This window comes from Ranitomeya variabilis, chromosome 3 (genome assembly GCF_051348905.1).
Source record: "Ranitomeya variabilis isolate aRanVar5 chromosome 3, aRanVar5.hap1, whole genome shotgun sequence".
Classification (NCBI taxonomy): Eukaryota; Metazoa; Chordata; class Amphibia; order Anura; family Dendrobatidae; genus Ranitomeya; species Ranitomeya variabilis.
Window position 1 is genome coordinate 62,929,052 of NC_135234.1, and position 72,089 is coordinate 63,001,140.

At 45.4% G+C, this 72,089-nt stretch overlaps 1 protein-coding gene across 4 annotated transcripts; it reads right to left on the bottom strand.

Moving 5' to 3' along the window:
• Positions 1–6,826: 6,826 nt before the first annotated feature.
• On the bottom strand, positions 6,827–24,511 carry VGLL3 (vestigial like family member 3). 4 transcript variants are annotated; one of them, XM_077294079.1, is made up of 3 exons: positions 24,164–24,511; positions 12,637–12,883; positions 6,827–8,014 (listed from the first exon to the last, which is right to left on the bottom strand). In XM_077294079.1, exons 1-3 carry the CDS (start codon positions 24,272–24,274, stop codon positions 7,488–7,490), a joined length of 885 nt encoding a protein of 294 aa, XP_077150194.1. In that variant the 5' UTR covers positions 24,275–24,511; the 3' UTR covers positions 6,827–7,487. The 4 variants fall into 4 exon arrangements, with proteins under 4 accessions (XP_077150194.1, XP_077150195.1, XP_077150197.1 ...); XM_077294080.1 differs by having other exon boundaries at positions 6,829–8,014; positions 24,133–24,266; XM_077294082.1 differs by lacking the exon at positions 24,164–24,511 and adding an exon at positions 19,445–19,468 and having other exon boundaries at positions 6,829–8,014.
• Positions 24,512–72,089: the final 47,578 nt, after the last annotated feature.

Consider the following 72,089-nt stretch of genomic DNA (forward strand, 5'->3'; position numbering starts at 1 on the left):
ATGTTAGCAGTGTCCATACAGTACATATGATAGAAATTTTCTCCAGGGTGGAGCTGGAGCTTCACTTCTATTCTAATCTATTTTGCTAATTAATTGCAAAGTGTAATAGTGAAACATTCACATGGGAAATTCCAGAATAATACTTAGTAGTAGGAGGCTTCGTTCCCTCGTCTGATGAAGCCATCTGCTAACCTGTTTGTTAGAATACTACAGCCATCCATAAATTCCAGTTTAATAATTTGCATGTTCCTGTTGAGAGACAACTTGCAGACGGTAATTATTACAGAATGTGAGTTTCTCGAGGTGCTAAAAACTTAACTGCAGCGCTCAGCAATTCTCTTTGTTAACTGGTAACCTACCTACAGCACAATACTGCGGAGATTTATGTCTGGTAACTTTGCTTATTTTCAGAGTCTCTTGCGTGTTTTTACTTTACGCCATGAGAATTTTTTTCCCAGCTCTTAAATGGTTTATTATATATGGGGAGGGATGGAAAGGAAAATAAATCGCAAAATTCATCATACAGAAAAGTATGTTATGTGATTATTCACAACGATTCATACTATACTATACTGGTAAAATAAGGACTGATAATTATCACACATAGGCCTGAATACGGCAGACACCTCTAACCTACCGGTATCTCTTCCCTCGAGGACTTAATGTCCCCATACACATGTGATACCTGATGATCAAGCGCTCATTCAGCCATCTGCTAACTCTGCTAACTCCACCATTCACATTAACGCTTGACCTAGCCGAACATTCACTTATTTTCAAAGGGGATAGTGGAGACAGCTGACAAACAGCTCAGCAAGGAGTTCATCTCCTGAATAACAAAAAGGTCGAGAGCTAAAATTCAAGCTTCCGACCCTTCGAAATGGGAGGCACCATGGACAATAGACTGTTGGCCAGACCTGCCGATATTGATAAGTCAACTTTAGTCTAATGTGTGTGGGGTCTTTACTTGAACTCTTTGGTTCAAAGCAGAAGATATTTGGACCTCTGTGGATGTACTGTACATACGAATTTACTACTGAACATATAGTCTAATCAATCTATCTATCTATCTATCTATCTATCTATCTATCTATCTATCTATTTTGTCACCAAGTGTTTACTCTTATCTATCTACTGTATGCTTCATCTAGCTCACTGGTGGATAAAAAGAGTAGGCCCCTGTGCAAGAACAGTATATGGGCCCTTTGCAGTCCAGTAACTCATCAAAATGCACAATTCCACCTGTTTTAGAGGTGGAAATAGGATCCCCTTACCTCTTGGGCCCCTGTGCACAGGTTGCACCAATGATATGTTCACCTCTGATCTATCTTTTATCAATCTATCCATTTATCATCCAGAGCAGTTTGACCCATCTGATAATTCTGGCAAATGCCAGATGGGCCAAGCAAGCAGTAATCCACTTAGATCCGCATAATATTGCTGATATTGTTAAAAACTATGGAACAGCAGACTTGTGATTGCGGTACAACTATGAAATAGAATGGCAGCTGAGGGACTTCTGACATGGTATTGTAGTATATGGTTTAAGCAATCAAACAACTACATGTTAAAGATCTTTAAGGAGACAAAAAAATAAAGTGAAAAAAATAAAAATATAAAAAAAAACTAAAAAACATGAAAAATTTGAATCACCTGCCTTATTCCCCATCAACCCTCTAGGGGTGAGGGGATGGTGTTGGATCGTTCGAGGTGCACCCCTCTGGAAATCACTGATATTTTAAATGTGTTTTACTTGGGAACCTGCAGTTCCTGGTAGGCAGGGTCGACAGGGCTTACTGTAGGGCCAGCCCATAGTTGAGAAGGATTGGGGACCTGTGGGTAAGTTCCTGTTTTTGTAGTCAGTAAGTAAAAGACAAGAGAGGACACCCACAGAGAGGCAGAGAATCATCATTATTGGGTGTGGGTGAGAAGGAAAAGTGTTCTCCCCTCTCCCGCTCTCTGACCACAACCTTCTTCCATTCTCTATCAAGAACTGCCATCCCGCTCAGGTCACCCCCACTTTCCACACTTATAGAAACATACAGGCCATTAACACCCAGAAACTTATGAAGAACTTGCAGTCCTCATTGGCCCCAATCTCCTCCATCTCATGTCCTGATTCTGCTCTGAAGCATTACAATGAAACCCTGCAAAGTGCCCTGGATGAAGCTGCACCTCCTATATATAGAACAACTCAGCACAGATGGCGACAACCGTGGCACACGCTGCGAACACGTTTCCTGCAGCGGTGCTCCAGGTGCGCCGAACGTCTGTGGAGAAAATCTAATCTACCCGAAGATTTCATCCATTATAAGTTCATGCTAAAAACATACAACTCTGCCCTTCACCTCTCCAAACAAACCTATTTCAACACCCTGATCACCTCACTGTCAAATAACCCTAAACGTCTCTTTGACACTTTCTAGTCCCTACTCAACCCAAGAGAGCAGGCCCCAACCACGGATCTCCGCGCTGATGATCTGGCCAATTACTTCAAAGAAAAAATTTACCACATTCGACAGGAAATCATCTCCCAATCTCTTCATACCATGCACTGCCCTCCCTCCCCCACTGCATCTAGTTCACTCTCTGACTTTGAGCCAGTTACAGAAGAAGTAGTCAGGCTCCTTGCATCTTCTCACCCGACCACTTGCACCAGTGACCCCATTCTGTCACATCTCCTCCAGTCCCTTTAAACGGCTGTCACCTCTCACCTAACAAAAATATTCAACCTTTCTCTCACTTCCGGTATTTTTCCCTTATTTAAGCATGCCATCATACATCCATTACTTAAAAAACCATCCCTCGACCAAAACTGTGCCGCTGATTATAGACCTGTCTCTAATCTTCCCTTCATCTCTAAACTCCTCGAACGCCTGGTCCACTCTCATCTTACCCGCTATCTCTCAGATAACTCTCTTCTCGACCCTCTTCAATCTGGCTTCCGCTCTTTACACTCTACTGAAACTGCCCTCACTAAAGTCTCTAATGACCTACTAACAGCTAAATCTAATGGTCACTACTCCATGCTAATTCTCTTGGATCTCTCCGCAGCATTCGATACTGTGGATCATCAGCTCCTCCTCAATATGCTCCGCTCCATCGGCCTCAAGGACACCATTCTCTCCTGGTTCTTCTCCTATCTCTCTGACCGATCCTTCACTGTATGTTTTGCTGGTTCCTCCTCCTCTCACCTTCCCCTTACTGTTGGGGTTCCTCAAGGATCAGTCCTAGGCCCCCTCCTCTTCTCTTTGTATACTGCCCCTATTGGACAATCAGTAGATCTGGTTTCCAGTACCATCTCTATGCTGACGACACCCAATTATACACCTCTTCTCCTGTTATCATGCCGACCTTTTTAGAAAACACCAGTGATTGTCTTACCGCTGTCTCTAACATCATGTCCTCCCTCTATCTGAAACTGAACCTGTCAAAAACTGAACTCCTCGTGTTCTCTCCCTCTACTAACCTACCTTTGCCTGACATTGCCATCTCTGTGTGCGGTTCCACCATTACTCCAAAGCAACATGCCCGCTGCCTTGGGGTCATCCTTGATTCCGAGCTTTCATTCACCCCCCACATCCGATCACTGGCTCGCTCTTCTTATCTGCATCTCAAAAGCATTTCTAGAATTCGCCCTTTTCTTACTTTCAACTCTGCAAAAACTCTTACGGTTTCACTTATTCTGGACTATTGTAACTCTCTACTAATCGGCCTCCCTCTTACCAAACTCTCTCCGCTCCAATCTGTCCTGAATGCTGTAGCCAGGATCATATTCCTTACCAACCATTACACCGATGCCTCTACCTTGTGCCAGTCATTACACTGACTACCCATCCACTCCAGAATCCAGTACAAAACTACTACCCTCATCCACAAAGCACTCCATGGCTCAGCACCACCCTACATCTCCTCTCTGGTCTCAGTCTACCACCCTACCCATGCCCTCCGCTCCGCTAATGACCTCAGGTTAGCATCCTCAATAATCAGAACCTCCCACTCCCGTCTCCAAGACTTTACACGTGCTGCGCCGATTCTTTGGAATGCACTACCTAAGTTAATACGATTAATCCCCAATCCCCACAGTTTTAAGCGTGCCCTAAAAAATAATTTGTTCAGATTGGCTTACCGCCTTAACGCATTAACCTAACGATCCCTGTGTGGCCTATCATAAAAAACAAAACAAAACAAAAAAAAAACCATAATCAGGTTCCTCGTATCATGTTCTCATACACTTTATGCAGTTAATAGCACTCTATGTCTGTACTGTTACATACTTAGGCAGTTAACTGGTTCATGCAGCTTTACATGAACACCCGACCCTTACACTATGGCTGGTCCAAATAACTAAAGCAATTGTTACCATCCACCTCTCGTGTCTCCCCTTTTCCTCATAGTTTGTAAGCTTGCGAGCAGGGCCCTCATTCCTCCTGGTATGTATTTTGAACTGTGATTTCTGTTATGCTGTAATGTCTATTGTCTGTACAAGTCCCCTCTATAATTTGTAAAGCGCTGCGGAATATGTTGGCGCTATATAAATTAAATTATGATTATTATTCTTTAAACAGGCAAATCTGGGGACCTACAGCAAGAAGTTTCTAGGAATGTCTTTAAGAGACGGGTGGGAATGCCCTTAACGCTGGTCAGATCTGGAAGCTGTGGTCATTGAGACAGTGTCAGCGAGGCTTGGCAAGTATAAGAAGGAGACAGCAAGAGAAGCTACTTACGTCTGTTTCCTGGAAGTGTAGTCGGAGTGTTATTACCACAGCTAAATTGATTGACCTGGGTGATGCCACACCGGTATGATGGAGGTCCTCAGCTTAACCTGTAAATCTACAGTTCATCACAAGTACTATGTCGCCATCAGTAACCACCACAATTGTGCCTCGGTATTGTGCAGAAGAGAACAGCAAGTTTATTTTCTGCTATCCTTTGTGTGGCAGTTGGATTGTCAGTAAAAAGGACTTTGATTTTAACAACATGTCTGGTTCCATCAACGTGGGTTTAAAGGGGTCCGGTGCCGCTCCAAAGTTAGTGGAGTTGAACCTGAAGGTGTCCCCAACAGCAACATCAACACACATTCAGAGAGCCTGTTTTCCTGTAGTGTGTCAGGGCACAGGAGACGAGTATCTCGCCAACGGCCACATTACAAACCCCTTTGTGATATCTGCTGTGCATGTACGGCATCACGAGAGGTGTGTTCCTGCAAACCGCTGTACATGTACGGTGGAATGATCACATTGGCTCAATCACATAGCGGATGCGATCATCAGCTGGTGTCAGAGCTATATTATAGCTGACACCCTACTACAGAAACACCCACGATCAGTGCTAGAGCCGACCGCGGCTGTTTAACCCTTCTGATGACATTGCGCTCCCTCTCAGCTCTGATTGGCAAAATGCAATTGAGACCACGTAATGCAAATGGACTCTATGGTGACTCCAGGCTGAAAGATAGTGGCAAAGTTGCCCAGGTATGACAGCCTGTAAGTTCCTGCTGAGAGCAGGAGGAGACATGCCACCTGACTGCTTGCAATGCATAGATGTAATACCCTGCAATGCAAAAGCATTCATAAGTTTTCAAAAATTGTAGAAATATTAAAAATATGGTTTTGTAAATTTTGTTGGAAAAATGAGAAATTGCTGATATTCATGTAATCTAACTTCCTAAAAAAAATGTTTAAAAAACCATGGTGATATAAAGTAGGCATGTGTTAAATGTTATTTATTAACTATTTTGAGTGATATAACTCTGGTTTAAGGGTATAAAAATTATAAGTTTGAAAATTTTGACATTTTTGCCAAATTTCTAATAATTTCACAAATAAACACAAAAAATATTGACCTAAATCTACCACTACCATAAAGTACAATGTGTCCAGAGTTATTGCAGCATAATGTGACAATTGTCAGGATTGGAAAATTTTGCCTAGACAGGAAGGTGAAAACAAGCTTTGGAGGGAAGGGGTTAAAAATAAAGATCTTTATCAAATTAATATAAAAAATTGGTATTACCATGTCATTAAATGTGTATCATAATATAAAATATATAAAACCCATAAGGTAAATGCCATAAAGAGAAAAAAAATCAAAATGCCAGAATTGTGTTTTTTCAATCAACTCACCTCCCTAAAAAATTCACTTAAAACTAAAAAAATTGTATGTACACCAAATTGATAATAATAAAACCATCACACAAGAAAACAAGCCCTCACATAGCTCCATCGACCAGAAAATAAACTTGTTAGGGTCTTGAAAAACGGCAACAGAGACCAGCATTTTTTTTTTTACTTCTGAATTTCTTTTCATCATTTAAATAAAATGGAAATCTATGAAACATTGGTGTCGCCATAATTGTACTGACCTGGAGAATCAAGATACCAGGTCATTTTTTTCCCTAAAATGAATAATGTAAAAATTAAAACCAAAAATCAATGCATTTGGTTTTTCACCCTTTCATCCCACTTGGGAATTTTTCTCTTTTTAGTACATTAAATAATAAAATAAATGATGTTGTTTAAAAGTACAACTCTTACTGCAAAAAAACCAAGGCCTGACATGGTTGTGTCGATGGAAAAATACAGAAGCTGTGGGTCCTGAATTTGGCGAAGGAAAAATGTAAATGTAAAAATGAAAGTTGGTTGCGTAGGCAAGTGGTTATAAGGCAAGAACCCTTTAAATATTTACATGACATACTGGTGGTAGAAAATTAGGGGATCACAATTGCAAATTTACAAGATTTACTGCACTGCAGTGACCATACCGCACAAACAGATTTTTATAGCATTTTCATCTACGAGGTTTAGGTGTCGACTCATATGGAGATTATAAAGAATTGAGCATTATTACTCTAAATGTAGTTTATGAGAAACCTCAGCCACATTTTCTATTTGCTTTTACAGTAATCACTAGACGATGTGATCTTACCATACCATGAAATGCATCAATAAGTGTACTGATACATATAAGATGCAATGAATAATGCCTTATACGGCTTCATAACTCGGTGTGCTCCATTCCGCCCTTTCTGATCCTGCTATACTGGTTGAATAAAGACCATTAGGAATAATTCAATGGCTTTTCATACATAGCCACAGTCTGCTTTTTGGCTATATATAGTGAGTTAGATGACTTATTTTGTTCACCCAGAATAATCTGGTTTCAATCTTTCCACCGGAGCAATTGTAAAGCATGAATAAAGACCACACACAAAAGTAGGAGCATTCCGGAGGAAACTGATTAAGAAATCATTAATATTTAATATAAAACCAGTCTGTTTCTTTTTAATTATTCACAGAATGCTTTGGTAAAAAAAAAAGACAAAAAAAAACATTTACATAGAAATTCGTATTTGGTTTTGCATAAGAAAATACAATCATAAAGTTCTTTTAGGTCTAAATAGGTTCTCTTCCAGACTCAATAGTAAAGCGTGCTAAAATCCCGAATTCCCTGCAGTTGTACTGTCCTCCTGACAAGCAAAGAAACATTTAGGCTGTAAAACTGTTACCTGACTCAAAGCCAAAGCTTGGTACGATGTCCACCGTGCCATGGAATGCCCCGGCCCAGGTGGTGGTAGCCATTGTGCTTGTACTTGGTTCTGTTTTACCTACATCACACTGCGGTGGGGGAATCCTGGCCGTACGTACTGAAGGCATTAGAAGAGGTCCATATCGTGGGTCTAGGTGGGAGCCAGGGTGGTGATGATGGCGATGGTGGTGATGCATATGTGGATGAGCATGGTGGTGATACATGTAAACATCATGCATGTGTGCATAAGGAGAACTGGTTGGTGAAGCCAATGGATAATGCCAGGATTCTGGTGAAGGATGTGGTATAGTCTGGTGCACGTTCTCTCCAGCCCAGCTGTTAGGGTCGGTAGTGGAGAAAGTGCCAGTGGCTGTCGTTGTAAAGTCTGGGTGAGTTCCGCTCAAGCAAGCTGGTGGTGATGATTGATATGAGCTTGTCCACAGTGACGGAGGTAAACTAGTCCTTTGACATGACGACGACGGACTCTCTAAAAATGGAAAATAGAATAAAAGTGTGACATTTTAAAAATTCTAGTATAAATTCATTCTCCATTGTTTATACACATTCTTCTGAGCACTAATTTATTTAATTTATTCTTTGTTATAATCCAGATCCCAAACACTGATTTTGGAAGGCCACCACTGCACAATATGATGGTTCGTGGATCAGTGATAAATATATATACACATGCATGGATCAATATAAAAGTACCTTTTGGGTGAGATATAGCACCACATACCCCCAGCTATATGTATGTTCTCCTGGAAAACCAGTTAAAGAGGAAACTGGGGTTAAGCAGCCAGTGTTATGTCGAAGACAGAAAGAATGAACACTATCTTGTTAACTGACACTGGGTTGTCTACCTTTGTCAACACTACATTAGGCTACGTTCACATTTGCGTTGTTGGGCATTGCTAAACGCATGCAAAAACGCATTGTTTTGTGACGTATGCGTCCATTTTTGGCTTGATTTGGGACGCAAAAAAATGCAACATGTAGCGTCCTGTGCGCCCTGACGCTTGCGCCAAAGATGACGCATGCGTCACAAAACTCAAGACAACGCATGTCCATGCGCCCCCATGTTAAATATAGGGGCGCATGATGCATGCGTCGCTATGCGTCGCCGAACCTGCGCCCGACGCAACGCAAATGTGAACGTAGCCTTACTCAGTAGGCCCCATAAACTTAGCAGGTTTTAAAACATCAGTGTTATAATCTTAAAAGATATTAAATTGAAACTCTACTTTCACCAAATTGTGTATAAATCAATAGTACAGATTAATATTATTATTATTATACATTTTTATAGCTCTATTTATTCCATGGTGCTTTCCATGTTAAAGGGGCAATTATAGACAAGTACAATAAACATGAGCAAAACAAAGTACACACAAGTACAGAAGGAGGGAGGACCCTGCCCAAGAGGGCTCGCTGTCTACAGGGGATGTGTGAGGATATACTAGGAGAGGGTAGAGCTAATCGTACGGGGGTTCAGTAGACTAAGGATCAATGCAGGTTGTAGGCTTGTCAGAAGAGGTTCTTTTTGAAGGTTTCCGTGATAGGCGAGAGTCTGATGTGTTGGGGTAGAGCATTCCAGAGTACGGGGGAAGCACGGGAGAAGTCTTGGATGCGGTTGTGGGAAGAAGAGAAGAGAGGGGAGAAGGAGATCATGAGACGATCGATGGTTGCGTGTAGGTAGGTACCGGGAGACCATGTCACAGATGTATGGAGGAGACAGGTTGTGAATGGCTTTGTATGTCATAATTAGTGTTAGTGTTTTGAACTGGAGCCTCTGGACAATAGGAAGCCAGTGAAGGGCTTGGCAGAGAGGATATGCTGGGAAATAATGGGGAGACAGGTAGATTAGTCAGGCAGCAGAGTGTAGGATGGATTGGAGTGGTGCCAGAGTGCTAGAGGGGAGGCAAGAGAGTAGGTGGTTGCAGTAGTCGAGGCGGGAGATGATAAGGGCATGCACTAGTGTATTTGTGGTTTCCTGGTCAAGGAATGCACGGATGCGGGAAATATTTTTCAGTTTTGAGTCAGCAGGAGGAGGTATGGGCTTGGATATGTGGCTTGAAAGAGAGGGCAGAGTCGAGGATCACCCCAAGGCATCGAGCATGTGAGACTGGGGAAAGTGATCAGCCATTGACATTGATGGATAGGTCTGGTGGAGGGGTAGAGTGGGATGGGGGAAAGATGATGAATTCTGTTTTGTCCATGTTCAGTTTTAGAAAGCTAGCAGAAAAGAAAGCTGATATAGCAGACATTGTGGGATTTTGGTCAGTAAGGAGGTGAGGTCAGGTCCAGATAGGTAGATCTGTGTGTCATCGGCGTAGAGATGATTCTACAAACTGTGGGATTCTATGAGCTGTCCCAGATTTTGTAATCTATCTTATCAGCTTTTTCTCCACATAAGCCTTTTATGCCACTCCATCCTGCCTTCTGAACTCATCCCCTGTGATAAAACAGCTCAACTCCATCTTGTTCAAGACAAGATGAATTGGCAGCACAGGGAGGTGTCAGACTGCACATATAAGGCTCACTTATAACCACTAATTCCACAGAGTTTTACAGAATTCATCATCACTGTCCTCCTTAGGGCTCACAATATAAATTCCTTATCAGTATCTCTCTGGAGTGTGGGAGGAAACCAGAGAAACCGGAAGAAACACACGCAAACATGGGGAGATCAGAAAAACTCCCCTTGGTGGGATTTGAACCCATGACCTCAGAGATGCAATACAACACTGAGCCATTGTGCTGCACAAATACTCTATGGAGATCAGAAGAAGGGAGGATGAGTGAGGTTCAACGTGAGAAAATAACTAGCGAGGGACACAGAAAGGTCGCACACAGCTTTCTACATGTGTTTTCCCTGGCACCAGAGCTGAACGCACATCTACACTTCTCAGTGCTCTAGACAATTGTCCTGCATTCTTCTGTATGTGTACAATCTAAGGAATAAAGACCAGAAGCACTTTTCTGTCTGCTATGCCGTGTATAGGAGACATCATAGCAATCAGTTTCCTACCACCAGCTCAGAGTTGATTATAAATTAAGAAATAGAGCATTAAAGGAGATAAATAGAAAAAATGCAGGATACTAGTCATATAATGGACAGAAATAGTGTTATTCCTCATGTACACACAAAAGACAGCTTATTCTGAAAGGTTACTTGAAAGTATGGTCTCTTTAATGTATGCAAAACAGGTGTTTAAAACATAAATAAGTGTAAAAAAAACACTTACAGAATTACATGGGCTTAAAAAATGTACGGTAGGTGACCCATGGTGATTAGCAGAATTGGACAGTATCTTGGTCTATGATTTGGAAACAGCATGCAGTAATATTGGGTGCAAATAAGTGTCTTTTTTAGGCTTGTATAAATTTTCAGGATTCCTTTCATTTCATTCTCATTACAGCATTATCCTAATTATTTCATTCTAAGGCTACATAGTGTAAGTGTGCTGTCATATTTTTTTGCTGTCTCACGCTCAGATTTGTGATTTTCAGGGATTTGTGAACATATCCAGGAAACTCTAAAACCCAGATTCATCGAAGCTTTTATTATAAAAGAAAAGTGCTGTAAAAGCTTTGAAAAGTCATAAAATATTGGCTCAACTCAGAGTTGTGCCAAAAATTTCCGACTTTCGTTGTTTTCCCATCAGTTTCTCCCAACTTTGCCAAAAGTACAAAACCATGGCTGGACGTCACAGCAGGGGTGTGACACCACAACTCATCTAATTCATGGTCAGCTGTGGCAATCCTTATGCCAGAAGTCTCTGAATGGAGTCAGATTTCTGGCATGGTGACCGGAGGCGCAAACCACTCAGCAAGCACTCCAGTTTCATGAGGACATGCATGAATGAATCAGGAGCATCTGGCTCCACCAAACCCTATTAAGAAAATTGCTGGTTTTGATGAATCGGGGCCTGAAGGTTCATGTGCCATCCGACAAAAATGTTGGCAGCACACAAACTTTTCACGCAGATATGTGATCGGAGACTTATAGAGCAAATGTTACCCATGCGTAGTACAAGGACATCTGCAATGACCATGTGCTCAAGAAGAGTCTTCTAGATAGACTGATATAATCGATATAACAAATGACTTATAAAACGCCTTTTATAGTCAAGACTGAAAAAAGGGAAGCTGCTTATTCAAGAATGGATAAATTTGTCTACTGAATAATAGTTTGCTGGATTTTTTTCCCTTGTTCGGGGCTAAGCTCGTTCATTTTTCTAATTATAAGTAAAATGTCAACTATTTTAAGAGGGAACATCCCATGGGAACAGTTTCTGATGCCTGGATTAGATTTTCCTTTACATGTCTAACAGAAAGGGTATGAAGAATCAGCGAGCTTTGTGTTATTATTTGTGTTTCTAGGCCATCTATTTCTTTTACGAAATTTTCTACACTAAAGCTCAAGGTCGAGAGTCTAAAATTTGTTCCAAATTCTTTATATATCCTAGAATGAGAGAAGGTTGATATTCTACACGAGTCACAAATCATAAAGTCATCAGGACGTCCTAGATTAATGGCAGGTACAATATTTCATATCAAGGGACACAAAAGTTGAAGACGTTCAATGACCTCTAGGATGTCTCAGATGTTGACTTGTAAAATACCTGAGCCCATATTATGTTAATATAAAGGAATAATTAATATTTTATGCAGGGCTCAGGTTTTTGGGCTAAATGCATTTTTTTTTTAAATAAATTTTTGCCAATTTTAATTTTCATATTACAATCTGTAGAACAAATAGTAGAACACTTGCAAATTTAACACTGGCCACTGGGGATATTTTAGGCTCAAGTGTCCTTAAGAAAAATAGAGGAATTAATACTGAGTCTTCACAATTGTCCACAGCTTCCATTCTGATTCTTACCCAGTCCCTGCTAGTGTCTACTGACTGGTACCTTCTCGACTGTCCAAAAACGGCCAGAAATGCCCACTGAAGTAATTACTGGAAAAAGTGATGACGGTGAACAATCTCAGTCAGTGTGCTGAGACAGGACCATAAAATATATCTCAGCAGAAATGGGTAAGCATTAGAATTGGCGTTGCATGGCCATTGTGCTAATGTTAGGAAATAAAATTTACGATTACCTCGACTTGTTCCTGTTTTGCTCTTTGAGACTATGTTTTCTGGATTGAAGTTTCTTATTTGACTTAAGGCCCTAGAGAAATGTTCATCTACGACCGCTCCGATGTCTCCATGAAAATAGGTCAAGAGGACGCAGCGTGAGTTCAGATATTCCATTTCAGCAGGCTGGTCTTTTTCGTCTTCTTCTTGCTTGGTTGGAAAGGCCATTTCTAAGGCTTCCTGCATCTTACTGTATGCAACAATCTTCTTCTGCGTAGAAAAAAAGGAAAAAAAAGGAAATTTGAAGCCACAAGATTTGACTCCCTTTAAATATATAATTATCTTGCTACAATTATAAAAAAATGTAGTAGTAGTAACTGAAACATGGGAGTTAAAGGTCATAGCTCCATTACTGACCCTTATAACCATGAAACACTTCATTTCAATAAATGCAAGTTACGGGAAAAATATATCTCTGAACCATGTTAGCCAGTAGATAAAAAAATAATCAAAATTGATCAAAATTGAGAGTCCTAAACTGCTATCAACTACTGTTATCTCAATTATTATCTCAAGTACTTAACTACTTTACTCAACTTAGGTAACTACCTACTTACTCAACAATAATACTACTACTTATGATCTCAACTACTTAACTACTATCTCAGCTACTCTTAGCTACTGTGCTTTATCTCCCATGGGACTGTCGGTCCCTTCCATCCATGGGCGCTGATTGCATACCCAATTGGTCATTCATCCCATGACTTTTTAGCTGACTAACCATTTAACTAAATAAGGGATGTTTGATTACATAACCTTCTACGGACCCACGGACAGGCGGCTGCACAGGACCCGGTCCTGCTCTACCCTTATACATTTGGACGTCTGCTAATACATAGTGACTTGAACAACAAGAGTTAGGTACCGTCCCGATTGGGTACACCTTGTTGCGGTGGGATGGATTTTACACGTACCCTAAATACCCTGTGATATTAACATGTATTATCTATTTACTGGGTAATTGCTCACTTTGTTTTTATCTTTCTGTCTGTTAAATGGCCACAATGTGAATGTGCACATATGCGTTGCACTTATACAAACACATGTTCTGGCTAATTTTATTTTGGTTTTGTTTAAAAGATGCGCCGTCAAGAAGCAAAATAAAAGTTATCTACCAGTGAATATTCCCGGTGTATCCAACCTCTGTCCCCTCCATTCTTTTTTTAATACAAAGAAGCAATGATGAGCCCATCTACCCATATGACCTCTGAAGGCAATTTCTTATTTTAAGGCATTTTCTCTTCAAGCAGTTTCTTTCTGATCTCGGAAAATCCCTTTAATGTGAAGTTTTGGGCCGCACACAATGCACATTATGTAACAGGGCCCATTAACTTCCGTATGTATTGCCAGCGACTTCTTACCCTCAGTTACCAGTGTGTGCCATGTTACACCGGCATCCCGAATAACTACACCCCTAGCAAAGGAGCAATTCTCGTAAACTATTACTGCTCCACACAATCTCCTTGTATATGAGTGAGGCTGGTGCGGAGGAATGAGGGATCTCCACGCTTGTGACTAGGGGGATCCTCAGCATTGGACCAGCCATTCATTTTCCAGTTACTCATCTTCTATCCGCTCTAATACTATGACTATTCTCATGCTACCAATGGGAGGAATTATTTAATTATGTGAAACATATAAAGTATGAAAATATCTCAAGAAAGCTAAAGAATAAATGTAATCAATGTAAGACAACGTGATTTCCTACTTCAACAACGGTAAGAAGGATAATACCTTATACACAGCGTATACTTCTCTATTACCAAAGACCCTGGAGACTATTACTAAACAAGAATACTGATATGAAAAAATATAAAAAATAATAGCCGAGCAGACATCGCACAGGATTCTGGCACAATGTGCTACCAAATAGTTTCAATTCCATTCCAGTGATCACGTGCATGATCTGCACCACATACTTCCATTACCTGGCCTCCATCCACAGGCACAGACAAAGCTGCAGTGTGCACTCCACGAGACAGGCAAGTGGAGATGTCTGACACTAATACGGGTAGGAAATGGCTGGCACTGATGTTTCAGAGGGATCATACACTTACATATAGGTGTATGGTGCGATAAACATGGGCACTGCTAAAGCTCATTGAATAGTGTACTAGCGCTTACTATATACTATTATGTTTTATAAAGTATTCAGTGCAAGTGAAAAATGATAGATAGAAAGATAATAGACACATAATAGATAGATAATAGACAGATAGATAGATAATAGATAGATAGATAGATAGATACCTAGATATCAGATAAATAGATAGATAATAGATAGATAATAGACAGATAGATAATAGATATATATGATAGAGAGATAGAGCTAGCTAGATAGATACAGACAGACAGACAGACAGATAGATAGATAGATAATACATAGATATATAATAGATACATAGATGATATATATAGATAATAGATAGATATAGATAATAGATAGATAATAGATAGATGATAGATAATAGATAGATACATAATAGATAATAGATAGGCAGACAGACAGATAGATAGATATAGATAATAGATAAATAATACATAGATAGATAGATAGATAGATAGATAGATAGATATAGATAATACATAGATAGATAATAGGTAATAGATAGGTAGAAGATAGTTAGATATGATATAGATAGATAATACATGATAGATAGATAATAGATAGATGGAGATAATAGATAGATAATACATAGATAGATAATAGATACAAAGATGATAGATAGATAATAGATAGATATAGATAATAGATAGATAGATAGATAGATAGATAGATAATAGATAGATAGATAGATAGATAGATAGATAGATAGATAGATTTTGGATCTTAGGTTGTCTCACTACCACTATATACAGTGGGTATATCTGTGTATTTGACCTGTACCTGCTCTATGTACATAAAAGATTGAAGGGCACAAGAAGAAACCACGTTGCTTTAGCATATGAAAACTCCCCTCTCCATCTGTACACACAATAGCTCACAGATTAGTATACAGAAGTTTCTTTTACTGACGAAGAAAAATTGTGAGTCCTGTCCTCCCATTATTGACCAAGCACAGGAGGTGCCGTCCTCCTCACCTACATATAAAAGGCACAATGAGGGGGTGACTGACAGCGGTCAGCAGGACAATGGCAGCATGTCTGCACAATTCCCTGCATCGAGCCTTCTGTACAGGAGAGATTTGTCTTATGAGGAATCCTATCATATCGGAGTCAGAGCACAATAAACCACTGCACTGCAGATAGCAGACGTCGCTTTTTGTATTGACCTGACGATGTGACATCATTGTAAAGTTATCTGCTGGACTGAACTTTTGTGAATTTACTGGAAAAGTACAAGAATTGCCGCTAATAGGAAACATGGGGGAAAATAACTTGAATAACCCACAATTAGGAATTTGAAGTAAATTTTATAGTCTCATAGGTTTGCACTACGTATGAATCATCATATATTTCAATACTGAGGTATTCTTCTCTTGGAGCATTTTTTAATATAGTGAAAAACATATTTGTGGAGTCTGGAAAATCCCTGTATGTTTATGTTGCATTGTTTCCACCCTTAAGAAACACTGAGGCCTGAATTCATCGTTGTTGTTGTGTCTTTTTCTAATGGTCCGCTCACACTGGCGAGCAGCCATCGTATAGCTGGGACCAGTGCTATCAGGTGTTTCATGAGTTGGCATGAGACATTGGACGGCACGCACCCATACAAGTCTACGGGTGGGTGCAAAACATCGGAGGTCATCCCACTGCAGTCCAATATACGCCGACTCCCAGAATGGAGAAGATGGAGAAATGAAGTTCTCCATCCTCTCCACACCTGTGATCAGATTCTTACATGAGAGACATCACAGTAAGATGACTCTCGGCTCACGCTCGCAGCAGAGGGTCATTTCCATGTAGCATCTGATTTTCTCGCCTGAGAGAATCAGCGGATATGTGAGTGAGCCCTAAGGCCGGGGTCACACTTGCGAGTGCAATGTGAGAAACTCACGTGAGTCTCTCGTCTCAATACCCGGCACTGCCGCCGGCACTCAGAGCCAGAGCATTCGGCTGCATAGAAATACATGAGGCCACACACTCCGGTCCCGAGTGCCGGCGGCAGTGCCGGGTATTGATGCGAGTGACTCGCGCGAGTTTCTCACATTGCACTCGCAAGTGTGACCCCGGCCTAATACAGACTATTTGGTTTGCCTCTTATCCATTTTTTGTTGTTTTTTTTTTATTTACTTTTACTTATGTAGATGTTTTAGCCTAATTTATAATTTGTGACTTTTCTCTCTTTTGAAGACTAATGTGGGACATTTTAAAGCATCCTGTAACTTTTATGATCTAGAATGGAGCCAAAGAAAAAAGAAAAAGGTAAAAGACAAGAAAAAGAACATCTTTAATTTTGAGCAAAACTCACTAACGTATTGCGCCATTTTATAGAACACAACAAGACAGAAAAGGAAAGTCGCTTAAAAAAAACACAAGCAATAAATTGGGGTCTCACTTCTGATCTAATTTACACATAACCTTAAATTGAAAACGAGGGATAATGCTGGAGACATTTGGACAAAAATATGCTGTGAGGCTAAAGAGAGAAATGAATAATAATTGAGAAGGTTACACTAATTAAGGAATATAATTTCTTTTATCGTGGAACTTCTGTTCCCCCAGACCTTATTTTCAGTCCATTTTGATCACTTTTAGGAAAAACAAAATTTCCTTCCTGACACCGAATTTATGTATCAAAAAAATGCACTAAGAAGTGATTAAAATGTCATATCTATCACAAAATATTAATAATAATAATGCCGGCTCACCTCGCAAAAACAAGCCCTCACATAGCTCTACCGCTGAAAACTGAAAATGAAGCGCTTCTCAGAAAATGGCGACAATTTTTATATGGACTGAAAGGTAAAACATGGGAAGTAGTTTCCTTTACCACAGGCCTTATGTTAAAAATGCAAAAAAATTCTCATAATTTTCGAGAAAACAAAATTCTTTGGGACATGGTAAGAGTTGGTTAATAAAGTAATCAAGTGTAGCGAGTATATAGAGCTAAAAATTGGGAAAACGCAAAATTTGATTACTTCAGTCCCCATGCAGATATCCAATTTTAGCGTACGAGAGTTCTCCGTGCTTTTATCACTCGTACCTGTTACAAATTATGGAGCCATTCACACATTTGTGAATTTTCACAAAATTGTGGAGGCATGTCCGATTTTGACTAAGTTGGATCAACATTGGCAATGCAAATCTATGGGTACGTGAAAAGAATTGGACTGCACTCGAATGATAGCTGACTGCGGTCCAATTTTCATGTGGAAACTTTTTTATTTTTCCACGTACGAGAATAACTTGTGACACTCAGACCGCACTCTGATCAAATTTCAAAAAAAGAACCTGTTCACATTTAGTCTGTTTGGATGTGACGGTCAGTTTTTTGAAATTTTTATTAATTAGCCTTCTGACTGAGCACTCCGCCTTTTAGCCACAGGTATTTTTAATCACAGCAGGACCACTACCCCTTCACAGAGATATAGATTTTAGTCTAATAGAGGATTCATGTTCCCATACAAGACTTTATTCTAAGTGAGGATTGGCATTGTTAGGCCCTGGTAAACGAGAAATGCCTTATCGTGGCTACCAGGTACACATGAATTGGCCAATTTATGCGCTAAACTTTTTCAATTTTTCATATTTCTAGTGCAGTAAAGCAATTCAATTTTCCTATTTCATGTTTGCAAGTTTTGGTGCTACAGAGTGGTGCCTTATTTATTTGATCGCACTCTGATCAAAGTCATCAGAGTCTCATCGAAATAATCTTGTACATGAGAACATTGGGTGTCTAAATGAGGCGTAACTCAGTCACTGCACTTCTTTTAACTGGTTGCAGTTTTCTGTGACCCATGGCAGCTAAGTACAACAATGCAACCTTTTTATCTAATTTTCAATATATTTGTATCACCTCTTCCCTTCATTTATATCTATCAGGTCACAAGTTTCCTCTGAGAACGAAAAAAATATATATATTTTTTCTTTGTTCGCGTAATGAATGTAAGACAATGGCTACAGCGCGGTGACTATACCATGTCCTCAGTGGGAAAAGAGAATAGTCAGGGGATATTTCACCAATTATCTGCACTTCAATTCAAATTTTACCCACTTTATTTATCTAATCTATCGTTTAAGGAGAACTTGCAGGAGAATGTGTGTCTGCCTCTAGCAGATCCCTCCCTTACTCTCTCCATTGAATCTTATAAGCACCAGCTGTCATCTCCTATCTCAGTAATGTGAAAATCTGTCTTCACTGAATACAGATTTTACTCATCAATTTAAGTCCTGGAGGAGAAAGAAGCAGATTTCTCTGATAAGATATATTATAAAGTGGCTTATATTTATGTGTTACCTTTTAAAATATGAATAACTTTTTTCTCATAATTGTAATTCATAATTTCAAGCTAAAGGAGTTGTCTGGTGAAAACAAGTTATACGTTATTGAGAGGATAGGTGGTAATACTTTATTAATCAGTGGGGGTCATTAATTCAGGATGGGGCTGCTGAGAGCTGTGCATTGGGTTTTCTGGCCGCCCCGTAGAGAATTATTATTTGTTATGCATTACTTATATAGCGCCATCATATTCCGCAGCGCTTTACAGACATTATCATCGCTGTCCCCCTTAGGGCTCACAATCTAAATTCCCTATCAGTATGTTTTTGGAGTGTGGGAGGAAACCGGAGAACCAGGAGGAAACCCACACAAACACGGGGAGAACATACAAACTCCTTGCAGATGTTGTCCTTGGTGGGATTTGAACCCAGGACTCCAGCGCTGCAGTGCTAACCACTGAGCCACCGTGCTGCCCATGAATGGAGTGGTAGTCAGGTATGCGCACGACTGCTCTGTTCTGATGGAGATAAAAATTCCTCTGTCCGGTGATCGGTGTGAGCACCAGTGGTTGAACTCCCACCGATTAATTATCATCTTGTGGTTAGGTGATAACTTGTTTTCATTGGACAACCCCTTTAAGTAAAAGCATCATCTCTGGCATAAAAAATAAACTGCCTCAAATGAAAACCTTGTTTTCCATAGCAACCAATCACATTGTAGCTTTCATTTTTCCAGAGCAGGTTAAGAAGTGAAAGAAGGGCTCTGATTGGTTGCTATAGGGAACACCTCCATCTTCTTTAGCTGGCTGTAATCCTTCCCATAGTCCCTCGACCTGCGCTGTCCTTTGTACAGGAATACATCACGGTGGCAGATGTAGACTTATTGCATTATTTAGGAATTATAGAAAAGTTTTAATTTGGGGGGGTTAGACAGAAGAAACACACGGGTCCTAATTTGTCGAAACTAAAAGAATAATAGTCTTTGTTGCCCATAGCAACCAATCACAGCTTAGTTTTCTTTTCTTGATCTATGCTGAGAAAAATGAAAGCTGTGCTTTGATTGGTTGCCATGGACAACAAAGATATTTTTCTTCTTTTCTATAGTTTTACAAGTATCAAACACACAGACAAGTAAAAAGTTGCCATTAATGAGGGTCACATGTAGGAACAGCAAGTTTATGGGGGAAAACAAATATGGCCTTTTCCTCGTGCTAGCTAGGCCTCCATATTACATCTCTCTACCTATTGTTTGCCCCATAACACTTTTGCAAGTCTCCAAGAGAGAAGATCCACAGATCTAGTTGCCTAGAGGGGCCTGTGGAGACGGAGAACTTTGTGTTTGTTCTTACCACCCAATGGGTCAACCTAAGATGGGGTCATCCAAGTGCAATAAATGTCCCTGATCAAAGGGTCATTCCCAAGGTCACAGTTATCCCTTATCCAAAGGACAGGGATATCTTGCTGATCACTGGGGTCCAAGCACTGGGAACAAGGATCTAGAGTGGTGGAACCGCTAACTTCATTGTCTATGGGACTGCTTCACCGGCAGCAGTACCGTAGTCAATGAACAGAGCAGATTTTGAGCCCCGTTATTGTGAATTATGGAGTTTCCAGCGATCAGACCTCTAACAATCAGTAACTTATCCCCTTTCCTATAACTAAGGGATAACGTACGATTTTGGGTATAATCCTTTAACTCAACTTACGGTACTTTTCCTGTTGCTGAAGTACAAGTCTGAGCTTCTTCTCCCTACGTATGTTTCTATTTTTCAGGTTCACATGTTAGACATACAGCACAGTGGTCTAGACTAAAATCTAATAGTCGCTTTATAACACGTTTTCTGTACCCTAGGTTCTGAACAATGTTGCTGTTGATGGGGGGTCCAGGACCTGAAGTCCCCATAGACTGGCAAAAAACACCGCTCTGAAGTATATATGCAGCACACACAGCGCTCCATAGCAGATCGATGGGGCCGTACACCGCTCTGTGAGGGTGACTGCACAGACCCATAGATTTACTATAGAACCCGTACATCGCTCTGTGCACGCTGCGGACTTCAGAGCAGTGTTTTCACCAATCAGTGGGTGTCTTAGGACCCGATCCCTCACCGATCGGCAGCATTATGCAGCGCCTGTAGTATATAAAGAGTTTTATAAAGTGAGAGTTCCACTATAAGTTTTGGCTGATCATGAAGTCAACATCCAAGACATATTTGTAGATTGTGAGCCCTCGCGGGCAGGGTCCTCTCTCCTCCTGTTCCAGTTGTGACTTGTATTGTTCAAGATTATTGTACTTGTTTTTATGTACACCCCTCCTCACATGTAAAGCGCCATGGAAAAAATGGCGCTATAATAATAAATAATAATAATAATAATAATAATAAATATCACAAAAATTCACTATATTTTTCTCATTGCCTACCATAATACTACAGGGTGTACAAACTTAGTCAAATGGCTTTATTATGCCTGTATTGCAATTGTAATTCCAATACACCAAGTATTCCTGAACGGCTCAGAAATCCTTCTCGGTTACTGGCGAGATTCCTTCTTTCAGAGACACTTCCCATGTAAAGAATGATCTTCATGCTTAATAATGATAAAACTTTATGGAATGCAACAACAGAATTCTGGAGTCTCTAATGACTGCGAGGTCTGAGCCAGAAGAGCGCAGGCCCCGGCTCACACCCACGCTCTGTGCATGCCGAAAAGAGGACACGTCTCTCTCCCTACTACCACAGAGGAGCAGCAATGGCTTCTAGGGGACGAAAACTAACAATGTCCTCTAACCCCACAATTAATGCAAATTCCATAAAGTTGATGAATTTAGTCAGTGAGTTTGTCAACAGTTTTCACGATATAAACCACGGTACATACACGATTAAATACATTGCTTAGAGAGGATGAGGCCGGTGTATTTACTTCGAATATCCAGGTCAAGATATCTATATACTTATTTTTGAAAGTTTTCCTGACTCGTTTTAAAAATAGTACTTTAGTAGCCCAGTTCTAGCTCTGTTGGAAATTACGACATGCTCATTTGAATTTCAGGATTAGACAGGATTTTCAAGGTCAGTACACCAGCCTCATCAGGTCCAATATATGTATACAGTCTGTATTGTGATATCTGGTGGCAGATCCACTTTAAGATAACCTGTTGTGTTTTGTAAAACAACACACATGGCACAATTGACAATTTCAGCTCTGCTATAGCTGCATAGCTACATCTCTGCTGTATAAATATACCTATATATTTAAAAGTAATTTTGTTAACGGTAATTATATATATTTTTTTTATTATTATCTACACAATTGGCAATAGGATATACACTTTGTCTTAATTTGGCATTATTTCCCTGTTTTTATACTTCATTTTGCAATTACCGTAATTAGCGTCTAATAAATTAACACTAAATGAATTAATAAACAATAAATATTTTCCAGATTACAAGCTAGAGACGTACAATTTGACAGTGCGCTGTACTTTATGTATACTGACTTCAGAGCCCATCAGCCAATGTATACATCACTTATTATGTCATTTCCAGGTGCTGTTATGTCTGCAGAGCTGTACATTCCAGCACACAGGAGGTGACTCCTGGTCACACAGGAATATGGACGGATGGACAGACAGAATCATAGAGAGAACGGAAGGAAGGTAAATAGATGATAGATAGATTGATAGATAATAGATAAATAATAGATAATAGACAGATAATAGATAGAAGATAGATAGATAGATAGATAGATAGATAATAGATAGTAAATAGATAGATAGTAAATAGATAGATAATAGATAGATAATAGATATAGATAGATGATAGATAGATAATAGATAAATAGATAATAGATAGATAGATGATAGATAGATAATAAACAGATAATAGATAATAAATAGATAATAGATAGATAGATAATAGATAGATAGATAATTGATAGGTAGATAATAGATAAGTAGATGATAGATAGATAGATAGATAGATAGATAGATAGATAGATGATAGATAATACATAGATAATAGATAGATAATAAGTAGATAATAGATAATAGATAGATAATAGATAGATGATAGATTAGATAATAGATAGATGATAGATTGAAAGATAATAGATAGATGATAGATAGATAGATAGATAGATAGATAGATAGATAGATAGAAGATAATAGATAGATGATAGATAGATAATAAGTAGATAATAGATAATAGATAGATAATAGATTGATGATAGATAGATGATAGATTGAAAGATAATACATAGATAGATAATAGATAGATAATAAGTAGATAATAGATAGATAATAGATGATAGATTAGATAATCGATAGATGATAGATTGATAGATGATAGATAATAGGCAGACGTTAGACTTTTTAATCACTCACACACTTGCTATTATTCTGTATCTACACCCCTGTTTCAGTACAGACAGTTCCTGGGGCAGTAGGAGGTGGTTTTATTCTAACACTGCACATTTTCCACCCTGTGCACTGTTGTACTGACAGTGTGACCGCCCGCTGACATCTCCGCACTATGGATGTGTAGCAGGCACTGTCAGTATTGCCGCAGGTCCATGTTCAGCTCGGACCCCAGTCACCAGAGAGTCTGTATTTTGGGTTTATCACTTTCATACTTTCCTGTTCCACACGAGATGAGACATGTCCGGAATACATCTGCCCCATCTTTCCTGTTATAGGAATAGCAGAGATGACTTTGTCGTTCAGTATTCTTTGGTTCTGTACTGTTTATAGAAGGGCTTTGTCACACGTCAGTGTTTGGTCAGTATTTTCCATCAGTATCCGTCTGCCAAAACCAGGAGTGGAACTTACAGAGAAAAAGTAGAATTAAAAAACCCGAGTTCTGTGCTTTAGAGACATTGCAGGTTCTGGCAGAGAAATACGGAGGTGTGACTAAAGCTTACATGGGGCTACCTGCAGTCCTAGGTGAAACCAGCTGTGATGTGTCACATCACAGCATCACACTGACTTCTCCCATCTCACAGACTGTACTCCCGGCAATGACTGCTCTCCCTAATCTGCGTATTGTTACTTCTCCCCAGTATATGTGATTTCCACTTACCAGAGAACAACCCAGAAAATCCCGGCCTCACCTGTTGGCTGTGATGTCGGTGGTAATAGGACGCTGCACACGCTGCCGGGCCGGGCACACACTGGGGCATGCCGTACACTTGGTGATGATACATAACATCCAGACAACTCATGGCAGGACCCCCGGGAAGCTGCTCCCCCGGACTACGGCTGATCCTATGAGTGGGTGGGTGAGCCCCGCATATTCCGCGCTCCCGGGTGCTCTCTCCATATGTCCCTTATAGACGCGCAGGGTGAGGACACAGGCAGCAGCATTAGCATGCACACAATGGACGGGCCACACAGCGGCCAATGGGCAGCTCGGCTCTGTGCACACAGGACGGCTCATCTGCTGCACTGCACGGGGCTGGGGGCGGGGACCAGATCTGCGCAGCTTACTGGACGAAAGTTTGACACTGGGCTGCGCTGTGATTGGCTGCAAGGGAACAGAGGAGGAGTCTCCCCTCTCACTTGATGATTCAGAATGAAGTTTTCAGAGCACTGAGACTGGTGCAGGGAAGCTGTAACATCTGTCTGTATGGGAGGACGGCTACACTGATCATAATAATAATAATAATAATAATAATAATAATAATAATAATGTGCTTTACAGCCATCTGTCTGTATGGGAGATCGGATACACTGATCATAATAATAATAATGTGTTTTACAGCCATCTATCTGCATGGGAGAACAGATATAATAATAATAATAATAATAATAATAATGTGTTTTACAGCCATCTGTATGGGAGAACGGATATAATAATAATAATAATAATAATAATAATAATAATAATGATGTGTTTTACAGCCATCTGTATGGGAAACGGATATAATAATAATAATAATAATAATAATAATAATAATAATAATGTGTTTCACCAGCCATCTATCTGTATGGAAGAACAGATGCAAAAAAAATAAAAAAATAATACTAATAAAAAATAATAATAATGTGTTTTACAGCCATCTATCTGCATGGGAGAATAGATACAAGAATAATAATAATAATAATAATAATAATAATAATAATAATAATAATAATATGCTTTACAGCCATCTCTCTGTATGGGAGAACTGATGCAAAAATATAATAAAATAATAATAATAATAATAATAATAATAATAATGTAATAATAATAAAAATAATAATGTGTTTTACAGCCATCTATCTGTATGGCAGAACAGATACAATAATATAATAATAATAATAATAATAATAATAATAATAATACTTTTTTATTTATATAACACAAATATGTTGCACTTTAGAAGGATATATATAAACAAACAAAATCAGACATTACAGAGTAACACATAATTCATCAATTGAAACAAAGAAGTAATGATTGTACTACATGCAGAGGTGAAGTAAGGATGGCTGGCTCAGCATGTTTCCCTGATGTCGGATGCCTTGGAGTTGCCAACTCTATATTGTCCATGGTATTTAGATACAGTTCTAGGATTGCTCTCTGGATGAAGGCAAGCCTACCACCCAGTATAGCAGAGCTGAATTGGTCTGACTCCTGTGTAAATCCTAGAGAAATAATAATTTCTACATCTTGCTAATAATAATTTTTGCAAAATCTGTTTGTATTATAGAGATCATAACAGAGAGTCACAAATAAATAAAAACGTAAAAATATGCTGTAAATTTTGAAAAGGTACTAGGAAAACAGTACACAAATCAAGAGGCAATATCATGGTCGCGTAAAATGGGCAGTGCATTAATATGGCCTGTAGGATGGTCTGCCTCTCTTTTCAAGGAAGAAGAAAAAGAAGGGAACTGAGAATACCACAAACGAAAGGGTCAACATCAACATGACAAAGGAAATACTGTGCTCAGTGTCAGCTGAAGAGATACAGATGGATCAGAACTGATTGTATCATTTAGTTGTTTCTTTATACTGTAAGTATGGTATAGGCATTTATGTATCTTTGGCAAATATTCCGTTTGCTGCCCAAGACAGTATCTAAACACTCTGGCCAGTTGGATTGTTGGTGCTACCTCTGGCATCATGCAACATGTTATTAGAACATGAGGCAAAAACTGAAACTGCGCCCTTCCCCACAGTGCACCGTAAACTTGCCATAAGCAAACACACTTCCATCATTATTTTTCATCATTATTTAGTTACAGGACTTGAACCTGCAATAGTCTGATTACTTATACTTTATAATGCAATACCATAGTATTGTTATATATACAGTACAGAGCAAACGTTTGGACACACCTTCTTATTTAAAGATTTTTCTGTATTTTCATGACTATGAAGATTGTACATTCACACTGAAGGCATCAAAACTATGAATTAACACATGTGGAATTATATACTTAACAAAAAAGTGTGAAACAACTGAAAATATGTCTTATATTCTAGGCTCTTCAAAGTAGCCACCTTTGCTTTGATGAATGCTTTGCACACTGTTGGCATTCTCTTGATGAGCTTCAAGAGGTAGTCACCGGGAATGGTTTTCACTTCACAGGTGTGCCCTGTCAGGTTTAATAAGTGGGATTTCTGCCTTATAAATGGGGTTGGGACCATCAGTTGTGTTGTGCAGAAGTCTGGTGGATACACAGCTGATAGTCCTACTGAATAGACTGTTAGAATTTGAATTATGGCAAGAAAAAAGCAGCTAAGTAAAGAAAAATGAGTGACCATCATTACTTTAAGAAATGAAGGTCAGTCAGTCTGAAAAATTGGGAAAACTTTGAAAGTGTCCCCAAGTGCAGTTGCAAAAACCATCAAGCGCTACAAAGAAACTGGCTCACATGAGGACCGCCCCAGGAAAGGAAGACCAAGAGTCACCTCTGCTACTGAGGATAAGTTTATCCGAGTCACCAGCCTCAGAAATCGCAGGTTAACAGCAGCTTAGATTAGAGACCAGGTCAATGCCACACAGAGTTCTAGCAGCAGACCCATCTCTACAACAACTGTTAAGAGGAGACTTTGTGCAGCAGGCCTTCATGGTAAAATAGCTGCTAAGAAACCACTGCTAAGGACAGGCAACAAGCAGAAGAGACTTGTTTGGGCTAAAGAACACAAGGAATGGACATTAGACCAGTGGAAATCTGTGCTTTGGTCTGATGAGTCCAAGTTTGAGATCTTTAGTTCCAACCACTGTCGTTTTGTGCGACGCAGCATAGTTGAATGGATGGACTCTACATGCCTGGTTCCCACCGTGAAGTATGGAGGAGGAGGTGTGATGGTGTGGGGGTGCTTTGCTGGTGACACTGTTGGGGATTTATTCAAAATTGAAGGCATACTGAACCAGCATGGCTACCACAGCATCTTGCAGCGGCATGCTACTCCATCCAGTTTGCGTTTAGTTGGACCATCATTTCTTTTTCAACAGGACAATGACCCCAAACATCTCCCGGCTGTGTAAGGGCTATCTGACCAAGAAGGAGAGTGATGGGGTGCTAAGCCAGATGACCTGGCCTCCACAGTCACCAGACCTGAACCCAATCGAGATGGTTTGGGGTGAGCTGGACCGCAGAGTGAAGGCAAAAGGGCCAACAAGTGCTAAGCATCTCTGGGAACTCCTTGAAGATTGTTGGAAGACCATTCCCGGTGACTACCTCTTGAAGCTCATCAAGAGAATGCCAAGAATGTGCAAAGCAGTCATCAAAGCAAAAGGTGGCTACTTTGAAGACTCTAGAATACAAGACATAATTTCAGTTGTTTCACACTTTTTTGTTAAGTATATAATTCCACATGTGTTAATTCATAGTTTTGATGCATTCAATGTGAATGTACAATTTTCATAGTCATGAAAATACAGAAAAATCTTTAAATGAGAAGGTGTGTCCAAACTTTTGGTCTGTATTGTATGTCCTACATTTTTCACTATATGATCAGTGGTCAATCAATACAACATATGTTTTCAGCTTTGTGACATTGTTGAAAATTGCTATTCTGTTCAGAGGTGTACCTAGTTTTTCTGGCACCCGGGGCAAGAATTCAGTTTGGCGCCCCCCTCCACCCCAAACACATGCTATTTGCACACCATGTCACATGCCGACGAGCTGCTCTCCCTAATTCAATGTTCAGTGAAAAACTGAGAGAAGCAGGAAGAGATGCTCATTGCCACGTCACAGTAAGTATGAAAATCGCATATGAGTGACTCGCCTATGTGATGTCTGCTGGAACAGGCAAGCAGAGCTGAATCCTGAAAGTGAGGATATTACATGCTGTTTGAATTGGCATGCTACAGGGTTTCATTTTATAATTAAATGGTGCATCCAGGTTTGAGATGAAAGCCTGCAGTCACTCTAGGTGACTGCAGGCGTTTGAATTCTTACAGCGCATGCACTGCACATTCCAACTAGACATGTTCAGCCTTGCTCAATTCATTTTCATTGAGTAAGGCCTCTTTCACACTTCAGTCTTCTGGCATCAATCAAAATCCGTCGTTGTGATGGAGCAACGGATCCGTCAAGAATAGTGAAAAATGAAAAAAACGGATCCGTCGCATCCGTTTTTTCGACAGATATGTTTTTCATATCTCCAAATGGGAGGCTCCCAAACGTGATTGGCTACTAGAAAATAATGGAAACCTATATATTGAGTGTTTTAACACCCCATCTTTGAGAGGTTGTAGAGCAAGTGGCAGAAATGGAAAGGAGTTCTAGAAAATATTGTGACCATCTATCCATCAGGCAGGTTGCTGGCAGGCTTCTTGCTTGTATGCTTCTTGCTGGCACATTGAGGAATGAAGCCACATGGCAGGTTTTTAAAGATTTGGGGCTGTCTGGCCAATTGGCTACTAAATACAGATTTGGAGCATGCTCAGTGTAAAAAAACCGGAATCCATCGCTGGATTCCGTCATTTGACGGACAGCGACGGATCCTGCGACCATAGGCCTCCATTCTAGCCAACAACAGACACCGCTGGATCCGTCACTGTCCGAGTTTTCGACGCAGACAAAAAAACGTTACTTTGTCCGTCCTCTCCAGACAACGGATAAACAAATTCCGATGGATCCAGCGCACGATGGACGAAACGTGAGGCCATCCGCAGTAATCCATCGCTAATACAAGTCTATGAGAAACAGACGGATCCAGAGGGCAAATTCGCTGGATCCGTTTTTTTTCACAAAACAACGGATTTTGACTGAAACAAAAAGACTGAAGTGTGAAAGAGGCCTTAGGCCACACTTGTCTAGTTGGCAAGTTACCACAAGTATGCAAATTGCCGACACGAGAGTGTGAAGTGCACACTGTGAGAATTCGGAAGTCTGCAGTCATACAGGATGATTGTAGACTCATCACAAACTTGGACAACCCATTTATTGTTCCAAGCAAAAATGAAAATATGATCATTAGTCAATATCACAAAAATTTTTAACATCCAGATACTTGATGGATGATGTTGTCTCTGGAGTCATTATCTTTCTTATCTTCATCTTGCCCAGACGCGATGATGAGTTTTCTCATCCACAGCTCATCTCTCAGACCTCCATCTTCTCCAGTCCTCTGCAGCACATACCCACACGATGCCCCTACAGATAGCTGTGTAATTATAATGCTTCTGAAAAAAAATATCTGCACTATTCTGAGACCCTGAATAAATTATTGCCCCTCACTATATTCTCTGAACAAAATATGACCCCCAAACTGTCCATCTTATCATACATGCTCTCCACACTGCCCCTTTCCATACTGGGCCCCCTCTTCACACTTCCCCTCCTTGGTATACTGTGCTCAGTCTCTATTCTGTGCCCACTCACACTTTTCTTCCCCACACTGTCTCCTTGCACTATTCCCCTCAATAGTCTCCTCACATGCTTCTCCATACCTCCTCATACATTTACCCTATCACTTTCCATCTTGCCTCCTCACACATCCCTCCGATTCCCCATACTGTGTCTCCACCCATCCCATACTGTGTCTGTATACATTTTTTCCTTGCTCCTCATACTGTGTTCGCACCCACACCCCACTCACCATACTGTGTCTGCAACCATCCCCATATACGTGCCCCATCTCACCCCTTCCTCCTCATATTGTGTTTTCAAATTTCTTCCATTCCCCATATTGTGTCTGCACCTGTCCCTTCTCTGTTCCCCAATCCCCTGTCCTCAAATTATTCCCCGTTACACTAAAACTCTCCCAGCCCCCTTACAATAAATATCCCATCACAGTATATCTCCCACAGGCCCTGTAATTACCAGCCAGGCAGTAAATACTGTTATGATCCGGTGGCCTTGGAGCCGCATGAGACCTTCTCTGGAGAAGGTGGTACCTGTACAGACCGCAACCCTAAACTGACACCGCAACTAGAAGTAGCCGTGGGGTGTACCTAACACATCCTAGACACCTCGACACAGCCGGAGGACTAAATAACCCTATAGATGGAAATGGGAATTCTATCTTGCCTCAGAGCAGAAACCCCAAAGAATAGGCAGCCCCCCACAAATATTGACGGTGAATAAAGAGTAAAGACACACACAGGCTGAAAACAGGATTTAGCAAAAGAGGCACTTCTAGCTAAATAGTAAAGGATAGGACAGAGTACTAAGCGGTCAGTATTAAAACTCTGAAAATATCCACAGCAGAAAATACAAAAATTCCACATCTAACTAAAGACATAGAATGTATATCTGCATCTCCAGAGAATCCAGCATGACTGAAAAAATCCAAACAAGTCTAGGCTGGACAAGACAAAACAATGAATTGTTCTGAACTGAAAAGCACACTGCATGTGTGCTGCAGGAAAATAAACCAGACACTTATCTTGGCTGAATGGGCAGCAAAGCAGAAGGAACCAGACAGGGATGTAAGCCCTCCAAGAACAATGGACAACTGGCACTGACTAATGAATCCAGCACACCTAAATACTGAATAGAGCTGCAATCAGCAGAAACACCTGCCCTGGATTACAACCCAGAGACAACTGCACTATCACAAACAACCACCGGAGGGAGCCCAAGAGCAGAATTCACAACAGTACCACCCCCTTGAAGAGGGGTCACCGAACCCTCACCAGAGCCCCCAGGCCGATCAGGATGAGCCAGATGAAAGGCACCGACCAAATCAGCAGCATGGACATCAGAGGCAAAAACCCAAGAATTATCCTCCTTGCCATAACCCTTCCATTTGACAAGATACTGAAGCTTCCGCCTCGAAAAACGAGAATCCAAAATCTTCTCAACCACATACTCCAACTCCCCATCAACCAACACAGGGGCAGGAGGATCAACAGAGGGAACAACGGGCACCACATATTTCCGCAATAAAGATCTATGGAAAACATTATGGGTGGCAAAAGAGGCTGGAAGGGCCAAACGAAAAGACACCGGATTGATAATCTCAGAAATCCTATAAGGACCAATAAACCGAGGCTTAAACTTAGGGGAATAAACCTTCATAGGAACATGACGAGAAGACAACCAGACCAAATCCCCAACCCGAAGCCGGGAACCAACACGCCGACGACGGTTAGCAAAACGCTGAGCCTCCTCCTGAGACAACACCAAATTGTCCACCACATGAGCCCATATCTGCTGCAACCTGTCAACCACAGAATCCACACCAGGGCAATCAGAAGGCTCAACCTGCCCTGAAGAAAAACGAGGATGAAAACCAAAATTACAAAAGAAGGGTGAAACCAAGGTAGCCGAACTAGCCCGATTATTAAGGGCAAACTCGGCCAATGGCAAGAAAGCCACCCAATCATCCTGATCAGCAGACACAAAGAATCTCAAATAAGTTTCCAAAGTCTGATTAGTTTGTTCGGTCTGGCCATTTGTCTGAGGATGAAATGCGGAGGAAAAAGACAAATCAATGCCCAGCCTAGAACAAAAGGCTCGCCAAAATCAAGAAACAAACTGTGAGCCTCTGTCGGACACAATATTCTCCGGAATACCATGCAAACGAACCACATGCTGAAAAAACAACGGAACCAAATCAGAAGAGGAAGGCAATTTAGGCAAAGTCTCCAAATGGACCATCTTAGAGAACCGGTCACAAACCACCCAGATAACCGACATCCTCTGGGAAACCGGAAGATCTGAAATAAAATCCATAGAAATATGCGTCCAGGGCCTCTCAGGGACCGGCAAAGGCAAAAGCAACCCACTAGCACGGGAACAACAAGGCTTGGCCCGCGCACAAGTCCCACAGGACAGCACAAAAGAACGCACATCCCGCGACAAAGAAGGCCACCAAAAGGACCTACCAACCAAATCTCTGGTACCAAAAATACCAGGATGGCCAGCCAACACTGAACAATGAACCTCAGAAATCACTCTACTAGTCCATCTATCAGGAACAAACAATTTCCCCACTGGACAGCGGTCAGGTTTGTCAGCCTGGAATTCCTGAAGAACCTGTCGTAAATCAGGGGAAATGGCAGAAAGGACCACCCCTTCTTTCAGAATGCCGACCGGTTCAAGGACCTCAGGAGAATCAGGCAAAAAACTCCTAGAGAGGGCATCAGCCTTAATATTCTTAGAACCCGGAAGATATGAGACCACGAAATCAAAACGAGAAAAGAAAAGGGTCCATCGAGCCTCTCTAGGATTCAGCCGCTTGGCAGACTCGAGGTAAATCAGATTTTTATGATCGGTCAAGACCACAATACGGTGCTTAGCTCCCTCAAGCCAATGTCGCCACTCCTCAAACGCCCACTTCATAGCCAACAACTCCCGATTGCCGACATCATAATTGCGTTCAGCAGGCGAAAACTTACGAGAAAAGAAGGCACACGGTTTCATCAAGGAACCATCAGAATTCCTCTGAGACAAAACGGCCCCTGCCCCAATCTCAGAAGCGTCAACCTCAACCTGAAATGGAAGAGAAACGTCCGGTTGACGCAACATCGGGGCAGAAGTAAATCGGCGTTTAAGCTCCTGAAAGGCAGAGACAGCCGCAGAGGACCAATTCGTCACATCAGCGCCCTTCTTCGTCAAATTGGTCAAAGGTTTAACCACACTGGAGAAGTTAGCAATGAAACGGCAATAAAAATTAGCAAAGCCCAAAAATTTCTGAAGGCTCTTCACGGATGTGGGCTGAATCCAATCATGAATGGCCTGAACCTTAACCGAATCCATCTCAATAGATGAGGGAGAAAAAATGAAGCCCAAAAAAGAAAACTTCTGCACTCCAAAGAGACACTTAGACCCCTTCACAAATAAAGCATTATCACGAAGGATCTGAAATACCATCCTGACCTGCTCCACATGAGACTCCCAATCATCGGAAAAAATCAAAATGTCATCCAAATATACAATCATGAATTTATCAAGATAAGTCCGGAAGATGTCATGCATGAAGGACTGAAAAACAGATGGAGCATTAGAGAGCCCGAATGGCATCACAAGGTATTCAAAATGGCCTTCGGGCGTATTAAACGCAGTTTTCCATTCATCCCCCTGCTTAATACGAACAAGATTATATGCCCCCCGAAAGTCAATCTTAGTAAACCAACTAGCCCCCTTAATCCTAGCAAACAAATCAGAAAGCAAAGGTAAAGGGTATTGAAACTTGACCGTGATCTTATTCAAGAGGCGATAATCAATACAGGTTCTTAAGGAGCCATCCTTCTTAGCAACAAAAAAGAATCCCGCTCCCAACAGTGAAGAAGATGGCCGAATATGCCCTTTCTCAAAAAACTCCTTAACATAACTCCGCATGGCGGTATGTTCAGGCACAGACAGGTTGAAAAGTCGGCCCTTAGGAAACTTACAGCCTGGAATCAAGTCAATAGCACAATCACAGTCCCTATGCGGTGGAAGGGAACTGGACTTGGGCTCGTCGAATACATCCTGAAAATCAGACAAAAACTCAGGAATTTCAGAAGAGGAGGGAGAGGAGATTGACATCAAAGGAACGTCATTATGAACCTCCTGACAACCTCAACTAGTCACAGACATAGACTTCCAATCCAACACAGGATAATGTACCTGCAACCATGGAAAACCCAGCACAATAGCATCATGCAAATTATGCAACACCAGAAAACGACAATCTTCCTGATGGGCTGGTGCCATACACATGGTCACCTGTGTCCAAAACTGGGGTTTATTTTTAGCTAAAGGTGTAGCATCAATGCCCCTTAAAGGAATAGGATTCTGCAAAGACTGCAAGGGGAAACCACAATGCCTGGCAAATTCAAAGTCCATTAAGTTCAAAGCGGCGCCTGAATCCACAAACGCCATCACAGAAAATTATGACAATGAGCAGATCAGGGACACAGATAACAGAAATTTAGGTTGTACAGTACTGATGGTAACTGAACTGGCGATTCTCTTTGTACGCTTAGGACAGACTGAAATAACATGAGAAGCATCGCCACAATAAAAACACAACCTATTCTGACATCTGAATCCTTGTTTTTCTGTTCTAGACAGAATCCTATCACACTGCATAGGCCCCGGCATCTGCTCTGAGGACAACGCCACAGCGCGCACAGCTCTGCGCTCACGCAAGCGCCGATCAATCTGAATGGCCAGAGACATAGAATCACTTAGACCGACAGGCGTGGGAAACCCCACCATAACATCTTTAACGGATTCAGAAAGACCCTTTCTGAAAATTGCCGCCAAAGCATCATCATTCCATTTAATCAGCACAGACCATTTTCTAAATTTCTGACAATACAATTCTGCCGCCTCTTGACCCTGAGACAGGGCCAACAAGGTCTTCTCCGCTTGATCCACAGAATTTGGTTCATCATATAATAATCCTAGGGCCTGAAAAAAGGCGTCTACATTAAGCAAGGCCGGATTCCCAGATTCCAGGGAAAATGCCCAATCCTGAGGATCGCCACACAGCAGGGAGATGACAATTTTAACCTGCTGAATGGGATCACCAGAGGAACGAGGTTTCAGAGCAAAAAACAGTTTACAGTTGTTTTTAAAACTCAAAAATTTGGACCTGTCCCCAAAAAACAAATCAGGAGTAGGAATCCTAGGCTCTAAAACCGGAGTCTGATCAATATAATCTGCAATACCCTGTATTCTAGCAGCAAGCTGGTCTACACGACAAGCTAATCCCTGAACATTCATACTAGGACAAGACTCCACAGCCACACAGAGGAAAAGAGGGAAGGAGAGACAAAGCAGACTACAGAAAAAAAATGGCTCAACACTAGTGTTGAGCATTCCGATACCGCAAGTATCGGGTATCGGCCGATACTTGCGGTATCGGAATTCCGATACCGGGATTCCGATACTTGGCGCGTATCGGATACCGGAATCGGAAGTTCCATGATTCAAAATTCAGAAATTCAGCCAATGAGAAAGATTCCAAGTGTGGGCACATCCTGTTTAGCATGGAGGGCATGAAACTACTGGCAAGGCTGTGATTGGCTGCTTAAATGATGTCATGATGCAGTTTAAAAGTCGCTGGCGCCATTTTGCGATCACTCTGCTGTGAATTCAGTTAGTGACAGGACGCTGTTTGCTGACTGAGGGACAGTTTAGAGATAGCGATTTGCTTCTTTGTGCTTTCCAAAGGCTAATTTAGCAACCGCTGTGTTCACCTACTAATCACCTTCGTTTTGCCTTGTAGCGCTGTTTTCACAGCGATCTGCAAGGTCTCTCTGTGTGTGTGTGTGAGTGCAGCCCACTCTCTAGTCTGAGTGCAGCCACATAGGCCATCCATAGCTGGTTGTATTCAGTTCAGGGAGGGTGGTTCATTGCCTCATACTGTCCTTTTTTTTTTTTTTTTTGAAGTAGTGCAGGCTGCTGCACATTTTTTCCAAAAATTCCTATTAGTGTCTTTCCACCCGTCTCCAGCTAATTTGTGGAAAAACACTACATAGGATAAAGTAGAGGAGGGTTTTTGGGCCTTGCAGCGCCGTTTACGGCTGTCTGCACGGTCTCCGTGTGACTGCAGCTCGCCCTGTAGTCTGTGAGCAGCCGTAGCTTGGTTGTCTCCAGCTCAGGGTTGTTCACTGCGTCATACCGCCAAATCAATTTTCATTTTGTTTTCAAGTAGTGTAGTCTGCTGCTAATTAATTTAAAAAAATCCTATTAGTGTCTTTCCACCCGTCTCCAGCTAATTTGTGGAAAAACACTACATAGGATAAAGTAGAGGAGGGTTTTTGGGCCTTGCAGCGCCGTTTACGGCTGTCTGCACGGTCTCCGTGTGACTGCAGCTCGCCCTGTAGTCTGTGAGCAGCCGTAGCTTGGTTGTCTCCAGCTCAGGGTTGTTCACTGCGTCATACCGCCAAATCAATTTTCATTTTGTTTTCAAGTAGTGTAGTCTGCTGCTAATTAATTTAAAAAAATCCTATTAGTGTCTTTCCACCCGTCTCCAGCTAATTTGTGGAAAAACACTACATAGGATAAAGTAGAGGAGGGTTTTTGGGCCTTGCAGCGCCGTTTACGGCTGTCTGCACGGTCTCCGTGTGACTGCAGCTCGCCCTGTAGTCTGTGAGCAGCCGTAGCTTGGTTGTCTCCAGCTCAGGGTTGTTCACTGCGTCATACCGCCAAATCAATTTTCATTTTGTTTTCAAGTAGTGTAGTCTGCTGCTAATTAATTTAAAAAAATCCTATTAGTGTCTTTCCACCTGTCTCCAGCTAATTTCTGGAAAAACACTACATAGGATAAAGTAGAGGAGGGTTTTTGGGCCTTGCAGCGCCGTTTACGTCTGTCTGCACGGTCTCCGTGTGACTGCAGCTCTATCCGTTGTCAGTTCAGCCCCCAAAAAATAAATAAATAATAAAGTTCACCAAACACACCAGTTACACCACTTTACATTTGTGTAGGCCACATTAGCTCATATTCAAGTCTAGTCCACACTTTAGAAAATTAGTGTGTCTTATACCTGTTAGGAGGAGTTGCTCAGGAATAAGCACACAAAGCCGTTAGTACTTTTCTGCTTATCTTTATCAGTCAACCAAGATGAAGAAGGCAGTGAGTAAGGCACGTGGGCGTGGGCGTGGGCGCGGAGCAGGGAGGGGACGTGGGGATTCTGTGCCTGCTGCGGGCACCGGTGAGTCATCAGCACCCACTTTCACAAGGGAACAGTCGTTCATGCGCAGCTTTGTCGCCGAGCGCCGTACACCGCTGCTGCGTCAAGACCAAATTGAAGCCGTTGTGGGATGGATGGCAGCTAATGCATCAACTTCCATTAGTGCCACATCCTCTCAGACACAGAGCACTGGAGAGCAGCCATCTGTCTCTTCACCACCTGCAAAATTGCCCAGGCAGACAGAGATCCCAGGACAGGAGCAGTCTCTACTTCTGTTCTCTGAATCATCTCTTGGCTTGGAAACAGGGGGCCAGCCAAGCAGCATTGGAGAAATGGAAGAAGAGGCAGGGTGCAGTGATGCCCAACCGCTTTTTCTGTCTTCCTCTGAAGAGGCGGGTGGGCCAGTGGCTCCGGTCACCACCTCGCAGGCCGCATCAGCTGATGATGACACTCAGGTGCCACTTACTGGTGCGTGCTCTGCTGCTGAGACTACCCAGGAGGAGCAGTTGGGGGCAGAGGGTAGTGTAGATGATGAGGTCCTTGACCCATCTTGGCGTCAGGGACAGGAAGGTGGTGGGAGCAGCTCTGAGGAAGAGATTCCCCGTACGGCCCAAAGAGGGAGAGGGAGGGGGAAGACTGCGGATCCTGCAGCCTCCGCTTTGGCACCCGTAAGGAGCATGTCTCTTCCAAAAGTCAAAAGGGGGGCTCCCAAGACTTGCAGTGCCTGGTCCTTTTTTGACACAGTTGCAGATGACATTTGCTATGTCAGATGCAAGGTGTGTCATCAAAAAATCAAAAGAGGTCAAAAAGTCGCCAACCTCAATACCTCCAACATGTGGAAACATGTGCACAACAGGCACCCGGCGGAGTTAGACAAACACACTGAAGAGCTAGGCCAACCAACAGCGGCAGCTACCACCTCTTCAGCTCGTGTTGCCTCTTCCTCTAGCTCACACGCAGCTGGTTCGGCTTCCTCCCAGGATCGCCGTGGAAGAACCTCTGGCCCTGTTGTCCAGAGACCTGCTGTCATTCCACCCGCAGCACCACTTTCCCAGTCAACCACACACTCCCAGCCCAGTCTACAGCCATCGGTAGTACAGGCATGGGAGAAAAGGCGGCCTTTCTCGTCAAACCACCCACGAGCACAGGCTCTGACTGCAGGCATTGCCAAACTTCTGTCACTGGAAATGCTGTCATTCAGGCTGGTGGAGACTGACAGCTTCCGTGACTTGATGTCATTGGCAGTCCCACAGTACAGTGTGCCCAGCCGCTTTTACTTCAGCAGGCAAGCCATCCCTGCCCTGCACAAGCATGTTGAGGGACACATAAAACACGCGCTACTGAACGCCGTCAGTAGCAAGGTCCACCTCACCACCGATGCGTGGACCAGTCAACATGGACAGGGGCGATACCTTTCCCTCACTGCCCATTGGGTTAATGTAGTTGAGCCGGGTACAGACCGTGCGAGTGGCGCAGGACGTGTCCTGCCCACTCCAAGGATTGCAGGAATCCATTCTGTACGCATTGACTCCTCCTCTTACACCAGTTCCTCAGAATCATCGCTGCAGGAGCCGTCACAGTCCACCTCCACATGGACCCGTGATGAACGTGTACCTGTTACGACCGACATGAGCACAGCCGTGGCCAAACGTCAACAGGCCGTCTTGAAATTAATTTTTTTGGGGAATCGTAGCCACACAGCGCAGGAGCTCTGGAATGCCATCAAGCAGGAGAGCGATGTGTGGTTTGAGCCAGCGAATCTCCAGCCAGGCATGGTAGTGTGTGATAATGGCCGAAATCTGGTGGCAGCCCTGGGCCTCGGCAACCTCACTCACATCCCATGTCTGGCACATGTGCTCAATTTGGTCGTGCAGAGTTTTTTGAGGGACTATCCGGATCTTGATGCACTGCTGCACAAGGTCCGCCTAGAGTGTGCTCACTTGCGGCGTTCCAGCACGGCAAAAGCGCGCATTGCGGCTCTGCAGCGCCGACACCGCCTGCCGGAACATCGCATCATATGTGACCTACCTACCAGGTGGAATTCCACGTTACATATGTTGGAGCGGTTGTGTGAGCAGCAGCAAGCTGTAATGGAGTACCAGCTGTATCAGGCGCAAAAAAGTCGCAGTCAGCGCCGTACAGACTTCACAACCACAGAGTGGGCCACTATGAAGGATGTCTGCCAGGTTTTGCGTCCCTTTGATTATTCCACGCGGATGGCGAGTGCAGATGATGCACTAGTCAGCATGACTGTCCCCCTTATCTGCCTGCTTGAAAAATCACTGCAAGCGCTAAGGGATGATGTTGTGGAAGAGGTGGAGGATGAGGATTCACCACTTCCATCATCTTCTGGACAGTCAGCGCCACGTGGTTCCTCACAAACGCGTAGGCAGGGGACAGTTTGTGAGGAGGATGAGGAGGAGTCAATGGAGGAGGAAGACATCCGTCCAGAGGAGGGAGTTCCCGAATTGTCCAGTACTCAGTGTGTACAGCGAGGGTGGGGTGATGACGAGCGGGCAGAGATCACGCCTCCAGCTGGGGACAGCGTTTCTTGGGCAGTTGGCAGTCTGCAGCACATGGTGGATTACATGCTGCAGTGCCTGAGAAACGACCGCCGCATCGACCACATTCTCAACATGTCTGATTATTGGGTGTTCACCCTCCTCGATCCTCGCTACCGGGACAACGTAGAAAGCCTCATCACACCGTTGAACCGGGAGCGAAAAATGCGGGAGTACCAAGACACACTGGTCAGTTCCATCATCTTCTCCATTCCAACTGAGAGAAGTGCTGCTACTGCATTCCAAAGCAGCTCAGTGCGTCCAGGCAGTGGTGGAGGCTCTGCACAAAGAGGGAGCAGAAGCAGTGCCTCTGCCCAAGGCAAGACCAGTATGGCCCAACTGTGGCACAGTTTTGTGTGCCCCCCACAAAAGTCTACACCATCACAGACGGCTCCAGTCAGCAGGAGGCAACGGTTCCGTCAGATGGTGACAGACTACATGTCTTGCCCTCTTGCTGTACTCCCAGACGGCTCTTCCCCTTTCAAGTTTTGGGTCTCAAAGCTGGATACATGGCCAGAGCTAAGCCAGTATGCATTGGAGGTGCTGTCTTGCCCTGCGGCCAGTGTATTATCGGAACGTGTCTTTAGTGCTGCAGGTGGTGTACTAACTGACCGTCGCATGCGACTATCCTCCGATAACGTTGACCGGCTTACTTTCCTGAAAATGAACAAGGCCTGGATCTCGCAGGAATTTGCCACTCCTCCTCCTGATTAAATAATTAGGTCACTGTATACGTTATCCAGGTCTCCTGTTGTGTTCATCTTTCTACCACCTGAACTTAAATTCCTGGGCTCCAACACCGCCAGTTGAGGCTCAGACGTGCCGTCTGCACAGTCAAAACATACGACCCAGTGTTATTGGGTTTCAGTAATGTCAGCTGATCCCCAGCTGTGTAGCCGGCAATGTGTCATGCGACCGCCACGCTGACACAACAACTGAAATGTAAGGGAATCTGCCCCCCCCCCCCAAGGCGTTTGTTACTGAAAGAGCCACCTGCGCATGGCCATGGATCCCAGGCCCCCAGTGGGATTACATCAGAAGACACTGCGAGGCGGGCTCTCGGACAGCGCGGCCGCACAGGCGCAGCCAGCCTGACACCAAATGATGTCAGAAGATGGGCAGCGCTAAGTGTGCCTGGCCACGGGATAACATAACAGCGCAGGCTCCGGGACGGAATCAAACAACGCTGAGGAGCCGGGGCACGGCGGCGTGGGGGTAGTAATGATGGCTGTGCTGCGTCATATTACGAAGGAAAGTCCCACCTCCGGGACGGTTTCACGGCTTCAGGGGACACATTTTATAAGTGTTTAGTTCTGTGTTTGCAAGGAGCATGATGAAAAGAGCCACCTTTTCCTTTTGCATCTTTTGTGCTGCACAAGCTGGCTCTTTCAGCTACAAACGCCTTGGGGGGGGGGTTAAAGGTTCCCTTTCGACTTTCTCAGGCTTCGGCCTACATTGTGTTCCTCTGCTTTTCCACCTGCCCCTGGGCTCCAACACCGCTAGTTGCCGTCCAGAAGTGCTGTACGCACAGTCAACAGTCCCTCCTCTGTTATTGGGGTTCAGTAACGTCAGCTGTTCCCCTGCTGTGTGTGTGGCAATCCCTCCTACCTCCTCCAACCTCCTCCAACCTCCTCCTCCTCCACCTGTCCCTGGGCTCCAACACCGCCAGTTGCCGTCCAGAAGTGCTGTACGCACAGTCAACAGTCCCTCCTCTGTTATTGGGGTTCAGTAACGTCAGCTGTTCCCCTGCTGTGTGTGTGGCAATCCCTCCTACCTCCTCCAACCTCCTCCAACCTCCTCCTCCTCCACCTGTCCCTGGGCTCCAACACCGCCAGTTGCCGTCCAGAAGTGCTGTACGCACAGTCAACAGTCCCTCCTCTGTTATTGGGGTTCAGTAACGTCAGCTGTTCCCCTGCTGTGTGTGTGGCAATCCCTCCTACCTCCTCCAACCTCCTCCTCCTCCACCTGTCCCTGGGCTCCAACACCGCCAGTTGCCGTCCAGAAGTGCTGTACGCACAGTCAACAGTCCCTCCTCTGTTATTGGGGTTCAGTAACGTCAGCTGTTCCCCTGCTGTGTGTGTGGCAATCCCTCCTACCTCCTCCAACCTCCTCCTCCTCCACCTGTCCCTGGGCTCCAACACCGCCAGTTGCCGTCCAGAAGTGCTGTACGCACAGTCAACAGTCCCTCCTCTGTTATTGGGGTTCAGTAACGTCAGCTGTTCCCCTGCTGTGTGTGTGGCAATCCCTCCTACCTCCTCCAACCTCCTCCAACCTCCTCCTCCTCCACCTGTCCCTGGGCTCCAACACCGCCAGTTGCCGTCCAGAAGTGCTGTACGCACAGTCAACAGTCCCTCCTCTGTTATTGGGGTTCAGTAACGTCAGCTGTTCCCCTGCTGTGTGTGTGGCAATCCCTCCTACCTCCTCCAACCTCCTCCAACCTCCTCCTCCTCCACCTGTCCCTGGGCTCCAACACCGCCAGTTGCCGTCCAGAAGTGCTGTACGCACAGTCAACAGTCCCTCCTCTGTTATTGGGGTTCAGTAACGTCAGCTGTTCCCCTGCTGTGTGTGTGGCAATCCCTCCTACCTCCTCCAACCTCCTCCAACCTCCTCCTCCTCCACCTGTCCCTGGGCTCCAACACCGCCAGTTGCCGTCCAGAAGTGCTGTACGCACAGTCAACAGTCCCTCCTCTGTTATTGGGGTTCAGTAACGTCAGCTGTTCCCCTGCTGTGTGTGTGGCAATCCCTCCTACCTCCTCCAACCTCCTCCAACCTCCTCCTCCTCCACCTGTCCCTGGGCTCCAACACCGCCAGTTGCCGTCCAGAAGTGCTGTACGCACAGTCAACAGTCCCTCCTCTGTTATTGGGGTTCAGTAACGTCAGCTGTTCCCCTGCTGTGTGTGTGGCAATCCCTCCTACCTCCTCCAACCTCCTCCAACCTCCTCCTCCTCCACCTGTCCCTGGGTTCCAACACCGCCAGTTGCCGTCCAGAAGTGCTGTACGCACAGTCAACAGTCCCTCCTCTGTTATTGGGGTTCAGTAACGTCAGCTGTTCCCCTGCTGTGTGTGTGGCAATCCCTCCTACCTCCTCCAACCTCCTCCAACCTCCTCCTCCTCCACCTGTCCCTGGGCTCCAACACCGCCAGTTGCCGTCCAGAAGTGCTGTACGCACAGTCAACAGTCCCTCCTCTGTTATTGGGGTTCAGTAACGTCAGCTGTTCCCCTGCTGTGTGTGTGGCAATCCCTCCTACCTCCTCCAACCTCCTCCAACCTCCTCCTCCTCCACCTGTCCCTGGGCTCCAACACCGCCAGTTGCCGTCCAGAAGTGCTGTACGCACAGTCAACAGTCCCTCCTCTGTTATTGGGGTTCAGTAACGTCAGCTGTTCCCCTGCTGTGTGTGTGGCAATCCCTCCTACCTCCTCCAACCTCCTCCAACCTCCTCCTCCTCCACCTGTCCCTGGGCTCCAACACCGCCAGTTGCCGTCCAGAAGTGCTGTACGCACAGTCAACAGTCCCTCCTCTGTTATTGGGGTTCAGTAACGTCAGCTGTTCCCCTGCTGTGTGTGTGGCAATCCCTCCTACCTCCTCCAACCTCCTCCAACCTCCTCCTCCTCCACCTGTCCCTGGGCTCCAACACCGCCAGTTGCCGTCCAGAAGTGCTGTACGCACAGTCAACAGTCCCTCCTCTGTTATTGGGGTTCAGTAACGTCAGCTGTTCCCCTGCTGTGTGTGTGGCAATCCCTCCTACCTCCTCCAACCTCCTCCAACCTCCTCCTCCTCCACCTGTCCCTGGGCTCCAACACCGCCAGTTGCCGTCCAGAAGTGCTGTACGCACAGTCAACAGTCCCTCCTCTGTTATTGGGGTTCAGTAACGTCAGCTGTTCCCCTGCTGTGTGTGTGGCAATCCCTCCTACCTCCTCCAACCTCCTCCAACCTCCTCCTCCTCCACCTGTCCCTGGGCTCCAACACCGCCAGTTGCCGTCCAGAAGTGCTGTACGCACAGAGCCAAACACCTCGCCAATGTGTTAGTGGGGTTCAGCACCGCCAGCTGTTCCCCTGCTGTGTATACGGCAACGTGTACTGCGACCGCCACGCAGACACAACAAGTTAAATGTAAGGGTAGGGAACCTGACCCCCCCCCCCCCCCAGGCGTTTGTTACTGAAGGAGCCACCTTGTGCAGCAGTAATGATGCAAAGGGAAAAAGTGCCTCTTTTCGTGATGCTCCTTGCACATGCTGAACCTAACACTTATGAAATGTGTCCCCACACAGCGTTAAACCGTCCGGTAGGTGGAACTTTCCTTTGTCGTGTGACGCAGCACAGCCATCATTTTTACCCCCTTGGCGCCGTGCGCCCCCTCCTCAGCGTTGTTTGAATCTGTCCCGGAGCCTGCGCTGTTAGGTTAGCCCTTGGCCATGCACACATGTTGCGCTGCCCGTCTTCTGACCTCATTTGGTGTCAGGCTGGCTGCGCCTGTGCGGGTGCGCTGGCCGAGATCCCGCCTCGCAGTGTCGTCTAATGTAATCCCACCGCGGGCCTGTGATCCGTGCCCGTGCGCAGTGCATATCCTCTCCTCTCACTCCCCTCCCTACGGCTTCTTCAGACTGTGCGTTTTTACGTTATCCAGCCACCTTGTACAGCGGTAATGCTGCATGTGTGCAAGGTGGCTCAGAAACGTATTCTCCTCGCACATGTGGAACTGAAAACACGTCTGAAAGGTGTCCTCTGTGTGACCATTTAACCGTCCCGGTGGTGTGACTTTCCTTTGTAATGACACGCTGCAACCCCCTTGGTAGCGCTGCCCGTCTTCTGGCATCATTGTTTGGCTGCCTGCGCCTCTGCGGCCGCCCTGACCCACACAACGCCCCTCGGTGTCTTATTTATTGGGACTGCGAGGGTGTGATTGATGGGCAGGATCAGTGCATCAGTTCGCCTGTCCCTCCTCTCCTTCCGCCTTCTTCGGACTGTGCGGCTTCATGGCCGTGGCATGCGATAAGGGATCAGATGACGCCGCACAGTCTGAAGCGGGTGTAAGGACCCGAGTGTGAGAGGCCAACATATGTGCTGCGCCAGGCCCTGAATCCCAGCCCCGCAGTGTTTTAACAATGTTAAGACACTGCGGGGCTGGGATTCATGGGCATCGCGAACCGCACCGGCCGACATTACATGATGCCAGAAGATGGGCAGCGCTAACGGCGCTAGGCCAGGGGATAACACGACAGCGCAGACTCCTGTACAGCAAATAACAACGCTCGGGAGGCTGCACCCAGCACCAAGGTGGGATTCTTGACACCTGTGCTGCGTCTCATTACAAAGGGAACTCTCGCCTCCATTACACAGTTTGACTGTATAAAGGGCTGAATGTTATACGTGTTCCATTCAGCGTGTGCAAGGAGAAAAATTACAAGAGCAACCTTTGACTTGCGCAGCACTGCTGCTGCATAAGCTGTGGCTCTTCTACTTTGTAACCCCTGAGGGGGGGTTAAAGGTGACTTTTGAAATCGGTTCAATTAGGCTTCGGCCTACACTCTGCTCCACCTGCAGAGCCCGGGCTCCAACAACGCTAGTTGCTGTCCGGAAGTGCTGGCTGCACAGAGCCAAACACCTCGCCAATGTGTCAGTGGGGTCCAGCACCGCCAGCTGTTCCCCTGCTGTGTAGCCGGCAACGTGTCCTGCAAAAGCCACGCAGACACAACAGACCCAAAGCTGCCGCCAGTGCAGGCTTCGGCCTACACTCCCCTCCCCCTGCTCCTCCTCCTCCTGCTCCTCCTCCTGCTGTCCCTGGGCTCTAACACACCGCCAGTTGGGGCCCAGATGTGCTAGCTGCACAGAGAAAAACACCAGCCAATGTGTCAGTGGGGTCCAGCACCGCCAGCTGTTCCCCTGCTGTGCAGCCGGCAACGTGTCCTGCAAAAGCCACGCAGACACAAGAACTGAAATTGAAGGGAACCTGTCCCCCCTCCCCCAGGCGTTTTTACGTTATCCAGCCACCTTGTACAGCGGTAATGCTGCATGTGTGCAAGGTGGCTCAGAAACGTATTCTCCTCGCACATGTGGAACTGAAAACACGTCTGAAAGGTGTCCTCTGTGTGACCATTTAACCGTCCCGGTGGTGTGACTTTCCTTTGTAATGACACGCTGCAACCCCCTTGGTAGCGCTGCCCGTCTTCTGGCATCATTGTTTGGCTGCCTGCGCCTCTGCGGCCGCCCTGACCCACACAACGCCCCTCGGTGTCTTATTTATTGGGACTGCGAGGGTGTGATTGATGGGCAGGATCAGTGCATCAGTTCGCCTGTCCCTCCTCTCCTTCCGCCTTCTTCGGACTGTGCGGCTTCATGGCCGTGGCATGCGATAAGGGATCAGATGACGCCGCACAGTCTGAAGCGGGTGTAAGGACCCGAGTGTGAGAGGCCAACATATGTGCTGCGCCAGGCCCTGAATCCCAGCCCCGCAGTGTTTTAACAATGTTAAGACACTGCGGGGCTGGGATTCATGGGCATCGCGAACCGCACCGGCCGACATTACATGATGCCAGAAGATGGGCAGCGCTAACGGCGCTAGGCCAGGGGATAACACGACAGCGCAGACTCCTGTACAGCAAATAACAACGCTCGGGAGGCTGCACCCAGCACCAAGGTGGGATTCTTGACACCTGTGCTGCGTCTCATTACAAAGGGAACTCTCGCCTCCATTACACAGTTTGACTGTATAAAGGGCTGAATGTTATACGTGTTCCATTCAGCGTGTGCAAGGAGAAAAATTACAAGAGCAACCTTTGACTTGCGCAGCACTGCTGCTGCATAAGCTGTGGCTCTTCTACTTTGTAACCCCTGAGGGGGGGTTAAAGGTGACTTTTGAAATCGGTTCAATTAGGCTTCGGCCTACACTCTGCTCCACCTGCAGAGCCCGGGCTCCAACAACGCTAGTTGCTGTCCGGAAGTGCTGGCTGCACAGAGCCAAACACCTCGCCAATGTGTCAGTGGGGTCCAGCACCGCCAGCTGTTCCCCTGCTGTGTAGCCGGCAACGTGTCCTGCAAAAGCCACGCAGACACAACAGACCCAAAGCTGCCGCCAGTGCAGGCTTCGGCCTACACTCCCCTCCCCCTGCTCCTCCTCCTCCTGCTCCTCCTCCTGCTGTCCCTGGGCTCTAACACACCGCCAGTTGGGGCCCAGATGTGCTAGCTGCACAGAGAAAAACACCAGCCAATGTGTCAGTGGGGTCCAGCACCGCCAGCTGTTCCCCTGCTGTGCAGCCGGCAACGTGTCCTGCAAAAGCCACGCAGACACAAGAACTGAAATTGAAGGGAACCTGTCCCCCCTCCCCCAGGCGTTTTTACGTTATCCAGCCACCTTGTACAGCGGTAATGCTGCATGTGTGCAAGGTGGCTCAGAAACGTATTCTCCTCGCACATGTGGAACTGAAAACACGTCTGAAAGGTGTCCTCTGTGTGACCATTTAACCGTCCCGGTGGTGTGACTTTCCTTTGTAATGACACGCTGCAACCCCCTTGGTAGCGCTGCCCGTCTTCTGGCATCATTGTTTGGCTGCCTGCGCCTCTGCGGCCGCCCTGACCCACACAACGCCCCTCGGTGTCTTATTTATTGGGACTGCGAGGGTGTGATTGATGGGCAGGATCAGTGCATCAGTTCGCCTGTCCCTCCTCTCCTTCCGCCTTCTTCGGACTGTGCGGCTTCATGGCCGTGGCATGCGATAAGGGATCAGATGACGCCGCACAGTCTGAAGCGGGTGTAAGGACCCGAGTGTGAGAGGCCAACATATGTGCTGCGCCAGGCCCTGAATCCCAGCCCCGCAGTGTTTTAACAATGTTAAGACACTGCGGGGCTGGGATTCATGGGCATCGCGAACCGCACCGGCCGACATTACATGATGCCAGAAGATGGGCAGCGCTAACGGCGCTAGGCCAGGGGATAACACGACAGCGCAGACTCCTGTACAGCAAATAACAACGCTCGGGAGGCTGCACCCAGCACCAAGGTGGGATTCTTGACACCTGTGCTGCGTCTCATTACAAAGGGAACTCTCGCCTCCATTACACAGTTTGACTGTATAAAGGGCTGAATGTTATACGTGTTCCATTCAGCGTGTGCAAGGAGAAAAATTACAAGAGCAACCTTTGACTTGCGCAGCACTGCTGCTGCATAAGCTGTGGCTCTTCTACTTTGTAACCCCTGAGGGGGGGTTAAAGGTGACTTTTGAAATCGGTTCAATTAGGCTTCGGCCTACACTCTGCTCCACCTGCAGAGCCCGGGCTCCAACAACGCTAGTTGCTGTCCGGAAGTGCTGGCTGCACAGAGCCAAACACCTCGCCAATGTGTCAGTGGGGTCCAGCACCGCCAGCTGTTCCCCTGCTGTGTAGCCGGCAACGTGTCCTGCAAAAGCCACGCAGACACAACAGACCCAAAGCTGCCGCCAGTGCAGGCTTCGGCCTACACTCCCCTCCCCCTGCTCCTCCTCCTCCTGCTCCTCCTCCTGCTGTCCCTGGGCTCTAACACACCGCCAGTTGGGGCCCAGATGTGCTAGCTGCACAGAGAAAAACACCAGCCAATGTGTCAGTGGGGTCCAGCACCGCCAGCTGTTCCCCTGCTGTGCAGCCGGCAACGTGTCCTGCAAAAGCCACGCAGACACAAGAACTGAAATTGAAGGGAACCTGTCCCCCCTCCCCCAGGCGTTTTTACGTTATCCAGCCACCTTGTACAGCGGTAATGCTGCATGTGTGCAAGGTGGCTCAGAAACGTATTCTCCTCGCACATGTGGAACTGAAAACACGTCTGAAAGGTGTCCTCTGTGTGACCATTTAACCGTCCCGGTGGTGTGACTTTCCTTTGTAATGACACGCTGCAACCCCCTTGGTAGCGCTGCCCGTCTTCTGGCATCATTGTTTGGCTGCCTGCGCCTCTGCGGCCGCCCTGACCCACACAACGCCCCTCGGTGTCTTATTTATTGGGACTGCGAGGGTGTGATTGATGGGCAGGATCAGTGCATCAGTTCGCCTGTCCCTCCTCTCCTTCCGCCTTCTTCGGACTGTGTGGCTTCATGGCCGTGGCATGCGATAAGGGATCAGATGACGCCGCACAGTCTGAAGCGGGTGTAAGGACCCGAGTGTGAGAGGCCAACATATGTGCTGCGCCAGGCCCTGAATCCCAGCCCCGCAGTGTTTTAACAATGTTAAGACACTGCGGGGCTGGGATTCATGGGCATCGCGAACCGCACCGGCCGACATTACATGATGCCAGAAGATGGGCAGCGCTAACGGCGCTAGGCCAGGGGATAACACGACAGCGCAGACTCCTGTACAGCAAATAACAACGCTCGGGAGGCTGCACCCAGCACCAAGGTGGGATTCTTGACACCTGTGCTGCGTCTCATTACAAAGGGAACTCTCGCCTCCATTACACAGTTTGACTGTATAAAGGGCTGAATGTTATACGTGTTCCATTCAGCGTGTGCAAGGAGAAAAATTACAAGAGCAACCTTTGACTTGCGCAGCACTGCTGCTGCATAAGCTGTGGCTCTTCTACTTTGTAACCCCTGAGGGGGGGTTAAAGGTGACTTTTGAAATCGGTTCAATTAGGCTTCGGCCTACACTCTGCTCCACCTGCAGAGCCCGGGCTCCAACAACGCTAGTTGCTGTCCGGAAGTGCTGGCTGCACAGAGCCAAACACCTCGCCAATGTGTCAGTGGGGTCCAGCACCGCCAGCTGTTCCCCTGCTGTGTAGCCGGCAACGTGTCCTGCAAAAGCCACGCAGACACAACAGACCCAAAGCTGCCGCCAGTGCAGGCTTCGGCCTACACTCCCCTCCCCCTGCTCCTCCTCCTCCTGCTCCTCCTCCTGCTGTCCCTGGGCTCTAACACACCGCCAGTTGGGGCCCAGATGTGCTAGCTGCACAGAGAAAAACACCAGCCAATGTGTCAGTGGGGTCCAGCACCGCCAGCTGTTCCCCTGCTGTGCAGCCGGCAACGTGTCCTGCAAAAGCCACGCAGACACAAGAACTGAAATTGAAGGGAACCTGTCCCCCCTCCCCCAGGCGTTTTTACGTTATCCAGCCACCTTGTACAGCGGTAATGCTGCATGTGTGCAAGGTGGCTCAGAAACGTATTCTCCTCGCACATGTGGAACTGAAAACACGTCTGAAAGGTGTCCTCTGTGTGACCATTTAACCGTCCCGGTGGTGTGACTTTCCTTTGTAATGACACGCTGCAACCCCCTTGGTAGCGCTGCCCGTCTTCTGGCATCATTGTTTGGCTGCCTGCGCCTCTGCGGCCGCCCTGACCCACACAACGCCCCTCGGTGTCTTATTTATTGGGACTGCGAGGGTGTGATTGATGGGCAGGATCAGTGCATCAGTTCGCCTGTCCCTCCTCTCCTTCCGCCTTCTTCGGACTGTGCGGCTTCATGGCCGTGGCATGCGATAAGGGATCAGATGACGCCGCACAGTCTGAAGCGGGTGTAAGGACCCGAGTGTGAGAGGCCAACATATGTGCTGCGCCAGGCCCTGAATCCCAGCCCCGCAGTGTTTTAACAATGTTAAGACACTGCGGGGCTGGGATTCATGGGCATCGCGAACCGCACCGGCCGACATTACATGATGCCAGAAGATGGGCAGCGCTAACGGCGCTAGGCCAGGGGATAACACGACAGCGCAGACTCCTGTACAGCAAATAACAACGCTCGGGAGGCTGCACCCAGCACCAAGGTGGGATTCTTGACACCTGTGCTGCGTCTCATTACAAAGGGAACTCTCGCCTCCATTACACAGTTTGACTGTATAAAGGGCTGAATGTTATACGTATTCCATTCAGCGTGTGCAAGGAGAAAAATTACAAGAGCAACCTTTGACTTGCGCAGCACTGCTGCTGCATAAGCTGTGGCTCTTCTACTTTGTAACCCCTGAGGGGGGGTTAAAGGTGACTTTTGAAATCGGTTCAATTAGGCTTCGGCCTACACTCTGCTCCACCTGCAGAGCCCGGGCTCCAACAACGCTAGTTGCTGTCCGGAAGTGCTGGCTGCACAGAGCCAAACACCTCGCCAATGTGTCAGTGGGGTCCAGCACCGCCAGCTGTTCCCCTGCTGTGTAGCCGGCAACGTGTCCTGCAAAAGCCACGCAGACACAACAGACCCAAAGCTGCCGCCAGTGCAGGCTTCGGCCTACACTCCCCTCCCCCTGCTCCTCCTCCTCCTGCTCCTCCTCCTGCTGTCCCTGGGCTCTAACACACCGCCAGTTGGGGCCCAGATGTGCTAGCTGCACAGAGAAAAACACCTCGCCAATGTGTCAGTGGGGTCCAGCACCGCCAGCTGTTCCCCTGCTGTGCAGCCGGCATCGTGTCCTGCAAAAGCCACGCAGACACTTGCTCTTGTACCTTCTGCTCCCCATCCTGGTTCCAGTACCGTCAGCTGGTTCCGGGCAGAGCCTTTGGCTTAGGTGCCTCCCTTTGGTATCCGAGTTCCACCAACGTCAGGTGGTCCTTGGTAGTGCTTTCAGGCACGGGTACCTCCTGCTTAGTAACCGGGTTCCAGTAACGTCAGCTGGTCCTCGGTAGTTCCATTGGCTCTTGGACCTTCGGCTACCCATCCGGGTTCCAGCACCGTCAGCTGGTTCTCGGCAGTGTCTTTTGCTCTTGTACCTTCTGCTCCCCATCCTGGTTCCAGTACCGTCAGCTGGTTCCGGGCAGAGCCTTTGGCTTAGGTGCCTCCCTCTGGGTATCCGAGTTCCACCAACGTCAGGTGGTCCTTGGTAGTGCTTTCAGCACAGGTACCTCCTGCTTAGTAACCGGGTTCCAGTAACGTCAGCTGGTCCTCGGTAGTTCCATTGGCTCTTGGACCTTCGGGTAGCCATCCGAGTTCCAGTTCCATCAGCTGGTTCTCGGCATTTTCTCAGCCTTCTTGTACCTTCTGCTACATTTCCAAGTTCAAGAGACTAAACACAATGACCCAGAAGACCACCCCTAAGATGACGACGACACCAGAGACGACAACCACCGTGATGACGACGACCCTGGAGACGATGACCCCGCAGACCACCCCGATGACGACGACCCCGGAGACGACGACCCTGAAGACCACCCCGATGACGACGACCCCGGAGACGACGACCCTGGAGACGACGACGACCTGGAAGACCGAGAAGCAGAAGAACAAGAGGCTGCAGAACAAAGAGCAGAAGGACATTAAGCATAACACAAAATATCAGAGCAAAAAATATTATGTAAATTATAAGCAGAAGAAGACTAAGCAGTGTATGGGGGTGAGTCCGTTCCTCCTCGTGGTGCCCCTGGATAAAGCCTGATGCTGCAGGCCAAACTGAACGCGGACAAATGTAACTGTTTTGTGACAGGCAGAACGGAAGGTGTAATCTTCAAACTTTTATAGATAACAACTACGGGAATGCCTGTCACAAATAAGAATATGATGAAGAAGTTGAATATGATGAAGATAATAGTAAAATAAAAAGAATATGAACAATGTAACCCAAAAAATAATAGGTAGAAGATGAAGAAGAAGATGAATAAGGTGAAGAAGTTGATGTCAAAGAAGCTGATGATGAGGATAATTAAGAAGAAAGCGTGGGAGAAGTAAAAAAGAAGGTGAAGGGCGTGGAAGTAGTGAAACATCAATATCTGACATAAAAAAAAAAAAAAAACATAGTCAAATTCTTTCTAACGCCGAACTTCATAAAAAAAAATAAAAAATCCTGCTATTCTATTACATTGGGCTAAACCTCTGTCCCTTTAATATCTCCGCCACGTCCCCCAATACATCCTACAATATTCTTAGTTGTTTTCCTTCATGTAGAATGAACCTACAAGTGTATAAAGGGTTTATTTTAATTCCGATATTTTCGTCCCATTGACTTGCATTGGGATCGGGTATCGGTATCGGATTGGATTCCGATACTGTGACGGTATCGGCCGATACTTTCCGATACCGATACTTTCCGATATCGGAAAGTATCGCTCAACACTACTCAACACCCTTCTTCCCTTCTTCTGAGATGCATTTAACTCATTGTTGGCAAGTTGTACTGTTATGATCCGGTGGCCTTGGAGCCGCATGAGACCTTCTCTGGAGAAGGTGGTACCTGTACAGACCGCAACCCTAAACTGACACCGCAACTAGAAGTAGCCGTGGGGTGTACCTAACACATCCTAGACACCTCGACACAGCCGGAGGACTAAATAACCCTATAGATGGAAATGGGAGTTCTATCTTGCCTCAGAGCAGAAACCCCAAAGAATAGGCAGTCCCTCACAAATATTGACGGTGAATAAAGAGTAAAGACACACACAGGCTGAAAACAGGATTTAGCAAAAGAGGCACTTCTAGCTAAATAGTAAAGGATAGGACAGAGTACTAAGCGGTCAGTATTAAAACTCTGAAAATATCCACAGCAGAAAATACAAAAATTCCACATCTAACTAAAGACATAGAATGTATATCTGCATCTCCAGAGAATCCAGCATGACTGAAAAAATCCAAACAAGTCTAGGCTGGACAAGACAAAACAATGAATTGTTCTGAACTGAAAAGCACACTGCATGTGTGCTGCAGGAAAATAAACCAGACACTTATCTTGGCTGAATGGGCAGCAAAGCAGAAGGAACCAGACAGGGATGTAAGCCCTCCAAGAACAATGGACAACTGGCACTGACTAATGAATCCAGCACACCTAAATACTGAATAGAGCTGCAATCAGCAGAAACACCTGCCCTGGATTACAACCCAGAGACAACTGCACTATCACAAACAACCACCGGAGGGAGCCCAAGAGCAGAATTCACAACAAAATACACTCCCATGCTCAGTAAATACCCCCTACACAGTGAATACCCTACACACACAGTAAATGCCCCCAGGCTGTCAATACACCACCACACACCATAAATATACATCCACACAGTAATATCCTCCCTTACACAGTAAAAACACGCAAACACACATTAAAGGGAACCTGTCACCCCCAAAATCAAAGGTGAGCTAAGCCCACCAGCATCAGGGGCTTATTAACAGCATTCTGTAATGATGTATCCTGAAAGATGAGAAAAAAAGGTTAGATTATACTCACCCAGGGACGTCCCTGCTGCGGTCCGGTCCGATGGGTGCCGCGGTCCGGTCCAGCGCCTCCCATCTTCTCCGATGACGTCCTCTTCTTGTCTTCACACTGCAGCTCCGGCGCAAATGTACTTTGTTTGCCCTGGTGAGGGCAGAGCAAATTACTGCAGTGCGCAGGTGCCAGGAAAGCTCAAAGAGGCCCGGCGCCTGCGCACTGCAGTACTGCCCACAGAAAAAGTACGCCTGCGCCAGAGCCGCAGCGTGAAGACAAGAAGAGGACGTCATCGCAAGAAGATGGGAGGCCCCAGACCGGACCGCGACACCCATCGAATCGGACCGTGGCACCCATCGGATCGGACCGGCCGCCCAGGTGAGTATAATATAACCTCTTTTTCTCATCTTTCAAGATACATCGGGGGCTTAGCTACAGCATTCCAGAATGCTGTAGATAAGCCCCTGATGCCGGTGGGCTTAGCTCACCTTCTATTTTGGGGGTGACAGGTTCCCTTTAATACCCCCTACACAAAGTAAATAACCACCAGGAAGTAAATACACCCCCACACACACAGTAAATACACTGCCATGCACACAGTAAATACACACCCACAAACTCAGTAAATACCTCCCCCACACAGAGTAAATACCCCACACACAGTAATTACCACCCTAGCACACACAGTAAATACACCCCTCACACACACTAAATACACCCCCCACACAGTAAATACAGTGCCACACAGCAGATACCCCCCACACATAGAAAATACCCCCCTTTCAGTATATATTCCCAGGCCTGATACACATAGTCTCCCCCGATCTTCGGTGTCTTCAGCTCCACTAACGTGGAGCACTTACCACCAAAGCTGTCCGCAAAGGCGAGTGATGTCAGCAGCTTGATTACATCACCTGATCTTCTCTCAACTGGCTCAGAAAACTGCCAACTCACAGTCTGCAGTGGCTGAACACAGCTGCCTGGGAGACACTTTGGACCGCCGCATTAGGTTGCCCCACTGCGCCCCCTTGCCGGCTGTGCCCAGGGTACATGTCCCAGCTTTCCCCCCGAGATATGCCTCTGCTTCTATTTATATGTATATAATTCGATTTTTCATCAGTCAATAAACTAGAAAACTTCCTTTTCTTTAGGATAAACTTTATGGATGGATGGGTGAGAATTGTTTTAACAACGATATGTGGCACCCTGAGTCTGGTTGCCACAGTGGTATTGCCTGCTTCCCGGGGAGGGTGATGCCATGCGCCTGGAAGCGAGAAGAAATCCCCTTAGCAGGTAACTCTTTCATACAACACTTTCCTGACTCCAGGCCATAAATGGGAGCTCTAAACCCGATTTCAAGGTAGCTTCCCTATTAGTTCTGGCTTGGGGGAGGAGTCTGTGTGAGACAGTGAAGGGAGAGGAAGCACATGAGGAGAGAGACTGGGAGTGTTGCTGCTATTGAGAACACCCCCAGGATTGAGCGCAAGAAACCGGACACCAGAGTCCGAGGTTGTGTGGGAAATGTATGCCCCACAGCTTAAACCGGAGGGCAGGAGATTGCAGGTCTCGTGGCTACAACTACACCCAAAAGGCACAGCAGGAGATTAGAGCCCAGAGTCACCACGTGAGAGGGACACCTGAAAAAGGCTCGAGCTGCCTGCCATGCAGGTAATGTTCCATCTGAGGGACAGATAGAGAGAGGGAATTGAGGAAAGCTAATGCATCAAGAACCCAGAATTCAGCGCAGAAAGGTAAAGGGACTGCAAACCCTGTGTCCTCCAATTCTTTCCTGCACCTCAACATCTACAACCCCTCTTAGATTGTCCTCGTAACCCTGGGGCCTCTGCTCCACCTGTAGGGAGCAAAACCATCTAAGCTGCTTCACCACTGGCCCCAGCGGATCCCTTTAAGTAGTGTCGGCCATCCCTGGCCGAGTACCACAGGTGGCATCACGAACATTACTCCATAGACTTTATTAACCACTACACCTTTTCCCTTTTATTGGACGCTCAGGGCCACGAACCGGGTCACTGCCGCCATGACCACGCCTTTAACTGCGCTGACCCGGTACCAAGTAACCCACGGCCCCTTGGGGGCGCACCAGATACTTACATTTTTTTTATTATACAGCTAATCCTGCCTTATTAATTGGTGTACTACTTCAGGTTTGTTTTTTATGACATTTATATACCAGAAAAGCACTGAAAAAATAAATAATTTATCATATACAAAAAAATCTAATTTAATCCTAGATGTGGCGGTCATATTTTGTTATTCTTTGAAAATGAATGTACAAGTAAATTGAGATTTTTTGATAATAAAAGATCAGTCCAGGAGGAGAAAGAAGCAAATTGATCTGACAAAATATATAACAAAGTTTATTGTTTTCAAATGTTTTTACTATTGATTTATGGAATGAGGCCGGGATCACACATATGCGAGATACGGCCGAGTCTCGCTGGTGAAAACCCAGCTCTGGCGCCGGCACTCCGGAGCGGAGTGTGCATCTCCATGTATTGCTGTGCGGCTGCACGCTCCGCTCCGGAGTGCCGGCGCCATAGCTGAGTTTTCACCTGCGAGACTCAGACGTATCTCGCGTATGTGTGATCCCGGCCTAATAGTAAAACCGGTAATAGTAAAAAGTATATTTGATCACCTATTTAGGTCCTATGCACAGGTGGCTTTGCTTGTAACAGGAGAATATAATTGACCATACTCATTTGTTTGCAAAAAGTATAGAAAATCTGCAGGCGTACAGATACCGCTGTCATTATTTATGGTCAGTGTATTGTAATTACCGGCAAACAACTGGATATGGATAATTTGCAACCAGGGCAGCATAGATTATCTCCCAAAAGGTTTGCAAATTAGCCTAAAATGAAGGTCAAAAGAAACGACTATTATTTTGGATGTAGGGTAGATTTTAGGCAATGTAGAATTAACCTTTGTGTGTTTCATTATCAGCTGTCTGTACATGGGGAATTTGCATGGACTCAGGAATAAAGCATGGAGAACTAGTTGAGACTTTTAGGATAAGGATTTATTAAGCTGTTTGTGCCACTTTCTAGGAGAAAAAAGTTGACTGCACATACTATACATTGCCCACAAAAAAAGTAACTTTTTTTTTCAGTTTTCCACTACTTTTGTCACTTTTCTAAGAAGTGGATTGGGCTGAGTGAAAGGGAAATGGTCATCTACTGCTCAAAGTATTAACTAGAATTAATAAGTCACTTTTTTCATTTGTCTTTTGGTATCCGATGGCATTTTTTGCATCAAAATCTTCAAAATTGGTGCATGTGGTTCATGAATATTGCCTAAAATAAAATGAATGCAAACTTTTTTAGTAATGTTTTAGCAAAATAAACTGCATTTCCTGCTACATACTTAAAAAATGTTGCCCGAAATTTTACACTTACGTAAAATCATTCCAGAAAGGGACTGGATTACATCTATGCAAAAATGTCGTAACTTTAAAAAGTAGCAATTAATGAATCAGTTGAAAACATGTGGATACACCAAACCCAAAATGATGAACATAAAAAGAACAGGTTTATAAACAGACATTAAGATGAAAGGAAAAGAAGAGTAAGGTGCAAATGAAAAATAGGTGAAAAATACCATAAAGTAGACAAAAACAAACGCAAATGCAATAATGAATCAGAACAAAAGTTCTAAGAAAGGATTCTCCAATATTGATATACAGGGTTTGGACAAAATAATGGAAACACTTAACGTTTTGGCATCATAATCTTCTAACGTGATAAACATGCAAACCGTGACATATGGTAATGTTTTGTAGTTGATTATTTTTGTTATGTGATATGTGTATGTAAATTAACTGCTTTCTTGCATAATTGTAAGAACATTGATGAGAACCTGATACCAATGGCAGACCTCTCGGATTTTCAAAGAGGCCAAATTGTTGGTGCTCGTATGGCAGGCGCTAGTGTAACAGAAAGTGCCCGAATGCTTGGTGTGTCAAGAGGTACTGTCTCCAAAGTAATGACTGCGTTTGAAAGAGAAGGAAAAACATCCACAGCAAAGCACAGGTCCAGCCGAAAGTCAAAGTTGACTGAGAGAGACCGTCGGACTCTAAAGCAAATTGTGAGAGAGGATCGCAAGACCACGGCTCCGAAAATCACTGCTGAGCTCAATGAACACCTACAGAACCCAGTTTCCACGAAAACTGTTCATCTGGAGCTGCACAAATCTGGATTGCACGGAAGAGCTGCAATTAGAAAACCGCTGCTCTCAATGACAAATGTTTCCAAGCATTTAGAGTAATGTAGAAACCTCTAGAATTGGTCCCTCGAGCAGTGGAAACGTGATATTCTCAGACAAATCATCGTTTACCCTATTTACGACCTCCGGCCGAGTGTACCTTTGGAGACAGCCCAAAGAAGCATTCCATCCAGACTGCCTTCTCCCAACTGTAAAACATGGCGGAGGTTCTGTGATGATCTGGGGTGCTATTTCGTGGAGATCTGCCGGGCCAATGATATCCCTTCATGGAAGAATTAACAGCCAAGATTATTAAGGCATTTTGGGCGACCAAGTGCATCCAATGGTTCAAGCACTGTTCCCGGAGGGGAACGCCATCTTTCAGGATGATAATGCACCAATTCATACAGCTAGAATCGTTAAAGCATGGCACGAGGAACATTCTAATGAAGCATCTCATCTGGCCCCCAAAAATCCCCAGACCTCAACATTATTGAGCATTTATGGTCGATTTTAGAGATTCAAGTTAGACGTCGATTTCCACCGCCATCGTCACTCAAAAAACTGGAGGGTGTTTTAACTGCAGAATGGGCTAAAATTCCTTTGGAAACAATTCCCACCTTGTATGAATCCATACCTTGGAGAATTGAGGCTGTAATCGCGGAAAAAGGTGGTCCTACACCATATTAAATTAACTTTTGTTGATGTTTCCAGGTGTTTCCATTATTTTGTCCAACCCCTGTATCTTCGGACATATGTCAGACATGTCCAAGTGGTCTAATTGGAAATTGGTTCCCCCATTTTGTTGTTATTTAGTGGCTGCTCTTGTGGTAACCCATGTTTTAAGCAAATGATATATATGACTGCTATAGCGAAATAAAGTAATAAAAGGTTATAGAAGGTCAAAGGAACAGAAAGCCTAGAAATTGTTAAATTAAACAAAAAATATGGTTGTCCACATTGTTTGTTACCATTGACCTCTCTTTTTCAGCTTGGCATTTTATCTATATAGCTTCTCATAGGCAGGTGTCTGAACAGTTGGGCCCCTGCCCTGCTCTGCCCTTATCCACATTGAGGTTGGCTGACACAAAGTCAGGTTTTAATACTGGAGACAAGATAGGCCGGTCCCGATTGGGTACACGTTGTCACGGTGGGTTGGCTTTTATGCTTTTCAAATCAAAATAGCATTAGCTAAGTACTCTATGTTAATAATTACATGCATACATGTACTGTTACTATTTACATACTAAAGAGTATATTAAACACGGTCTTGTAAAAATCCAGCAGAGGACAAAGGATAAAATTCATACTGATCAATTCCATCTTAGGCTGGTACCTCAATGAAGAATACTCCCTTATACAAGGGGCAGACTTAGTGCTCTTTCGTTTTGCTACAGACAGGGCAGCAGGGGTGGATTAAGGGTAGCCAGGGCCCCGGGCTGTTCAGACACTGTGGGCCCCCCCGGTCATGTGACGGGGGGGGGGGGTCATATTATACCCGAACCAGATTATTCCAGAAAAATGGCCGGGCCCTACTCTACTGTAACCTATTAAATATTTGTTAAAATCTGCAATATAATTTAGGTATATTTTGACCAATAATATCACATACAAGGAACAAATACCACCGCGCCATGACCAGACCACAAATTACAAACACAGTGATCGAATAATATCACATACAAGGAACAAATACCACTGCACCATGTCAAGACCACATATTACCACCACTTGGTGACCAAATAGCACATTCAAGGGACAAATACCACAACACCATTTCCAGACCACATATTACCCCCACATAGTGACTGAATACTACAATACTGATCAGTAATAATAAAAAAAACAAAACACAATACTATCACCATAAGTGCCAGTATTCACAGGAGATCTGTACTTAGTATGCAGTGTCTGTGTAGAGGTAATACAGAGATCACTGGTGACATTGTACACAGGACCTCTGTATATAGTATAGTGTATAGTGTCAATGTATAGGTAACACTGACTCACCAATGACGTCTCTAGGTGAAGTCCTTCATCTTTCATCCAGCACAGACCGCCATCATTTCTTCCAGCCAGGACTCGTTTCTGCAGGAAATAACACAGTTATCTCGAGCTCTGCTTGCAGAACACATTACTTAATTTTTCACAACTTCTACATTACACATGGAGAAAAAATGGCGATATAGAGTCACTCTGCACAGTAACAGGACCGCCCCCCCCCATTTAAAACAGTATACTCAAAAAATAAAATATATACATCACTGCAGTAAAAATATCCCTTAATTAGCCCCTATGGTAATAATATTCCCCACCCTGGCCCCGTGTGTCTCATTCCTGGCTCCTGCCATATGTTCTCCCATCCTGCACTCATGAGTATCCATTCTACCCCATGTGACCTCCCCATCCAGCCCCATCTGTCTCCATCGTATTCTCCTGCCCCATGATCCAATCCTGCCCCATGTCTTTCATTCTGCCCCGTCTCTACATTCTGCCCATGCCTCCAGTCCTGCCCCCAGTGTGTCCAGCAATCTGCCCCAGTGTGTCCAGCATATTACCCCCAGTGTGTCCAGCAATCTGCCCCAGTATGTCCAGCATATTTCCCCAGTAACCAGCAATCTGCCCCAGTGTGTCCAGCATTGCCCCAGTGTCTCCAGCAATCTGCCCCAGTGTCTGACTCCAGCATATTGCCCCCAGACAGTGTGTTCAACAATCTGCCCCAGTATGTCCAGCATATTGCCCCAGTGTGTCCAGCATATTACCACCAGTGTGTCCTGCAATCTGCCCCAGTATGTCCGATTGTCCAGCATTGCCCCCAGTGTGTCCAGCAATCTGCCCCATTGTCTCCAGCATATTACCCCCAGTGTGTCCAGCAATCTGCCCCAGTATATCCAGCAATCTGCCCCTGTGTCTCCAGCAATCTGCCCCAGTGTCTCCAGCAATCTGCCCCAGTGTCTCCAGCATTGCCCCAGTGTCTCCAGCAATCTGCCCCAGTGTGTCCTCGAGCATTGCCCCAGTGTGTCCAGCAATCTGCCCCAGTGTCTCCAGCATTGCCCCAGTGTCTCCAGCAATCTGCCCCAGTGTCTCCAGCAATCTGCCCCAGTGTCTCCAGCATTGCCCCCAGTGTGTCCAGCAATCTGCCCCAGTGTCTCCAGCATTGCCCCAGTGTCTCCAGCATTGCCCCAGTGTCTCCAGCAATCTGCCCCAGTGTCTCCAGCAATCTGCCCCAGTGTCTCCAGCATTGCCCCCAGTGTCTCCAGCAATCTGCCCCAGTGTCTCCAGCAATCTGCCCCAGTGTCTCCAGCAATCTGCCCCAGTGTCTCCAGCATTGCCCCCAGTGTCTCCAGCAATCTGCCCCAGTGTCTCCAGCAATCTGCCCCAGTGTCTCCAGCAATCTGCCCCAGTGTCTCCAGCATTGCCCCCAGTGTCTCCAGCAATCTGCCCCAGTGTCTCCAGCAATCTGCCCCAGTGTCTCCAGCATTGCCCCCAGTGTGTCCAGCAATCTGCCCCAGTGTCTCCAGCATTGCCCCAGTGTCTCCAGCATTGCCCCAGTGTCTCCAGCAATCTGCCCCAGTGTCTCCAGCAATCTGCCCCAGTGTCTCCAGCATTGCCCCCAGTGTCTCCAGCAATCTGCCCCAGTGTCTCCAACAATCTGCCCCAGTGTCTCCAGCAATCTGCCCCAGTGTCTCCAGCAATCTGCCCCAGTGTCTCCAGCATTGCCCCCAGTGTCTCCAGCAATCTGCCCCAGTGTCTCCAGCAATCTGCCCCAGTGTCTCCAGCAATCTGCCCCAGTGTCTCCAGCAATCTGCCCCAGTGTCTTCAGCATTGCCCCCAGTGTCTCCAGCAATCTGCCCCAGTGTCTCCAGCAATCTGCCCCAGTGTCTCCAGCAATCTGCCCCAGTGTCTCCAGCATTGCCCCCAGTGTCTCCAGCATTGCCCCCAGTGTCTCCAGCAATCTTCCCCAGTGTCTCCAGCAATCTGCCCCAGTGTCTCCAGCAATCTGCCCCAGTGTCTCCAGCATTGCCCCCAGTGTCTCCAGCAATCTGCCCCAGTGTCTCCAGCAATCTGCCCCAGTGTCTCCAGCAATCTGCCCCAGTGTCTCCAGCATTGCCCCCAGTGTGTCCAGCAATCTGCCCCAGTGTCTCCAGCATTGCCCCAGTGTCTCCAGCATTGCCCCAGTGTCTCCAGCAATCTGCCCCAGTGTCTCCAGCAATCTGCCCCAGTGTCTCCAGCATTGCCCCCAGTGTCTCCAGCAATCTGCCCCAGTGTCTCCAACAATCTGCCCCAGTGTCTCCAGCAATCTGCCCCAGTGTCTCCAGCAATCTGCCCCAGTGTCTCCAGCATTGCCCCCAGTGTCTCCAGCAATCTGCCCCAGTGTCTCCAGCAATCTGCCCCAGTGTCTCCAGCAATCTGCCCCAGTGTCTCCAGCATTGCCCCCAGTGTCTCCAGCAATCTGCCCCAGTGTCTCCAGCAATCTGCCCCAGTGTCTCCAGCAATCTGCCCCAGTGTCTCCAGCATTGCCCCCAGTGTCTCCAGCATTGCCCCCAGTGTCTCCAGCAATCTGCCCCAGTGTCTCCAGCAATCTGCCCCAGTGTCTCCAGCAATCTGCCCCAGTGTCTCCAGCATTGCCCCCAATGTGTTCACAGTCCACCGTTAGCTTATAAAAAAAAAACGAAAAAAAAACACCAAACAGTCTCCTCACCTTACCAGCGCTCCATGCGGCGAGCTCCCTCCAGCCGCGCACACTCGCCGGCGACTGACAATGACGTCAGACGCCGGCGACGTGTGAGCTGCGGCCGACTTCAGCTGCCAGCCTCCAATTGGCTGGCTGGCGGCTGTTGTTAACTATTGAGGTGCGGGCGAGAGCCCGCACCTCAATAGGAAAGCGCCGCAGCGCCAGAAGGGGCCTGGTGAGCAGATGAGAAGGGGCCCGAGCGGACCCCCTCTCTCTGCCCACCGGGTCCGGGGGGCGGGGCACATAAATGCCGGCGGGCCGGGCATTCAGTCACACTCCGGCGGATTATCAGAGGGTCAATCTGCGGTGGCCCAGGGCCCCCCCAAGCCACTGGGCCCTGGGCTACCGCCCATATTGACCCTCTGATAATCCGCCCCTGCAGGGCAGAGGTGGAAGGTTTCTGCTACAGCCAATTGTCTTACAGCCACAAACAAGGCTGAGAGGAAGAACATAGACATGACTAAATTCCTTGGATGTAAGAGTTTTTGTTATATATTTCTCAGTTTTAGCTCTACTATTTGACAATAGAAAATCACAGAAAACGTGACTCGGGGAGAAATTGCTGTTTTTTTTTTCTATACTTTATGCTTCTTTTGTGTTCAGTGTTCTTATAAGTAGTTAAATATTGTACTGCTAAAAATAATGTCTATTCTCTGAACAGCTTCATGTAACACATCCACTACAGAGTATTGAGCGTTATTATTCCCATCGACAAGACAGAACATTCGTCAGTTCCTACCGGTTAAGTGCACTTGGGTGTACAAGTGTTGAGCAGGTACGCATGTGTTTAATATTATTTTCAGTTATTGTTGAGCAATTGCAGTCATTCAAGATTGTCACTATGAATTTTGAAAGGTTAGATCAGAAAGCATACAATGGCAACGAACAATCAATATATATGATTTCTAATGGAGGCACAACACTGAGAACTTCATAAAAGTAGAATAAACAGTGTCACGCAGGGCTCTAATGTAAGCAAATTGTGCTCATTTCATTACTTTAGCTCCTAAGAGATTTCTGGAAAAAGAGGATCAGCTAAAAGTAAGTTTTACAACGTTGAAATAAAAAATTGAGAATTGTGTACAATTTTTGTGAATCTATAACTACAGTATAATTTAAAAAAATAACATTGTATGCAATCATCTCCTAAAAGATTACTTGCCTAGGATTGGTTGATGCAGAATGGAGGCTTTTCATCTTAGTAACTGATAGAAATAATTACATTTAGAACCAAATGGTGAAAAAAACCAAGACTGGCACCTCATCGAAAGTCTTCAAGGTCAATACTGCTAGGACTGTCAGCAGAAAGCCAGCTTTCATTCTGATGGCACCATGTGCGTGAGAACTTTCTCATGCTAAAGTGACACCAGTCAAGTCGTAGGAGTTCACCACGAGACACTGAGGAGCGCTATCACACGCTGCTCAGTGTCTCTGATGGATGGCAGGCTGTAAAGTCGCATCATGTAACAATCCAGCCTGCCATCTAGATGTAGCAGAGCTAAATCCATCACGGTACAAATGGAATATTATCTTCTCAGTGGACAGGTGAGGAACATTGCTGATTATCATTTTAATTCATTTACAGGAGACATTGGCTTCTGTGGACAGGACGATGATGTGAAAATAGTTTAATTTAGATTCACTAAAGGAGTCTGTGTTATTTTTACAAATAAAGAACTTTATTCTGGGTGTGTGTTTTTGTTATACAGTATCACTATGGGGTTAGTAACCTATGGGCTTGATGTTACCTGACAATACAAAGGTGACATCAACTATCCCCATTATTACCCCACTTGTCACCACACCAGGGTAAGTGGCAAAAGCTGGGCAAAGTGACAGAATCAGCGCATCTAATAGAAAATACCAGCCCCCAGCTGTTTGCTGTAGCTTGGCTTGTTGTTAAAAATGAGAGGGACCCCACGCTGTTTTTTAAATTATTTATTTAAATAATTAAAAAATACAGCATGGGGACCCCCTATTCTTGATAACCAACCTTGCTAAAGATGAAAGCTGAGTGTTGCAGCTGTCGGTTTAGCCTGGTTAGTTATCAAAAATATAGGGGAACCCCAGGTAATTTTATTTATATTGATATTTATCTATTTATAACGCAAGTGATGGCTGATGAATACTGCCATCAGCCGCCGCCTGCTCTCGCTGTTAACAGTAGAATACATCTCTCACCATTGTCCCCTTCTAGCACTGATCACAGAGCCAGCAGGGGACAGGGATGTAAGCTTTCTTCAGGGAAAAGTACCACTGTTTCCCAGGCACCATTACATGTTACACTGATGACACATGAATGTCCTCCATGTGTCATCAGTGTGCATGTTTGCAGGATGTTTTGTGGCCCATGCTGCTAATGGAATTTTAAGGAGAAATGCTCTGGAATTCGAACACGAATCCGAATGTGCAACATTCATACCGAATTTGAGATTGGCGAACATTTTCCAAACAAGTTTGCTCATCTCTTATCAACACACAGTCTCTCAAATTATTTTATTTTTAGCAGGAAGTCTGCCAAGAATAGGAGCTAAAGTCAGGGATGGGATTCTACTGGTTCTCACAAAGTCACCAAAACCAGTTGTTAAAACCACAGCCGGTTCGGTGCATCGGTAAAACAGCATGCTGACCCGGGTTCCCTACTTCCTGGGTTCATATACATATTTCATGAGGAGGCCAATGTGGTACTTATAGTTCACAAGTGTGGACAGTGTAGTGGGTATAGTTCATAACCTAGGATGGTATGGAAGTTATAGTTCATAAAGGGGATGTTGTGGAGGAAATATTTTATAGGAGACAGAAGAGTAGAGGCAATGTACCATATGGGGGACTGTATGATGGCCATTTTTTGTGTAGGAAGCAATATTAAAGTTTGTGATGGGGTATGCGACAGAGCAGAAAGAGACACCAGGCCAGTAAACAATCCAACAAGATTTATTGGAACAAGGAACTGTTGACAATGCAAATGAAAGTAATTCTGCAGCGTCCACAATGAGTCCACAATGAGTCCACAGAAAGGGAGTAGATCCAGGGGTGCCACCCAGCAATCCATCGCCAGGGAAATAGAAATAGTCCTTGAGTGAATTCAATGGCTCCAGCAGATGAGGGTCACAACACAGTCCAACGTGGCAGCTTTTAACCCTCCACACAGTCACCAGGATCTCACCTCAACATAAGATCCCAGCCCTTCGCAAGTCACCCCACAACTGAATCAGCCAACGCATGAGTCTATTGTTCTGTGTCCTGGGATCCACCCTTCCATGGGGAGGGCTCCCCCACTGGTTGTTGACTCAAGCCTGATTACGTGGCAGTCCAGGGACACAGGCAGGGGGAGGGACACGCTGTTACAGGCATATATTTTTAATTGGGGACACTGTAAGGGTATGTGCACACGTCAGGATTTCGTGCAGAAATTTTCCTGACAAAAACCGGACATTTCTGCCAGAAAACCGCATGCGCGTTTTTCATGCGTTTTTTACGCGTTTGTGACTCGTTTTTGACGCGTTTTTTGTGCGTTTTTTTCCAAATGCATAGAATTGCGGGAAAAACGTGGAAAATCCACAAAATTAATGAACATGCTGCTTTTTTTACCGCAATGCGCTTTTTTCACGGAAAAAAACGCACCATGTGCACAAAACATGCAGAATGCATTCTAAATTATAGGATGCATAACGTATGCGTTTTTAATGAGTTTTTTTCGCGTTTTTATAGTGAAAAAACGTGAAAAAAAAACCTGAACGTGTGCACATACCCTAATAACACTTATTTTTAAGGGCACTGTGTTGTAATGTGCTGTAGAAGGCAGAAAAAAAGGCAAGTCTACAGAGACAAGCTGTGGATGTGAAAAATCATCATAGCATATGCATAAAATGGAGAAAAACAGAAAGGGAACAATTCCAATGAGATAAGATGTCACTTGTAGTGATGAGCGCAAGTGCTCGTTACTCAAGTTTGCCTAGGGTGTCCGGGTACGCACAGAGTATCGCGAGTGCTCAAGTGACATGTTTGAGTCCCCGTAGCCAGATGTATCACAGCTGTTACACAGCCATAAAACATGGGGGGATTGTTAGTGTTAGTCAGGCAATTCCTGAATGTTTTGTGGCTGTCTAACAGACGCAAAGTGGTTTATTGTGAACGAGTCAAACCTGATGTGATTGTACTGAGAAAAGAGTTGGGCTTACCTCTAAAACGCATTGACACTATTAATCTGTCTTATCATCCATTCATAAATCAGCAGCGCACTTGAAGTCCACTTGTTCTGGCTCTCCCTATATTGCACACCAATCTGTGGAAATTTCCATGGCTGTCAGCTATGCTACAATACTGGTTGTGTCACACACAACCACTACAGGAGAGCAGATTACACTAAATCCTCAACCTTATTACTCAGATGAGACCCTATTGTGTTTTGTTCTTTTTATAACATATATTCATTTATCTGTGACAATATAACCCATTTAAAAATCCGCTTCATTTTCCACAAGAATGTCCCTCCAGCCATTATTTACTCTTAAGTTGCTATTGGAATCCTGTTGTAGTTCTAGGGGCCCAAGTCAATCCTGCATAGTGCATTTTTCTCAGCTAGGATTGCTGTCCTGTGTCTAGAACAAAGCTTCTATTCTGAAGGTTGATGTGATGGAAAAGGGCAGAGCTTCCTTCATTACATTGCAGAGTTCCTTCCAGGAAAAGCCATGTGCCTCAGTGCTGCTAACTAAGGCTGGTTTCACACTTGCGTTTTGATCTGCAGCGTTTTAGCGCTAAAAAACGCATGCGTTTTTTTCTATACTTAACATTAAAAACGCATGCGTTTTTTAGCGTGCGTTTTGACGCGTTTTCGGCAACGCATGCGTTTTTTGACGCGTGCGTTCATTTGCAGAAATGCAACATGTAGTAATTTCTAGTGGTGTTTTTTTGCCGCAAAAAAAGCATGCGTTTATTTGCGGCAAAAAAATGCATTGCTGTCTATGTAAACGCATGCGTAAGCACATGCGTTTGTTTGCGTTAAAAATGCATGCGTTTTTTTTAGAAAAACACAAGAAAAAACAAGAAAAAACAAGAAAACCCTAACCCTAACCCTAAACACAAGAAAAAACAAGAAAACCCTAACCCTAACCCTAACCCTAAACACAAGAAAAAACAAGAAAACCCTAACCCTAACCCTAGGGTTACTAGGGATCCTAACCCTAACCCTAAGGTTAGGATCCCTAGTAACCCTAGGGATCCTAACCCTAACCCTAACCCTAGGGATCCTAACCCTAACCCTAACCCTAGGGATCCTAACCCTAAACCTTAGGGTTAGGGTTACGATCCTAACCCTTAGGGTTAGGGTTAGGATCCCTAGAGTTAGGGTTAGGGTTAGGATCCCTAGGGTTAGGGTTAGGGTTAGGGTTAGGATCCCTAGGGTTAGGGTTAGGGTTAGGATCCCTAGGGTTACTAGGGATCCTAACCCTAACCCTAACCCTTACCCTAACCCTAGCTATTTCTGTTTTAGTGGGTTTTCTAGTTGATTTTGATGATTGGCAGCTGTCACACACTTCTCAGCATGCGTTTAAAAAACGCAAATGCAGGAAAAAACACATGTAAACGCCGCAAAACGCCGCATTTTTTTTTCTGCATGCAAAAACACATGCGTCTAAAAAACGCGGCGTTTTGCCGCGTTTACATGCGTTTTTTCACCACATGCGTTTTTTTTAAAACGCTGCAGATCAAAACGCAAGTGTGAAACCAGCCTAAGTGAAGTGATGCATTGCAGGATGGCGATTTTAGCAGGGACAGAAAGGATATATTAACTGTAGGATGGTCATAATATAGAGGGGATAAAAAGGAGATATATACACTGAAAAATGGGCTGTATACAGGGGACTGAAAGGAGTTTTATATTACAGAATAGGACTTTGTCTAATAGGGCTGAGATTAGTTGAGCTGTGATTGTTGCCATAAAGAAAGACTAGACGGAGGTGGACATGACTTGGGGATGGGAGAACCGAGAACTCCTGCAGCTTTTGTTTGTATTGCGGTGTAGATTTTAAACAAGAGTGTTGTTGCTTTAAGAGGAAGGAGTTTAGATGTTTGTGCCTGGTGTATTAGGCTATGTGCACACGTTGCGGATTAGGCTTAGGAATTTCTGGTGTGGATTCTGCCTCTCCTGGCAGAAAATGCACCTGCGGTTTTTTGTGCGGTTCCGCAGCGTTTTTTTGTGCATTTTTCCTGCGGTTTTCTTGCGGATTTGCTGCGGTTTTTACCCCTGCGGTTTTCTATAATGGAGTGGGTACAAAAATGCTGCAGATTCACAAAAAAGAAGTGACATGCTACTTCTTTTAAACCGCAAAGTGTGCATAGCATTTTTTTTTTCTCATTGATTTACATTGTACTGTAAATCAATTGCAGATCTGCAGCATTTCTGCACCTCAAAAAACGCTGCGGATCCACAGCAAATCCGCAACGTGTGCACATACCCTAACTGTGAGGACGGTGGGGCTTATATAGGTGAGGCAACTCTGGCTCTCCCTCTTTCTCTCACAGGATGGACAGGAGGAAACATTAAGGAAACCTGTCTGCAGTGTCAGGGAGTATAATACTGGGGTTATCACTAGTGTTGAGCATTCCGATACCGCAAGTATCGGGTATCGGCCGATACTTGCGGTATCGGAATTCCGATACCGAGATCCGATACTTTTGTGGTATCGGGAATCGGAATCGGAAGTTTCCAGTGTATGGTTCCCAGGGTCTGAAGGAGAGGAAACAATCCTTCAGGCCCTGGGATCCATATGAATGTGTAAAATAAAGAATTAAAATAAAAAATATTGATATACTCACCTGTCCGGAGGCCCCTGGACATCACCGCTGGTAACCGGCAGCCTTCTTTGTTTAAAATGAGCGCGTTCAGCACCTTCCATGACGTCACGGCTTCTGATTGGTCGCGTGCCGCTCATGTGACCGCCACGCGACCAATCACAAGCCGCGACGTCATCCCTCAGGTCCTAAATTCCCTTCTAGAAATTTAGGACCTGAGGGATGACGTCACGGCTTCTGATTGGTCGCGTGGCGGTCACATGAGTGGCACGCGACCAATCAGAAGCCGTGACGTCATGGAAGGTGCTGAACGCGCTCATTTTAAGCAAAGAAGGCTGCCGGTTCACAGCGGTAAGGTCCAGGCTGCGTCGGAGAGGTGAGTATATCAATATTTTTTATTTTAATTCTTTATTTTACACATTAATATGGATCCCAGGGCCTGAAGGAGAGTTTCCTCTCCTTCAGACCCTGGGAACCATCAGGGATACCTTCCGATACTTGAGTCCCATTGACTTGTATTGGTATTGGGTATCGGTATTGAATCAGATCCGATACTTTGCCGGTATCGGCCGATACTTTCCGATACCGATACTTTCAAGTATGGGACGGTATCGCTCAACACTAGTTATCACCTCACATTATAGCTGATAGGAGCACATTCGCCTCACACATCATGTATTAGTGTAGTATCTGCTCCTACATCATATATGGGATCAATTTTACCTCAGAAATTCATGTAGCCGCCATGTTCCCTCATGTGTACCTCCCTGCAGACATGGCTGATATACTACTCCACATTCATCATGCATTAGTGTAGTATCAGCTCTTACATCTTATTTGGGAGCAATATTACCTCAGAGATTCATGTAGTTGCCATGTTCCTTCATGGGTCTGTTACAAGTTGCCTCACACACTGCAGAGACAGCTCCTGTGTGACCTCCTTAGGCTACTTTCACACTAGCGTCGTGCACTGCACGTCGCTATGCGTCATTTTGTAGAAAAAACGCATCCTGCAAAAGTGCTTGCAGGATGCGTTTTTTCTCCATTGACTTGCATTAGCGACGCAGTGCGACGCATTGCCACACGTCGCAACCGTCGTTCGACGGTTGCGTCGTGTTGCGTTGGACCGTCGCCACCAAAAAACGTTGCATGTAACGTTTTTTGGTGCGTCGTCTGCAGCATTTCCGACCGCGCATGCGCGGCTGGAACTCCGCCCCCGCCTCCCTGCACCTCACAATGAGGCAGCGGATGCGTTGAAAAACAGCATCCGCTGCCCCCGTTGTGCAGCACTTTCACTGCTAGCGTCGGTGCGCCGCAACATCGCATAGCGACATGCAGTGCACGACGCTAGTGTGAAAGTAGCCTTGCAGACATAGCTGTTGTGTCACATTTCTGCTGTATTATACAGTCTTCATGAGTTTTGGGTATCTGTATGATAGGTCAGAGCATTGACACATACAGTGTCTGCTATTGCTAGCGTGTAGATGGGCAGTTACAGGTACTAGTCACTGGTGAGGGGGAGCAGTAACAGGGGATGCCGTATATACACCGTATATATATGAGGGTAAGAGGCTGCACTTCATGTCTGTGCATTGCATGCTGCTGTGTGCTAAATTCCCCCCTTCCCATTTATGGAGTCTGGTGACCTTTTTTGACCTCATCTCTGCTGCAGTACAGTCTGATGATGCTCGGTATACAGAGCCAGCATAACAGGTTACTCTCACTATATACAGTATATGTGATATATGAGTAAAGGCTCCATCTCTGCTACAGTACAGTCTGATGGTGCTGGGTGTGCAGATCCAGCATAACAGGTTACTCTCACTATCTATATGTGATATATGAGCAGGGCCGGACTGGCCATTTGGCAATTCTGGCAAATGCCAGAAGGGCCTGTCTGGTTGTGGGCTGCCTTGTCTGCAATATTGTTAACAGAATGTGTTCTCAAGACATCCATACTGCTAAGAATTGTGATGCAGCACAAAGTCGCTGACTCCATCACTTACTCCAGCAGGCCACGGGGATCATTAGTATAATATTTGTCTTGTAGTAAATCTTACTTTCCTCCATCCAGGGAAATATTAGTATATTGGTGCTTGGGGACGGGGACAACATGGGCCTGTGTGATTTCAAATGCCAGGGCTGAATTTCAGCCCCAGTCCGTACCTGTATATGAGTAAAGGCTCCATCTCTGTACAGTACAGTCTGATGGTGCTGGGTGTACAGATCCAGCATAACAGGTTACTCTCACTATATATATGTGATATATGAGTAAAGGCTCCATCTCTGCTACAGTACAGTCTGATGATGCTGGGTGTACAGATCCAGCATAACAGGTTACTCTCACTATATATATGTGATATATGAGTAAAGTCTCCATCTCTGCGCAGCATGCTTATCATGTATACAGACTTTGAGTACATGTTAGATCCTGGGTCTCCAGGTTTCTTTCCTTGCTGCACATATAATTTGTGCATGACTTCCAAATCTGTGCTTTATTTCTGGAGATATGGCAGCCTTATAGTCCTATTATGTTGCATGCTGTCCTGCCTGATATATCCACCCCTTTCTCTGTATATTGTCCCCTTCATATGTTTGCAGGATCGGGTTATACCCACTGACCGCTTAATTATATTACCTAAGATGGTGGA

What these genes read in the sequence shown, in the direction of transcription:
- VGLL3 (XM_077294079.1), bottom strand. Translation starts at nt 24,274, where the DNA reads ATGAGTTGTCTGGATGTTATGTATCATCACCAAGTGTACGGCATGCCC. An exon ending in ACCGACATCACAGCCAACAG is followed by an intron (nt 12,884 to 24,163) that starts GTGAGGCCGGGA and finishes TTTTCTACGCAG; the next exon opens with AAGAAGATTGTTGCATACAG. An exon ending in CAAAACAGGAACAAGTCGAG is followed by an intron (nt 8,015 to 12,636) that starts GTAATCGTAAAT and finishes TTCCATTTTTAG; the next exon opens with AGAGTCCGTCGTCGTCATGT.